Source organism: Uloborus diversus, chromosome 7 (genome assembly GCF_026930045.1).
Source record: "Uloborus diversus isolate 005 chromosome 7, Udiv.v.3.1, whole genome shotgun sequence".
Taxonomy (NCBI): domain Eukaryota; kingdom Metazoa; phylum Arthropoda; class Arachnida; order Araneae; family Uloboridae; genus Uloborus; species Uloborus diversus.
This window is the reverse complement of record NC_072737.1, coordinates 44,703,456-44,764,403: the sequence shown is the minus strand read 5'-3', so window position 1 is coordinate 44,764,403 and position 60,948 is coordinate 44,703,456. Positions and strand designations below refer to the sequence as shown.

Genomic DNA, 60,948 nt, shown 5'->3' with positions numbered 1-60,948 from the left:
AAACATTAAAAATAACTAAACGCGTTAGGTGGAAAAAATTCTTTTGGCTCTTCTGAAAAGCTCAAAATTTCACATTTGTTAGTTTTAGTATGGTGCCGACGATATTATCATTAATAATTTGATTAGTAGTATGAAAATTTTTTCTTTCTTCTTTCCATTCAACGTTTATGAGAGACTCATTACTTTATTCTTAAAATTTAAGTTGAAAATATTAGTTCACTTTAACAAAAATAATTTCTAATTTACTTATTTTGTAGGCACTTGAAATGCATTACAATAAATAAATAAGTTTCACATAATATATTTCTCTCAGTAAATTAATTTATGCATCATAAATTTTCTAAATCTATGTCACTACTTGAGCTAATAACTGGGCTTGATGCTTTTAATGAAGTGAAGTCTTTGCTTTGAATTTTTGAAGATCTTCTTCTCGAATGGGTCCCTCTTTTCTTTGGGGAAATTTTTTGGGGATGTCTAGACGAGTTGCTTTGATCTGCTTTAGTCTGTAATTTAAAAACAGATTAAAATACTTATAAACTCTCTCTGGTAATAAAATCATAAAAGGTTGTATGATTAACATTGGAAACAGATTACTAAACATACCACCAATCACAAAATCTGCAAACATGTATCACATTCAAAATTATCACTATCAAAATCAAAACTAATATTCAATGCTTAAACTTGCACACTGCATTTGATAAAACTAGTACAACGGGCCAAAACGTGTTGTGTAACATAACTGTACCACAACTTAACGTTTAGGGGAAAAAATCATCAAACAAAATTAAAAGTTCCATCGATGTAAAACCATCCTGCAATTCCATTGTTATTCGCCAAGTAACTGCGTTAGAGTAGTCCTGCCAGAAACTCACAAAGCTTCTGATGCTAAAATATATGTTTATTCTGTTATAAGATATTCTCTTTAAAAATTATGAAGAGAAGACACTAGAGAGCAGATGTTCTGCAAGGCTTTGCTACGTAATATAAAATTTTGCTGTAGTTAATTTACAAAAAAAAAAAAAAAACCTTGAATTTTGACATCTTAAATTCAAATTATCTTCTTTGCAATCACAAGCTGTGATATGACCCTACTTGTTGGGCTTATTGTTACTACAAATGACTACGCTCCCCCAGAATCGACATTTCTTATATCAGAACCTCTTGAATTTACATAATCCTCTTCAGACAAACACAGCATCCAGCACAGAACAAGCTTCCGTAAGCATGTCCCATGTCCCTCGTTCTGCATGGTGGTGTCAATATCCTCTGATCTAGGGGCCTCAAGCATGTCTCTCCTCTTGGTCCATGGCATGTGTGAGTGTAGGACATGGATGTCAGTGCCCAGGAAGAGCGGATTCCGCTGGTACAGGTCCAGGATCGGAGGAGCCGAACCTGCAGGGACCAGTGGATGGTGGTGCTTGCAGAGTGACCAGGTACAAAAATCATAGGAACATCAACTTTGGTCAGCAGCATAGCCATGAGCGCCCATATGCAAAATTTTAAGGAAGGGGGGGGGGGCTCAGATATTTTCTCTATGATTTAGCAAGATATTTTCTCTATGGAAACCAATTTCAGTACAGATTCGAGTTATCAAAATTTGACATTTTTAATAACTTATTCATTAATGGATGGAGAAGAAACATTTTTACATTTTTGCAAAGAAAATACTCAATGCAAGAGAGTTCTAATTTCTAGGGGCGCGGGGGGGGGCTTGAGTCCCTACTTGCCCCCTCATACGGGCACCCATGCGCGTAGCTAGGGTGGGGCAGAAAGGGCGGTCCGCCATGGGAAGCGCCCTTTTAGGGGCGGCAAATTGACCCTTTTTATATCAAAGATAGCTAAAATTGCACATTTCAGGTCCTCAAAATTTTCGATATAAGTGTACGAACATTCCTGATTTCCTTAACCTCTTATAAATAGTCGAAGCTTGCATTTTAAGATTTTAATTTCAGAAAACTTCCTTGCGGTGCCTCTGACCTTCTAAAGTCAACAAAAAATACTAAAAGAGACTTGAATTTTGAAAAAGAAACTAGGAGCAAATTCCAACCCGACCTTTCCCCAAACGTAACTAAAAATTGCTAAAAATTGTGGTTTTTGACCTAACTTTAGCAAATTTTTCCTAGTGTGACCTCTCCCCCTTTCCACCTTTATTTTTCTTTTGCAAGAATATGGAATTTAGTTACGTCTTTTTTTTTCTTATGTAAAGATTTTAGTTTTATTAGGAACAAACACCTTTGGCAGTTTCACGTATTAGCTACTTCACAACGAAAGGGAGGCAATTGAGGAACCTCTCTGCATGGCAAACACTGACTTTGGCGAATTTTGTACTCCACTGACTTTGGTTAGATGAGAGCAGTGAGCAACTTGTTGATTGCTTAAAAAACAAATGCATGAGTTTTCCAGGTGTCCCCTCTTTCAACGAAATATGTTGACAACGAGATGAAGAGCGGTTCATTTTTTTCCAAAGTGGGTAAGTGTCTATAAGCTTCACCTAGGCAAACTTGAAACCTTACAGCTTGTCAACTATTTTTGCCTCACATACTTCAGGTCCAGAAACTTTATCTGCAAATTTTGTTTACGCTTACCACAGTTTCAAAAGAAAATGGATCTAAAATTCAATCTAGAAGTTCTAATCAGATTTAAAGACTTGGACAAGTCTTTAAATCTTGATTTCATGTCTGTTTTTAGCTGGCCAAGGTTAATCAGTAAAAATTAGGATTTGTTCTTGGGAAGTTTTATACTCTCGTTAACTGCTTTTGAACACTTTTTAAAGGTCTGAGACTGAAAAGTTCTAAAGGTCTTTAGAACCAATAGGTTTTTAAAGCCTTGTAAATATCAAACATGGTATGGTGATCAATGATGAAATGAACAGCAATATGAAGAGTGGTAAAAGAGCTGAGCCATAAATTGTCGGGAGGCTTGAGGACAAACCAGCTTTTGGGAGGCCCTGCAGTTAAACCTTACAACTGTGATCAGTTGGAGCCCCCTAAAAGCAGGGGCCCTAGGTCACGGCATAATTGGCCGATTTAGTAATCTGACCCAGGCTGAGCAGGTCTTGACTTGTTTCGGCCTTTGGGACAAGCTGCAAGTGTAAATGCTAAGCTTTCCGGATGTATGAAGAGGACTCCCGTGAATTTAGTTTGTTTCCCTTTTATCTCGTGATTCTTAGTTTGAACTCTGAACGATAGGTTTCATTTACGCTTTCAATTTTGTTACTTGTTAGCTTTTTTAAATTATCTGATTTTTTTACTTTGAATACTCATTATCTCCTTAGTGTTTACCTCGAAATTATTGCCCTTCAGAGGAGCCAAATCGCCTTTTTAAGGGCGACCATCCCCAGGGTTGGGAACCACTGGAATAGGTAGACAAATCTGCAGAAATCATTGAGCTCTAACACTAAGAGGAGAGTAAACTTGTCAGTCCGTTTTTTCCCATCAGTATGGCAAAAGAAGCACTCTTTTCACATTTAAGCTCCAAGTTTTACTCTGTAAATTGATTGCCATGCATTTTTTCGAGTCTTCAATCTGCTCAATTCGGTGCGGAAAAAAACAATATGTTTACTGTGCAATTGATTTTGCCATACTCGCTCAAAATTCAGACCATGAGCCTCATTGCTGCAGAATAGAATGCTCTCTTTCTTCTTAGCCTTATAGCTCAATGATAAAAATAGAGGTATAAACCAAAATAATTTTCGTACCACAACCAAATACACTTTAACTCGAATGTAGTCGTGTCTCTTTATATTACGTTAGTGCTCACGTTTTGGACCATTTCCTGACCTAGTGATCTGTGAGACGAAAAAGAATTTTGAATAATTTTTTTAAAGTTTTGCTTCAGCTAATAGAACATATAAAATTTTCTATACAAAAGTGTGTAATGAAGAACAATATTTACAGCATACGCTGAAAGAAAGTTACAGTCGGGGATCTGACTAGGTTGCCGTGCTATTGGTCTAAATGACCGACATACAGTTCTGAAAACTATGTTACCTTGAAATACTGAAATTTTTTTTTAGAACATTGTGTGAGGGTCAGCTACACAGATGGGTCCCATTATCAATATAAGGAATGGAGGGATAGAGCAAGATATATAAAAATGGACAGGGAAAATACCAATATGCGACTACTTAGGGGTTAAGCAATCTCTGAAGTCTGGTCCTAGGCATAGAAAGGTAAGATATAAAAAAAGAAACTTGTGCAAAAAGGTCAACTGCTGAAGGTGGTTAGTTACTAATTTAAAAAAAAAACTTACCAGCTGTGTTGGAAATTGTAAATTTTTTATATCAGCCAACAGCTTCTCAACAGGCTGAGCTGAAGTGTAACTCGTTTGAAAACCTGGCACTGAGGAGACAACCCGGCGATATTCTTCAATTCGTTTCTTGAGAATTTCAAGTTCATTTTTTACTTCTAAATGAACCTCTATTGGAACATTTTTCCTGTACAACAAAAATGAAAAATATCATCCCTATGAAAGATATTGAAAGATTTACACTAAATAACAAATGCAATTAACATTAGCAATGTATGTTAATGATACAAAATAAAAAAGAAAGTAACAATATGCTTTGGGATAAGCAAATTTTGATATTTCAAAGATTGTATAGCTTGAAACCCTGGCAAGAAGCATTAAAAGTAATGGCATGAAATTTCCTGTGAGTGTGTATGAGTATGAGCAGGTCCGGATCTGCGTACCTGGACACCCCACAGTGTGTGTGTGGGGGGGGGCATAAGAAATTGAAAACAAATTAGCACTAAGACTTATAACGTTGCAAATATACTCTGCTGGCAGGTTTTGTAGCACGGGAGCCCAAAATTTGTAGATACGGGCCTGTGAATGAGCAAGCACATACATACATATAGAAGGGATGATAGTGCTATAAATTAAAATTCACCATTTAAGTTGAGAAGTTTACCAGTTTTGTAAAATGGACTGAAATCTACAGTCCAGTAAGAAAGCACAGACATTCCTACTAATTGAACTGTTTTTGTTGTGAGAATGATATTGGCGTAAGTGCGTTTCTCCGCGTTTCCATGCGGTAGGTTAGACCAGCAGTCAGTATTTTCTGCGCTTGGGGGAAGTTCTTTTAATTCATTAGTCCTTGCATAATTTGACCTACTTTGAGAGTGAAATTGATTCAAAATTAGACACAAAAAGAAAATCCTATAATAGAGAAAATTGCATAAAAATGAATAAAGAAAAGATACTACACAATGATAATTTAACAAAATTCATACATTTGGTCTGAAGGAAAGAAATCAATTCACAAGACCTCAAAAAGGGGGGGGGGAAAAGGAAGCAAATGAATTTTTAAAAAGTCTACACATATTGAACGATTTTCAGTAAAATGAACATTGATTTCTACTTGTCAATTATTAAAAAAAATAATTTGGCATGAATACAATAAATAGTCTGATAATAAATGCAAAAAATTGCATCATTCCATTTTTTTCCACTACACATATTTATCGCAAATTGCACATTTCTGAGAAATGCACTTACCTTAGGTCTGTCTTTTCAGCTTCTAAATCACCATTTTGTGCCTTCAAAATTTCATTCTTCTCCTTAAGTTTGTTAATATAGTGAGTGTATTTCTTTGTTTTCTGGAAGAATGTATGCTATTATAAACCAAAAATTGCATGCAAAATAAAATAATCAGAGCAAAATGCCAGTTAAAGAAAAATATTTTCACCAGAACCTTGTTTAACTGAGATTTTTTTTTTTGCATCTTTTACTATTGTTATTATTTTGGACATTAAACAATAGTCACTTCATACTTCATTTCAGTATAGACTGCCATTCCAACTGCAGGCATTGAATTATATCATAGAGGGATAACATTGAAAATATATTCAGTTTATTCATAACAATTTTGCTAGGATAAAACATGCCCCCCCCCAAAAAAAAAACTCAGTTAACAAACTCTTTAACTAAGATTTATAATATTTACCTGCTCAAGCTGTTGTTTCTCAGAAGCAGCAATGTGTCTTGTCTCTTTGAGCTGAGATTCTAGTTCTTCCAACTTTTGGTGAAATTGAAGCTTCTGTTGTTCCCAACTTAACTTTAGATGCAAAATCTCACGATCCTGATCTGACTGAGCCTATGGGGAAAAAATCTTTCCCATGCTTTATTTCTCAAGAAATATTTAAAATGAAATTAAATATAAGTATAAAAATGGCAGGCAGCAACAGGCTCTGGGCCTAGCTAGGCTGGTCCTAGTCAATTTATCATTTCCCAACAAAGATAAAGAGCCTTCTTAAAACTATCCACCCCATAGCAAGTAACAGCCGCTTTCGATAAACTGTTTAAAATGCCTATGACCCTGTTGAAGTAGTAATTTTTCCTAGTTTCAAGATTAGCTAGCAGTTTGATACATAGGGCTTTAGCTTGTGGTTTATATTTAGGATCAATTGGAGAAAAAGGAAACCTTAGGCAAATAGGGGGGGAGGGGGGAATATAACCACACTTGCAGTAATTTTTGAAACTAAACAGTTTGTGAGGAAACGCTTGCTTACATATATTCAAGATTGTGAGATTTGCGTGTTCATGAATAACTATAGGCGTCATCATTGTTTTAAAATGATACTGGGTAAAAAGTTTTTTTTTTTTAGTTGAGGGATCTTACATTATCCTTTCTATCAAGTCAACAAATGTGAAGTAACTGGCTTCAACGAGTTTTATTTGTCAACACGGAATGCTACTAAAAACATTTATGCATATTGAAATTCACCTTCGAGTTTCTCATTTTTTCTATTTTTTGAAAGGTTAAATTTTGATGTAGATCACACTTTTGCGAATATTTTACAGAATTTCAAAGGATAATTAACTTTTTGAAATGATGATTCTTTTTAAATCATTTGAGATTACTTTTGGAGGGTTTAGCAGGTGTACACGCAACCTACGGGCCACATATTGAGTATCGTTAGTATAGAACTTATGCTTCTAAACTGGTTGTGTGTAGTGCGATTATCTATCTACATCAACCTCTTGGGGAAATAAATGGGGTTGTTTTCATTTATCCCCTAGTTTCAGGGGTAAAAGGAAGCATGACTTCATTTGGTAACAGTTAAAAAGTCAAATTTTTCATTCCCAGCTGCTCTCACAGCGGACACCATGCACATAATTTTATGTCACAATATGTCTAAAAGAATGGAAAGGATCTAAGTTGAAACATTGAAATTCTGTTTCCTTCTACCCCAAGTAATTCTATTGAGAGTGTAGATACTTTGCGGCACCTCTTGCCTCTTTCTAGAACAAAATAGGGTGCAAGGACCCCACTTAGGGAACACCCGGTTTATATATTTGATAAGAAATAAAATTGAAGCATTTTTCAAGGAGTTTTGAAGACATTATTTTCAAGGATTGTAGAACAATTAAAATTACTTAAAGCACTTTATTTGCATTTTCCAGTTTGACATTTTCATATTTGATTGAGTTTAAAGTAATTGTTTTAACTTTGTAAACAACGCCTATTTTCGTTAAAAAAAGACCTTTAGAATTATCATAACATTTGTTTCTTTTTTTCAATTACAAGCAGTGTAGAAAATGAAAAAGAATAGAGGTACTGATACATTTGTTCTCCTGGTAAATAAACTGACAGTATGCGGTAGAAGTAAGGTAAGGAAAAAAAAAAAAACAAGCAAAAGCAAAACAACTTCCAAAATATTGAATTTGGGATCAAATAAATAGCAAAATAAAGAAACATGCAAGTCACAAAAATTTATCTCAAGCAATATGGTACAAAAACATGAGAACCATGATTTTTACATTTTTGCTGCAGAATGTAGCAAAGAGCTGAATTTGGAACATGCTGGTATCCCCCTTGAATTTGTTAGAAATTTTAAAATTCAAGGGTAATAACTACATATCCTCCAAATTCAATTTTTCAAACACTTGAAAATGATTTTTTGTTTTAAGTACATTTCACTTTTCCAAGAACAAATCATGCAATTTTTCAGGAGTTGGGAACCCTTAGCCATATTTTGTTTAGCTTACAGGTTAATCCAACACTGGTTCTGAAATTTGTGCAGAAGTTTAGCCTGTGCATATATTTTCCATTTCGCTAAACTTAATAGCTCAGTTGTATCCCCTCATACTCTCCTTTGCTCAAGACTATACATAATAAGCATTCTAAGCCTGGAATAATAATCTAAATTGCATTTTAGATTTATACATAACCAACTAGAAATATACTAAAAAACTTAAGCAAAGCAAAAAAAAAAGTTTTACCTCAATATTCTTTTTTGCAATAATTTCTCGTAAAAAATGTTCTTTTTCTTCCAATATTTCATTACGACTAGTGTTTAAACTTGATATTTTTTCTCTTAAATCTTGAATTTCCTTCTTGCAATAAGAATGTTCTTTGACTAGAGTTGTGTAGGCTTCGTTATCATTGCTTTTTGACATCTCATCAAGTTTATTCCTATGAAAGAGATTAAAAGTAAACATATAATTTTTTGAATAAATTTTAATTACACCATAAACAAAATGTTTTATTCCCCTATTATTTCAAAGAATTGGATGGGGGGAGGGGGGAGTGATCTAAAAAAATGACTTAGACACTGTGATTGAAAAAATTCTAGTTTTTGTTTCAAAGTTGCCACTCTATTTTGCAAAAAAAAATTCCCGTGTTTTTCCTGTATACAACTTTACAAAGAAGCATGCACTGATATTTAAAAATAACATTAATATCCCGATTGTTTCATCACAGCGGAAAACAATACCAAATCTTAATATATTTCTCCTGTGTGGACGTTTGTAACCATAAGGCTTTTAATCGGCTGGACCGATTTTGATCAACTTTTTGTGTGTAATTAGGTTGTGGCAAGCATGATTTCAAAGAGCGATGGATTGAATCGGAAACGTTTTTGTTAATTAATTAATAAATTTAAACCTTGGATGGTTATATCTCCCAAATGATTAATATTTATTTTAATCTATTGTTGAGCGAGAACTGAAATAAATATTTAACCCGTTGCCAAAGGACAATAAGAAAGCCAGCTCTGCTTTTTTTATGAAATTTCCTACTGTGATATGTCAATTGAGAATAGATAAAACATAGAGAGAGAGTGAAGCCTTTTTTTCATTTCTTGAAATCAACAATTTTAGGTCCCGTGATATATTTTAAAGTAAAGTACTGGAAGGTTCATGCAAAACGTGTGTTCTGTCGTCGTAGTTGAACCATGTGAACGGATTGGTGCTTTAGGTTTTTCTAGCTAAATGATCAGAAAGTACCGTATCTAGCAACATTTGTTTCCCGTCTCAAATCCATCTGAGTTTTCACCAATGCCAAGAATACTTCAAGGATTATCAAACTAATCAGTACATTATTAAAGGAAAAGATGATGGAATTTAAAGACAAAACAAATTTTATTTTCGTCCAGATAAATTACAGCAGGGTAGTTTTGTGCACAAAAGATCAGTGCAGTGGAAGATCTTGATCTTTGATGGAAAGAACAAATTAGGCAATATGTGAAGTTTTAAAAGTTTTCGTTCAAAAGATCGGACCGCAAATCGGTTGGAGTTGGTTTCGCTCACTGATCGGCCGGATTACAGTAACATGGTGGCTTGACGACTTTGGCTATGAACAATAGAGTTGCGTGATCATTTGTTTACATTTAAAGCTACTGTCAATGTAATTATTGTATTTTTTGTTTATTTGGCAAAATATTTCAAATTGCAAAGAATTGTTTTTAGTTTTTAAAGAGTTTTTAGTCATTTTAGTTGAAGAATGTGTTTATTTTACATCGGGAGGAGGGGGAACATGGTGACTGAACATATATTTAACTTTTCAAAGAAGAAAAACAAAGCTTTCTTCTAACCATTCATTACTTGGATCTAAAAAGATAAAAGTGCAAAAGTTAAGCAGAACAATTAATATTGATGGCTAATTTCATGCTCTCTACATTAAATTAGCAAAAAACTCAAGATGCATGTTAAATAAAACAATAAATAATTTTGTTTTGTGATAGACATTTTAATATTTACTAAAACTAAACAAGGAAAAATATTAAGTAAAACTACCATTTTATATTTTATTTTATTTATGAACTTTATTATTATTTATTTATTTATTTTGGTCCTTCATACATTTGGGCATTGATTTTGCAACTTCAATTTAAACATTCCCTGTTTTTTCAAGGTTTTTGGGGGAAATTTTCAAAACTCCTAGGATTTTCCATGTTTTTTTTTTAAATTAATTTTCAAATTTCCTGTACTTTTCTCATTTCACCCTGTTTCCCTGTGGCGTGGCAACCCTGTATTTTTATATGTTTGTTTCCCCCTTGGGAAAGATTGAAAACAACAGTAAAAACTGCTTCAGTAACCTTTTTGTCATTAAAACTTAACAATCTCAACAATTTTGCTCCAGTTAAGTCATATGAGTTTACATCTAACTTCAGAATTGCAATGCAACCATATATAGTGCATACAAAATTGTGTAAACTCTAAAATTTTCTAAGCAAAATGTGCTGCAATTAGTATAGTAAAAAATCAACATCAGAAATTAAGAGTATATCTTATTCTCTTATGTGTGTTTTTTTCGTGTTATGCAAAACTATTTGTTTCCATGGAGATTACTCAAGGGTTCCACAAAACTTACCTTTTATTTTGTTAATAAGTTTGAAGTTAATAAAAATTTGATTAAAAAAATCTTCAAAATTAAACAAAAAAAAAAAAAAAAAAAACACCTCATAAATAAATAATAGAATAACTATCAATCTTGACTTCCATTTATTAATCAAGATCTGGGTTTCCCTTCAGGTTTAGCCAATATATGAAGAATGAACTTAATCGTCTAAATTCATGCTAAGTTTCCTTTTTAATGGATGAATTTACTGGACTAGCAGTATTAATTGTCCCCGCTTGGTCATTGGAAAATCTGTACTGAAGTCAGTCAACATGTGCTACTGGACAGGAAAACAATATTTTCAATTTTTTTTCTGGAAGACAATAAAATTCCATGCGACCAACTGCATTGGTATTTTTACTGATACAGCAAAAGTCATTAGCAGCATGATAAACAGGATTTTAACAACTAATGAAAAATGTCACCATGAACTGATCTACTAGCCTTTTCCAGATTCAAAGGCAGGAACATGCCCCCTCCCCCCCCCCCCCCAAAAAAAAAAGTTATAAGATTTACTGTTTGACCGCGGATTGTACGTAATTTGGCAATCAGCCAAGTGAAGGCGATTCCATCAAAATGAATCCAGTAGGGGAGATGGAAAAATAGCGATGGGATTTTGATGCACGCGTTTCATAATTTCACCAGGGCCTTATTTATTCATTGTCTTTATTGAGGTGAAAATGAGTGGAAACACAATGAGTTTCTATGGAAGTAACAAAAAGGAAATAAAATGTTTTCATTTCGTTTGGAAATTTAAAAGCAAAATCGTAAGCTCCAAAATATGTTGTAAACAAAATAAATCTATTAATTTTTGAGTGGGAATATCGATCGAATATAGTTTTGATTTAAACATTATTGCAATGAATAAATTGCCATTTTTAAAAAACTGAGTAGAAATAATTAGGGGACAAACGTGCACATCTGTCAGAAAACCTACTATCCCTAAAAGGTAATAGACGTGTCTATTTCTGGCTGTAAACCGGATATTAGCCTTTCCATACAATCCCTGGTTAGACAGTAAAATTGCTCATGATAAGGTGTCAAAATCATTAACTTGATCAAACTTCAGTCAAAAAATAATTGATCAGAATGTTATGAGAGAACTTAGGAAGTGTACATACATTTTTTAAATACAGTATGATCCCGATTAACCACAAGTCATTTAACAATCAGGAACATGTATTTTCGTAGCAAAAAGGAAACAAGAATGGCTGCTTTTTTTTGTCGAAAAGTTTTAAATTTGAACTCGGTAGTTTTATTTATTTATCGTACTTTCTAAATTGTAAATACACTTGTTCTTTATTGATTTTAAGTTCTGTTGGGTAAAATTACGAAGCATTTTTACTGTACTGAATATATTTTCACTGTTTATAAAAAGTTTTTTGCATCAACATAGCCAAGTTTTTGAGGACCAACAATTTTTCCCTTATTAGTCTCGTCTATCTGCGCTTTTTATTATCCGTGGCATTTGTGCCACTCAATTCCGCAGATAATTGGCTGTTTACCTGTATACAGAAACACTAATTATCTCTGAAGATACCAACTTGAATTTGTGAGCTAAGGATCAAGGTGAAAGCCCTTTCTTTTTTCTTTAGAATACAATTTTGAATTTAAAAGTTGACTTCTTAGACATAAAGCCCACTAAATTATCATATTTAAGCAATATTTTTGCAAAAATTAGTAAACTCAACTTTTCACTTGGGGTAAACAAGTTAATGTATTTATCGCTATCAAAAAATTTACTACCAGAAAAAAAAAGGTATTTCATAGAACTTGCATGCATTCCCTATTGACTTTGATATTTTTCCAACAATGAAAAAATTTTTAGAAGAAAGGGTCAAAATAATAGAGAAAATATTTAACCCTTTAAAAATTAATATTAAATTTGCGAGAAGCCTTTTTTTGAGGGGGTGGGGGGAGGGTCTATTTAATTACTGAACAGCAGAGAAAATATCAGAATGAAATTTAGTTTAAACACGAATTCGTTGTCAGAGCTTAAGCATGTCCGTATAAGAATACACATTTTTCTTGATATGAAATCTAGTTCATCCTTAGAACAAAAATTTGAATTAATGAAGTGGCATTATGGTGCATTTGAAATGGTATATTATTGATTGCCACCAAAGGAGTTTGATCCATGTTGGAGTTCTTACCATTTTACTTTACACAAGTTTTCAACTGATGAATGCAAGTTCAGACGCATTTCAATCTAAATAAGTAAACATACAGTTCAACAAACACACACACATAAAGATAGCCTAACAGAATCACAGAAAATCCTTGTATAAAACAAACTTAATGTAAATTACTTCAAAGCAAAAATTTCCTTTTCTCTGTTCAGCTTGGCTTCATTGGATGTCTGCAGATTTTGCTTTAGTGTTTGCAATTCTTGACTCAGCATTGTAATATGCTCTGCTCTATCACTTTCAATTTCTAGCAGCTTTCTTTCTAATTTATCTCTATAAAAATAGAAACATATAACTAATTTCAAAACATGCAATATAAACAACACTTAAAAAAAAAAAAAAAAACAGAGCCAGCTTAATTTCTAAATATTTCAAAGGATGACAGAACCAGACACAAAATTGGTATAAGTTGGTATAAAATTAGATGGATTAACCTAACCCTCTGACTAACTACACAGAATTTGGGGTTATATAAGAGGAAGACTTTCAGCTCGATTCTGCTAAAGTAGGTCAATATAATGTCTTGAATTTTTATCAACATTTCAAACCGCATTTCATTTGCCCACAAATCCAAATTTGCTACAAACTTTTTAATTCATCAGTGTGCACAATATTTAGGGTACAAATTCTATTTTGGAAAAACTTATTTGTTTAGTGATACAATATTGTACAACTTAAACTCATGTAGTAGCCTACAGTTCCTGTACCCATAATAGTAATATTCAGGTCTTTTCTTTTAACTATACTTTTTTTTTAAATCTTGTTTACATGAGCCCTCACACAGAAAAACATATGAATGATTGAAGACTTTCAAAAAAATAAAATAAAATAAATACTTTATTTAGGAAAATCTTAAAAATAAAATTTGTAGCATTAAACTTATAGAACTATTGCTGTGAGTGATTGATGGTGTTTCTTGAAAATTAACACCATCAATGATAAAAAAAATGTGCCCTTCTCTCTTTCATATGTTTATTTCAAATAAGTACTGAGTTTTCAAAAGAACATGAAAATAAAACTATTCTATCTCACTAAAAAAACCACAAGTACTATTTCCTTTCAATATGATTTTTCTGAAGTTTAGTATGAATTCTATTATTACAAAATGAAAAAAGCAAGAGAAATTCTAAGTTATATTATATATTAGGAGTGTTTTCAGTTATTCTCCAGAACATCTCAAACTTTTTTTAAACTGTTCTTTTTAAAAAAGTGACTTTAAAGGTTAGTAAAAAAAAAAAAAAATAGTAGGTCTTGAAATTTACATCAGACAATAATGTGATTAATAATTGCAACAAAACATTTTGTAACTAACAATCATTAATCAAAAAATTGTAAAGACAATTTCTTCCAAATTTTTACAAAATCTATAAATTAAAAATTAGGTTACAAATCCAAAAAAGCATACTATTTAACAAGATAGTGTGAGGCAAAAGAACCCCTAATACTTACTTTGCTTTGCTTAATTCACTCGTTTGTTTCCATAGTTGCTGTTTTGCAACCATCAAATTTTGTTGATATTCTTGTTCTTTGAGCAATAAAACTTGTTGAGCCTGATTCAATTCATCAACTGTAGCATTTAATTCCATCTTGATTTCTAAAACACATCAATATATTTGTATGCTTAAAAAACTATACAACTCTTCTTCTTTTTTTTTTTTTTTTTTTTTTTTGTTCAAAAGCGCTTTTAAATTTGAGCATACAAATTAGCAGAAGTGAAAAAAGATTAATAGTAAATACAGTAAAACCCCTCCTGACGGACACCCCTCTTATGCGGACAAATTTTAATTACCCAATTCCATGGCAAATAATTACTATTAAACCCCTGTCTTGCGGACACCCTTCTATTAAAACAATTTGCCCTGTTAGTGTTTGTATTAGAGGGTTTTTACTGTATAAGCTATTTTCTCTTTATGTGAAATACAGAACAAAAGTTAATACCATTTTTTTCCATCAAAGAAGGATATGTAACAAGTAAGCATGTTTTAAATTTCAAAGAGTCACACCTCAAATACATTTCAAAACATAAAAACTTTAAAATAAAATATAAAACATGCTTTTTAATTCTGAAGACTATTTCTATAAGCTTAGTTAGCACTAAAAAGTATGAAATAAAATATGTATATGATTTCTTGACAGCAAGACTCATAAATTGAAGTTCATCTTAATATCTTTATGCTTATGTTAATTCCAAAGCAGCCAATAAACTAAAAGTTTGAGAGAAGAAATAGGCGGCACACAGCTCTGCATGAATAGCTTTTACTACACCGCCTAAATTTCTTCTTCTCTCAATTTTTGATTTTAATTTTATTGTCTGCTTTAGAATTTCTATAAACATGAAGATATTAAGATCAACTTCAATTTATGAGTGTTGCAATTGAGAAATCATATATTTATTTTATTTCATACTTTTTAGTGCAAACCAAAAGCTTACAGAAATAGTCTTCAAAATTAAAAAAAATATATTTTTTATACTTTATTGTCTTATTCTTGAAAAAACGTTAAATGTCACAAACTTGCAATACTTATGGAAGAAAATACTTTCACCCCATTAATAAAGTTAACTATTTCGGAAACATGGGAGAAAGGAAAAAAGAAAAAGTTTTTATTAAAAGTTTGGTTCTTACTAGACATTTCTTCTGCCATATGTTCCTTTTCAGACTCCTGCTCAGCTTTCCATCGTTCCATTTCAACATGAAGATTAGTGATAGTAAGTTGACATTTGTGTTCAGCTTCGGCAAGTTTTCCTTGCAGAAGGTAGGCTTCCCTTTTACCTTCCTGCAATTCCTTATTCACAAGTTTACGATGTTCTTGGCAGTTAGTAAACTCTCTCTGTAACACATCTTTCTGCATGATCAGCTTCAATCTCTCAGACTGAAAGAAAACAAAAACCAAGAATAACAATGCTATTACAAAGACATATTCAGTAGCAATTATAAAAATTTTGTGTAGAAAAATATTAATTTTTATGTTCGTTAAAATTGTTACTTCATTAATGATAACAAAAATCTAGAGCACAGTGCAGTGAAAACTTTATTAATTGAACACAATAGGCAAGAGATAAAAAGCCTTTTGTTATTTGAGTTGTAATAAAAATTAACATATAGCCCTGCTAGTGAAATATTATGATGTTATAACAGAGTTGTCACTATTACTAAGTTTAACTGCGTTTAAGAACAAGGAAAAAAAAGTTTTTTTTAAAAAATGATGTATTGACATAAGAGGCAGTGAGAAGCAAAGGGGTGTAAGTGGCAAAATTAAAATTTTGGAGATAACCAGTAAAATGGTAGGTGAAACTCTCCTCTGTCTTGGGGGAAGAGATAGTACTAGTAGACCTGGTAGGTTCTGTTATACAGCATGATTTATAAAAACTTTTCATTGAAAGTTACCGAGGACCTTATCTTTAAACGTGTTTTAATCAAAATTTGAAAATATCCACTTCCATCCCTTTGCTTCTCACAGCCTCATATGTCAAAAAACTTAATAATATTAGTAAAATTCATTGCTGAATGGAATAGCGTCCTATTCTTTCCTCAATGGTATTATTTTACCAGTTCAAAAGATAAAACCATGTAATTCAGCATATAAATGAAAAATCAAAACCCAATTATTAAGCAAGTGTTACAATTACATAAATAACTAAACCCATAGAACAATATCAACTTATATTTAACAAAAGTACTAAATACATCAATTACCTCTAAAGACCTAATAGTTGTCATATTATCAGCTAGCTGTTTCGCATGAGTCCTATTAATACTGTTGATTTCAAGTGAGAGGTTTTCATTTTGTGCTCTCAGTTCTTCACACTCGGCTGTGATAACTTTTAATTTTGCTTCAAGCTGTAAGATTTCTCTTTTTGCAGATTTCAACTCCACTGCAAAATTGTTATCTGGCAGAGACTTCTCACTTTCCAATTTTTCAATTTTAGTTTTCAATCGTTCTACCTGTAATAAATAATCCCCAAAAGTCATTAAGAAATTTAATCACGAAAAAAATATAATAATGGTTCTAAATTGTTAGATCGAAAAAGGCTAATTTAGATTACTTATCCAGCATTAATTTATAAAGCAGCCATTTATTTATTCATGTTTTTAAAAAGTGGTTTGAAATCGATTTGTAATATTTTTGCAATATTAAACCAAACATTTTCCGGGAACATCGTTCCTTCCCAACTACATCACTGGTCTAATGCTCTGGAGAAATATTACCTAAGAGAATTAAGTAAAGAAACTAGTATTCACACTTTTTTTATAACACTAACAACTTGTACAGAGAAAATTGAATAAAATAAGAGTTTAAAAAACTAAAAAAACATGCTTTTGTAGCAAAATGAACTAAAAAGTAAAAAATAAATCTTTGGATTATAAGTATATAAAGTAATTAACTAAACACTTAATTTTAACGTAATACAAAAATCATGGGGTGCTGTCAATTTACATTTTTGCATGGACAACAAATGGAAGAAATTCAAAACAACTGAGAAGCCCCCACGCTTTTTTGTATTACATTAAAATTAAGTGTTTGGTCAATTATATTATATACTTATTATCCAAAGATTATTTTTAACTTTTTAGTTCATTTTGCTACAAAAGCATGTTTTTTTTTAGTTTTTTAAACTATTATTTTATTTAATTTTTCTTCTTTTTTTTCTGTTTAGTTTAATTTGTTTTACGAAAAAATGTTCATTTCAACATAATCCAAAATCTTTTATATTCATGATATCTCCCCCACCCATCCAAAAAAAAAAAAAAAAAACAATTAGAGGTCTTGGGTCTCAGACAGCATTTGAAACGCAGTCTCTTGAACTCCAAAAAGAATAATTATACTCCTTAAAGTGTAATAGCCGAACTCTAAAAACGTTCAACTGCACCGATGAATTGCCTGTCGAGTAATTGTCTAATCCAGCTAATCCATCTCAATCATCAATGTATGTGTGTGGAAATCATATTTATACTACTTTGAAAATTTGAGATACTTTATTGTTGAACAATGGCCTGATCAACAAAGAATTATCAACTGAAGGCTCATTTAAATTTTGGCATGAAATTAGTTAAAAACAATTATAGCTCATGTTCTAATTACCTTGGAACAAATTTATCTAATGCAGAAAAATCAAAGGTTTTTATAAATACTTTAAAATAATTTTTGTCAGCATTTTTTAATATATATATGTATTTTTTCATTTTTTTTTCTTCACACTGTTGTATTTATGCCAAAATATTGATTCAGAGTGGAATAAACTAACAATTAATAGTAAATTAATTTGAATATAGAATATTGCATTGTCAGTGGGTCTGAGGTCGCATGCCGAATTTCAAAAGAATCCGACCGCAAGAAGTGGGCAAAATTTGAGTTGCAAGATTCCGTTACAAGATACATACATACAGATGTAGCTAATAAAAGCTTGTTAAAAAAAAGAAAGTTAAGTTGGGGTAATCTTGCATTTCATTACATGATTCATACACAAAGTTGGAATTTTTTTTTCAAGGAGTAATTAAGGACTTTTCAAGGATTAAATGAGCTTTTTTAAGTACTAATGAGTAATATTTGGAACCTGAACTTTTTTAACAATATTAAAAACAGAAATGTTGATTTGGTTTCAGTTCAAATAAAAGTTTCAGTATTAGACAAAACCTTTTGCAACACACTTTTAAAGCTTCAAAATCAATCTTTAATAGTGTGAGCAGCAAGAATCAGACTGACTACCACCAAACTAAAATAACAATAAAAACGTAATATTTTAAAAAGAAAGACTAAAATGTATAACTATCAGTAATTTAAAAAAATTCAAATTTTTTAAAAAATTTTGCTGCAAGGGCACAGGAAGTACATGATGAAGTATTTTCCCAATGCTTATTTGCTTAACACACACCATGATTTTTGAGCCTTAAACATTCACAAAAGTTTGCCGTCTGAAGCATTGTTTCTAGTCACATGCAATTCAAAAGCGGCACTATTTGAAGCTGCAGATTCAGCAGTGGCTCTGAATGCTGTCGTCAATAATTTAATAACTTCATATTTGAAATAAATAAATAAAGAAATAAATAAAAATAAATAAATGAATAAAGTTTTAATAAAAAATAAAATACGCAGACTTAAGGTAGCATACTGAAATAGCTTCTAACTTATAAAAGAATTCAAAAATTTACAACATGCAAAAAGATTGAAATCTCAAACACTGCATGAAATTTTCCGTAAAACACAATTTCATTGTTTGCAAGTTTCTAAAAATCTGATTTTTACTAAACAAGTAATCAATTGTAAAAATTCAGTGAAGTGGAAGTCTTAAATAAGTCAATTATTTCAATGCACTGATTTTAATGCCGGTTTTTCAAAAAAAGAAAAGTTTCCAAAATAATCAGACTTTTCTGGTGAAAAAAAATTAGAGGTGTTAAATACAAACAAAATCAGAGAAACCTACAAAAAGAGCAGGAAAAAATTTTAATGAGTTTTTTCAATGTATCCCTTTTATAATAAAAAAAATTCAAGGACAAAAGATACATTTCAAAGTTTTTCAAGATTTTCCCATTTACTTAAAAATGAAATTTTTATTTCAAGCAGTTTTCAAGGTTTTCACACAAACCATGTATTATCATTTTGAAGCAGTGCAGGTACTTTTGTATAGTTACTTATATTAAAAATCTTAGCGGCAGGTTTAAGTTCACTAAACATTAAACTGATGCCAGCAGGAGAGTAAAAAACTAATTTGTACATGCGCACAGGTTCTTGGAAAAAAATGATCACAGTATCATACATTGTAACACATTCAAAAGTAGGGAAGCATATACATTTCAGTTATCACAGGAAGGAGATTAGTTCAAAACTGTGAGGGAAATTTAATTGTATTATTTAGTTGTCGAACAAAAAAATACAGGAGGAGTTGTTTGATCAGACCATCCCGGCAATAACATGTTGGGGCGGGGGGGGGGGGGGGGGGAAGCAGAGGGGGAGGTGAAAGTGACTACTTGTACCAGATTAGCAAATACTAATAGCTTTATCCTAAGGAAACACTAAAACAATACAATGATATTTGAATTAACTTGTATTAAACTGTTAGAAAACTACAGAACATAAAATAGCTCTAATGAAACATGTTCTTTCCTAAAAAAAAAAAAAGAAATATATAAAGAATCATTTCCTCAATCAAGGTAGTCTATTTACAGGTGTTTATTGTCAAAAGGTTATTTTTCTTTCTTCTAACATGCCTACAGCACACCATAAAACACATCAAAACCCTCTAAAATTACCTCTTGGTGATGCACTCTGTATCTCTCTCATGATCCTCCCTCTTCACGAATATTACACTCCTGGTTTATCACTCATATTTCATTTTACTAATGCTCTCAATGCCAGATTTAATGCATTGCAAATGTCAAAATTGCAGTGTTTCTTTCAGGCATCTCTCTGGGGGGCAGAGCCCCCCCCCCCCCAAAGAGGCCAACAGCCTCCCTCCCCAAAGAAAAATTTGGATTGCAATTGCTTTACCATGTAACTTTATCATACGAGGGGGGAGGGAGAATATCAGCATCTGTGGCTTCCATTTTGTACTGTTCATGGAAAGTCCCTCGATGCCAACAAACTGCTAAAAGCACATTTTTTCCCTGGAAAAATATGTGCAATTAATTAACGAAAAAGATTTCAAACTGCAAACTTTACAAATTGATGTCATAAAATGATTCGAAGTTGGTAATTTTGAATTAATTTCTTGGGGGGGGGGGGGAGCGCTGTTGACCCCCTCTGAATTCTTAAAGTGTGCCCCGCCCCCATAAATACGCTCTTGACCCCCCCCCCCCCGGAGAAAAAGGTCTGAAAGAAACACTGAAATTGGAAGACACCAAAGGGGATTACAAAATGTTACTTATGCCACTTGGGAACCCGAGTCCGAGTAGCAATGCTACTCGATTTTAAGGCAGAAAGGTACGGCTTCCGGTTTAATTGAGCGCCTATTTCTAGGTAGAAGTCCAATTTGGCTCAGACAACAGGGTAGATGGCAGCACCATCTATGGACAGTTCGATAATTTAGAACCAGACCAGAAGTCGAATAACTTCTGGTCTAGCACCCCTAGAGGTATCATTTCACTTGCAGGACTTTATGACCACAAGCATATTTCACGTCCCCCAGTCACCCTCAATGAAGACGGTGGATCTTCCACAGGCTAGAATTGAACCAGAGATTCTCCGGTCACAAGTTTGGGTACAGATGTGATATACCCCCCCCATTTGGCGACATCCGATTTTTTGCACAAAATTGAAATATTTTTCTCGCCAATGAGGCGATAACTATTTAAGCATGGCATCCCTGGCGAAATTAACCCGTGTTTCGCAACCCGAAGGCAATCTTGTTCAAACTAGTTCACTTGGGTTGTTTACTCGGTTTCACGCAGGAGAGATAGGTGTTGTTTCGTGCAATATACTTTACAGGAAAGCTTATTTTGTGTTAGTTTCAATTCAGTAGTTGTGTTTTGAAGTAAAAACATTATAAAATGTCAGTTTCTTCAAACCTGAACGTTAATTAAAAGTTAACTCCAACGTGGTGTGTATCTGTAACGTGCCATTGTCATATAATGTATTGTTTTAGACTGAGTGTGAGGATGTATACAATAAAAAGGTAAGTTCTGTATTTTAGAATTCAAAAAAAACTCTCACTTTCAAAATTCTTTGTTTTTACAAATCCTTGAGGAGTTCTTTTAGTTTTTAACTTTATTTTTACTGTATGTAAATTAATTTTACAAAAATAGAACGAATTATTTAGACATTCTATGAATGTGCCTCCTTTAGGTACTGAATTTCTGAAAATAAGTTGACAGCATTTTATAAAAATATAAAGGTGTTATATTATGTAAAATATAATAGGTATTTTGAAAGCATGTCTGGATAGCAAATAAATGTATGGTATTTTTGTATTGTTTATGTTTAGGATGGTTCTGTTGAGACATTTTTACTTTTCATGCATCATACATTTGAGTAACTAAGCGCTTTTTTGGCTGAAATAGTTATTGATTTTGGGGATGTTTTCCGCTTTAAACATTGCAATTTGAATCGCTTTGCTCTTTTTTAGCAGAGTATGAGAAAAGTTTTTGTTCGATGAAATGCATGTTGGAAAATAGCTTTTATTTCTATTGGTACATATTTCATTGGTGAGCTGTTATTGTGATTTGTCAATTTAAGCATTTTAAATACTTTCTAGAAATTGTTCTTTGTGTACAAAAACTTTCTAGTTTCTGGTATTTTGAAGCGTATATTCTTGACGTTTTTTTTTTTTGTTTTATGTTGTTTTTATATATATTGTGTTCTGAAGTTCTTTGATCATGTTTTTTTTTGTCTGATTTTTTCCTGTTGGCGCTAAAAAAGCATCGCTAAGAACGATGTATGACATATGTCGTCATACATCGTTTTCTTGGCGACGCTTTCTTGGCGCCAACAGGAAAAAGTCACCAAGGGTGGGGTATATCACATCAGTTCCCAAGTTTGATGCCCTACCGATCAGGCCACCACAGCCTACGGGATTTCAAAATGCGTAGGACAAATGTTTTGCATGGTTCTGTGATAAACAATTGCCTCATAATGTGCATTTGCAAATTTAAATGGCACCCAAACCTGTAATTCTATTCTAGCACAAATTAGATTAAAAATACATATAAAAGATCAAAACTTACATTTCTGGTACATTTTAGTATGTATACATAAAAAAAAAGTATACCTCATTCAGATGTTGCAACTTGATTCTCTCTGTGCTACGGGAAAACTCAGATTCTCGGCTTTCCAACTGATATTTCATGATCGCATGCTCATAATGAAGAGTATTGTATTGCTCACGAAAATCGTCAATTTCGGAATTGAGTTCTTTTATTTTTACTTCATAATGATTACTAGCTTCTTCTTGGATTGATTCTTGCAGCTTTTTAAGGTCAAAAGTGTTAATCTAAAACAATGATGTTTATCTTAGGCATGTAAATTTCAAACTACATAATTCAAAGATAATCTTTGAATTGTATAATTTGATAGCTAACAAATATAGTAACAAATTCAGCACAAAAATATGAAATTACATATGTACAAAAACCATACAGTAAAAAAAAAAGAAAAAAAAAACAGAATTAAACTATTTTTTCAAAAGCAATACAATTTATAAGGGAACAAAAAAGCAAATACAACTTTGTTTCTAAAACCGAAATCACTGACATAAAACACTCAGTGCAAAGGCTGGCGAGCAATTCCATGTCAGATAAATCACCTTCTTTCACTAATCATTTCAGATTTCATAAAATTTGGAAGGACACATATCACAAGATAAGTAATCCTGACCATTTTTAGATATCTATTTTGAAAATTGTTCAAAATATAGACTTGTAAAAAAGCTCAAAAAGAGCGAAAAAAATGAAAAGTGCGTCTTTCAAATGATAGTAACTTTTCTCCTAATTATAGTAAAATGAAAATTTAAAAACCATTGTAAAGCTAAGGAATAGAGCTTTTAATTGATCAGGGGTGCCCACCTAATGGGGAGGGGTGATGACGCAGACTGTCATTAAAATTTTTAGAGGGGGTTGTTTTCAAGGGTATTTTTTCCTTTTTTAAGGGTGCTCTTGCTCTTAGGAGGGGTAGGCACCCCTGGATTGATATATTACATGACTTTATTACATCAGATTTAGGTAAGGTCGTTCAGTGTAACTTTTAACCTTGATTATCTCAAAATATCCTCCCCTTGTATATGGGTGCCTAGATTTGTAGTCGGTGGGGTATCTTTGATTGGTTTAGAGAAAAATTCAAAGAATGTGGAAGAGAGAGAGATCCTCAAGCCTTTCCCATCATTTTACACCTCCAAGGTAGATTAAAAACGCATTTTAAAACTTCTATTTTGAAAGAGTGCAGAGGAAGTTTTTAAATCGGAATCCAGTCCCATCTCCTATCATTATCAAAGACGGCTTACAATTCGTATTTAGGACTTCAATTTCAAAAAGCTTCCAGGAAAGTAATCATCTAAATCCTGAATCCTGCAGAAGTGCCTCCACCCCATCTTTAAGGATAATTTAAAATTTCGTTTTTAGGACTACAATTTAGAAAATTTTCAGAAGTCATCGAATCTCGCCTCCCCCTCCCCCTTGTATCACCAAAGATGGTCTGAAATATCTTTTTTTGAGCTTCAATCCTGAAAAGAATTCTAAGAGCCAGTGGCGGATCATGGGATTGTGAGGCCCCAGGCGCAGCCTGATCCCGAGGCCCTCACAACAAAAACAATTGAGTCTTACTAATATTAACAATGCAGGAAATCACAACTTTTTTTTATTTTTTGGATAAACAAACAAGCTTGGGGGGGGGGACAGTTACATTCTTATTTAAAAGGGGGGAAAACCATTTCTGACAAAAAAAAAACATCACAGTGAAAAATTTCCTATATTTGTTCGTAATTTAGTCAGTACAGGGGGAGAGATTCTCCGAGCACCGCTTTCTGTCATTTACAGGGGTCGGAGTGGTGATTTCAAAAATTTTAGGACACAATTTTGATAAAAGCTTAGTAATTTTTAGGACAACAAATATCAAGTTTTTTTTAAACTTAAACGTAATTTATAAGCTTGATTTTCGCATTGGGTGATAAAACGTTTCAAACTCAATCTTGAAAATTACAATACAATGCATTCAATCTTTTATTCTTTAACACAGTGACCAGTATGAAGTGAAAATAAATGCACATATGTCCAATTGCTTCTTTACTTGCTTTGTTGTTGTTGAAAAAATGTTCTTAATAAGGAAGGATAAAAAGTAGAGTGCAAAGTCCAAAATTTATTGCATACTTTTCTTTTTATCAGATAATCTGATACTTTTTTGTATTTCAGAATCATCAAAAATATCCCTGTAAATTCCAGATAAACCATTTAAAGATGCCAATAAATAATTGTTTTTTATGACAACTAAAACTATAAGAAAACCTCCGCTTACGAAATTTTATCTTGAAGTGAATTCGAAATAAAAACTTTGGGTTGCTTCATCATAACCAATTTGTTTTCAGTAGAAGACAAAGAACATGGAATTTTAAAATACAGCTTGATTTTTCAAGTTACTTGTCAACTCTTATGTCTCGCCGCATCAGCATGAGACAATACCTGTGAAAATAAAATGCTTTAAATTCATTCCTTTATGCATGGCACCATGTGCTAATTTTGCATCTATTTCTACCTGCTTTTTCAACCACAAGGAAGAGAATTTCGTTTCCCATGGCATTTTAATAAAACAAATTACTATTCACATTTTTTAAAAAAAAGTTAGTGACTAAATTTAAAAATTATATGTGCAAGGAATTATCCAATTTCACTGAACAGAAACACAAAGCAGACCAACTCTTTGTATTGGAAGAACAAGCTAATGCTCAGACTACAACGCAAGGTAAGCACTATAAAAATAAATATTACTTCCCAGTACACCTGGGGACAAACCATTTAACTTTTGTTTTAAATATACTTTTTGAACCAAGTGCTTACATTTGAGTTCTTATTTTATTTTATAGCTTTTTTGTAGAAGAGGAATGACCGCAAGATTTAGAAAGTATAGATAAAACAGTTTTATATTGAGCATTTGTTTTCGTTAACTGCATCCCCCCCCCCCCCCCGCCTTTCTCTAGAAAAAAAGTAGCAGCAACAAAGGTTTTTCGCTCTTTCTTTAAAAAAAATTTCTTAAGGTCTACGAAGTTTATTTTTTTCCTAAAATACAGGCATATCATCATGAAAAGTTTCCTTTTTCTGCACAAGATGGGAATATAGAGTGAACATTAGACATTTTAGGACGAAACTCGAAATTTTAGGACAATTCCTACCCGTGGGCATTCAGCAAAATCGAAGCTTTCTCCAGTTTTCCAATGCAAGTATAATTTAGTGGTGCCATCAGAAAAAAAGTCTCCCCCTTAAAAATTTTTAAACTTGAAGGTTTAAAAAGACCATTTTAAACTTTTGGGGACAAAAAGATGCAGTTGTCTCAGCGGAAAGTAGTAGAAATTGAAGCCTGAAAACGCGATCATAGGCCATTTAACGTTGGGGGTAAGGGATGGAGCCCAGGGAGTGCCCTCAATCATTTTTTTAAATGGATCGGAATCAATTCTCTGCTCCTCCCCCCTTCCCAATTCCGAAATTGAAGTTTCAAAAACGCAATTGCAGACAAAATTTACATGATAAAAATTTTTACGGGAAAGAGGTGCTGGGCTCTTCCGTGAATTTTTTTCTTTCAAACCTATGGTCCTACAAACTTCAATAATATTTTATATTCAGGGGCTATACCATTTAAATATTTTCTGTAACTGTAGTTTAAAAAACTTAATTTTTTTATGATATTAAAGAAAAAGTCTGTTTGGGGGTTGTCCTTGCTCGAGTATTTTCTGAAATTCAAAGAGTTCATTGGCCTTTGGAGCCCCCCGGATGCTAATCCTAAGGCGTACGCTAAGAAATGGGGTGATGAGGAAAAAAGTATAGTGAGTTCGCGCCCTGCGCGCAACTATGATGAATCCAAGTGAAATTCTTACTCTCATATTTTTACTTTTCCTGAAATATTTATATACTTCTGAAATTCAAAATTCATAATTTAATTTCCTTTAATGTTTGAAAATCCTGATTCTTCAGAAGTTTTTTAGCAAATCTTAAAGCCTGTGTTTTTTTTTTGTTCTATAATCATTACCGTCATTTTTTTTCCTTTTTTGAAGCAGTGTAAGTACATGGCAGATGTTAATGTACACTCCTGAAAATAAAACTGAAACACTTCAATAGTTGGGGAGAACCTAACCTAGCAGCATTAAGAAAGCTACGCAGATCTTAATTATTATTGCATTACGACGCTATCAGGTTAGGTTTGCCCCAACTACAGTTTTTATATGAAACGCTTGTCTTTAATAAGTAAATCAATCTTAATGAAGTTGAAATTGTAAAATATATTACAAACAAATGGCCTCAGTGAAAGAAGGAGAACACTCAAAATCAACTACTTTAGCTGCAGAGGCATTTAAAATTTTTATAGTAATTTTATGAAGCGTATTTGTAATGAATTAACAAATGGTCCTTTTGTCTGCGATGGAAATATAATTTAAAGAATTAACAGTATATTCTTTTTTTCAAAAGCAATACCTTTGTACCACTTTAATTGTAGCCTATTATATTTCAAAATTAATCATTTAACACCAAGATTGCAGCATAATTCAAAAAATTAAATAGTTATTAAAACATATTAAACTTATCTCAAAAGGAATGGTCATGTCGTTGATTGAAGACACAGAGCAAAAGCACGTTCACGAGCGAATCAAAACAGCGAATAACATAGGTTCTTCGTTCTTCGTTCAAAAAAAAAAAAAAAGAAAGAAAGGAAAAAAAAGTTCCCGCCTTTTTCAAATTACTTATTTAGTTAAATACGTCATAAAACTATCTTGTTACGGGTTGGTCACTGGTGGGAAAGTGGGAAACTTAGCAAAAAGTAAAGAAAGAAAAAACAGCTGTGTCCGAATTGTGAAAACGACTTCCATCTGGACCCCCCACAGATCTGTCTCTTCTCCCTTCAGCATTCTAGATAAGGAAAATTCTAGATAAAAGGATGTTCGTCAAGAAAAGTGACCATTCCAAGGTCGAGTTTTACACCCCATGTTGTAAATCCTGCTGTCTGCTCCCCTTATTTAGATACTCGGGCATAAAATCGCACAAAGGACGACTGGTACATTTTGAGGGACTGATATAATACTAACACAAATATGACGACTGGTTATCATTTGTTTGGGAAGGGGGAGGGGGTGCCTCACCCCTCTCTCGGCACTTCCTAACTATATGACTTTTCCAATTAAAGCAAATATCATCATGTGTACATCAATAGTGCTTTTTTAAAACAAGATGCATACTCCTTACTCAGACGAAGCGAGGCCAGCAGTGCACATTCGTACCGTTAAATAAGAACTTAGTGCTAGTTTTTTTATTTTTTTTCAATTTCTTAGGACGTTGGGTCCAAAAAAGGTCGTGTCCCGCCCCCTGCACTGCGTGGTTTGCGGGTATGCAGATCCGGGCCTGCTAGCAAGACTAACTGTGCATTTATATAAGAAACAGAATAATTTTGTCGAGCATTTACAAACACAATTTTATGCTGAAATTGTGGGAGGAAAGAGGAAAATCCAAACTCTTGGGAAAATCCAAACAAAGGCACCTGAAGCCAGGGGCCCCCTAAGCCTCAGGGGGCCCTATTGGAAGCAATCAGCCCGCACCTAAAATTCATGATTAAATATCAATTTTCATGAGTTTTGAGCATTTTCCACTCAAAATTATGGCTGTCAGCGGCAAATCCTCAAAACAAAACATTTTGCTTTTGAGGATAGGTCACTTCGCGGTTCCGAGGCCCCCTGCTTTTCTGGAGGCCCCAGCTATCGCCTCGTGCGCCTATGCGGTGATCCGCCACTGCTAAGAGCCCTTAAACTCTTGATAACATCAGCAAATATCATCTACAACTGCGTTCTAGAATTCAAATTTCGAAAAATTACTGAAGGAAGATTACTGAACAGCTTCACCTACTAACACATTACCAAAGATTGTCAAAAAATGCGTTTTAAAAACTAACTTCCAAAATTTTCATGCCCAACACGCTCATCAACATCACTAAAGGTCGTCTTAAATTTCGTTTTATGGGCTTCAATTCCAAATTACCTCTTAAAAACTCCTCCTCCTCACGTCATTGAAAGTCGACGAAAGTAACGTTTTTTAATCTTCAATTTCGAAGAATTGTTGGTCCCCATTTACATTATCAAAGAAGATCTACAATCCCTTTCTTGTGATTTCAATTACAAAGAAATTCCTGAAGAGTATGCGTGAAAAGTTCCTCATCAATTGTTAGTGCCACAAAGACCTTCAGATACTGACTTAGGGAGGGTGGGGGCAATTTATCGGTAACAAACTTGTTGAAGAACTTCAATTTCAAAAAACATCGCCCTATCCCCAAAGAGCGTTAATTGTCACTTAAATTGGCTCTTTGGGAATTTCAATTGAGAAAATTTGTTTTGAAAATTTTCTGGAGGAGTGCCCTCGTCCCCCCCATCATCAGCCCTGATACTTTTTACTATGCAGATGTTCACATTATTAATTTTTTTTCCCTACATTCGTAAATGCAATTCTCCTAATTTGAGTCCTCAAATACCGATGGTGACTGCCTTCTAAAACTAGAAGATGTATCTGCTCTCATCTTTTACATCTGAAAAAAAAAGAAAAACCTAAAGGGCGGGGAGAGCGTCCTCTTCAAGGAGCAAGTCTTAAGGGGCCGGCTGGCCTGTAAATGCCAGGGCCGGTTCATGCTGTCCCATCTGCCACTGGTGAACTGTGACCAATTCATGTTTGAGGAAAGTTGTGAAGACTGCTTCAACCAAAGTTATGTTCACTGTGGGAACTTTAAAAATCTGAACAGTATTACTCAAGATTTAGTTGAAAAAGAACTAGAAGAGGAGATCAAATACTCCCAGTGGATAACAGATGAGACAAAAAGACTCAAGGCAAATCATTTCTTCAACATTGAAAGAAGCTATTGAAAAGTGGGGGGGGGGGGAGGGAGGGGGGATGCCACTGTTCCTGCAACATGTTTACATTATAAGCCAACAAGAAGCCTTCTCTTGCAAGCAAAAGGTAGACATGCCCCCCAAACACTTTATTATTATATTTCGATTTTAGTGAAAATTATAACTTTTGTTTTCAAAATGAAACTCAGTCAGCCCGTTAGGTTCCAAAATCCTGCACTATTTACAGTGCAATGGCTTACTTTCTGGTGGCAGAAAAATGCAAATCTGTACCATAAGTCCTATTTGCGGGAAAAAGGATTGTTAAGCATTTCACTGCACAAATTGTTAGGAAAGAAAATGTCATCAATGGAAATTTTTTTTTCTTCATTTGGCCTGAGAAAGAAGAAAGACAATTCAGATATTGATTTGACTAAAGACTATAATAAAATTACTTAAAACCCGACTTTGATCGTCGATTTCAATTCTTTTCCTAATTTTGATTTTTTAAAATATGTGATGGGTTAGTTTCATTTTGTTGCACATTTTAACTGTACCTTTTATTTTAATGTAGTGTACCTAAGTCAAATTACAGCGGTAGTGTAAGTCACGCAGAATAATATTCATTAAAAAAATTGGCTCTCCTCTGATATGCCCCCCTCTTGGCGAGATTTTAATTTTTAGCTCGATACAAAAATCGCCAATAAGGCGATAACTTGGCAACCCTGGTTTTGCAACTTGAACGCTGGAAAGTAGTTTCTCGAAGTCTGTCTTTTGCACGTGTGTGTGTGGTAGGAGGTAGGTGCTCATATGTTCCGCTCTTAGGGAGATTTTAAGTTGAATACTCTAAAATAAAGTTTCAATTCAAACTTTATTTTAGAGTATTCTTTTTCTTGTTGTTTTTTAATGTTAATTTAGTTGAATTTTCTATTTTAATTATGAGTTCGGTTTGTGATGTTGTCCAAATGTATCAATTGAAATTTTTGAATGAATCTTCTTTTTCTTTTTCGTCAGGTCGTCCAACGTTTGGATGTACCGGAGTCTTAAATAGATTTTTTATATATATATTTTATATTTAAATATTTTTGTAAAGTAATGATAATAAAAAATGGGATAATTTCCCTAAGAGCGGAACATATGTGCACTGCCTCACGTGAGGAAGTAAAAGAAAAGTAAAAAAGGTAAGTGAACATATTTTGAATTATTGTGTTTTTAGTGTGTTTCTGGTAGTTTGTATTTTGGTCTGGTTGGCATTTTTGTGGCACAAAAATGGTGTTAATTTCACATAAAATCTGTGACTTTATTGTATACTGAACGGAGGAGATCTGTGACTTATATCCGACTGTGATGTATATTAAAAGTCGGAGGGATAACGGACCGAGGTCCTGGCGAGCCCGAGGTCTCATAGTACTTTCGTAATGAGACCGAGGCAGGGGTCTCATTACGAAAGTACTATGAGACCGAGGGCTCGTATCCCGGAGAAACAACGGAAAAAAATTAATGCATTAATTTCATTAAATAATTAATGACATAATTTGAATTTTTCCTGTTGGCGCTAAAAAAGCATCGCTAAGAACGATGTATGACATATGACGTCATACATAGTTTTCTTGGCGACGCTTTTTTGGCGCCAACAGGAAAAAGTCGCCAAGAGGGGGGTATATCAGATTTGTTCCAAAAAATTTATACAATCTAGAATCTTTTTGTTTTCACCTGTTGATTCTCAAAACCTTAGTTATAAAGCTACATTAATAGAATTTTTTTAGATAACGTATGAGGAATAAAACATAAGTTGAAATGATAGCCAAAAAACGACTTCTTTTACGGCAGTGTAAGTCACATCATGACAATTTCATTTTTAAATATTAAAGTAATAGGTATGAACAAATTTTATCCAGTGCTAAAAATAGTACATTGTGTCTAGTATACCAAAAACCTAGATAACATTTTAAAAATCGTAAAAAATTTTAAAAAATCAACCATACAGTGTTTGAAAGTTTTTCAAATGTAGGGTAAGTCACGCATGGAAATAGCCTCTAATATAAAATAGAATATCTCTTTTGCTATAATTGTTGTGCAAATAGAGTATTTCTTGTTCATGCTGAAACTCTGAACATCTTTCTCACCTTTTCTGTAAGAGTAATAATTTCATTCTCCTTTTCTTTGATTCGATTTTCCAGCTCACTAATATACGATCGATCAGATGCTCTGTCTTTCTCATGTTGAGCAGTTACTTCTCTTAATTGATTATTTATTGATTCTAATTCAGCTTCTAATCTGTTGTGAAAGCAATAAAAATAGTTTGAATTGCATTTAAATTCTAAGATTGAGAAGAAAAAAACAAAAACTAAAGTTTTAACCTTGTCATTCCTTACTTTCCGTGATCAACTTTCAGATCTTGGTAAATTTCTTTGTATTGCGTGCATCTGTCTCGTTCCTCCTTCAACAAAGTTTGAAGTTCAGCTTCGCGATAAGAGTCCCCTTGATTCATATTAAGCTAAAAATGGTCGAGAATAGAAATTTTCGACTCAAAACAAAAAATAAAGGCGACACTTAAGATTCTGACATTTTAAATAAACAAATTGAAAATATTTTGACATTCAGCAGTCAACTCAATCGCTAAACGCGATCCGTAACCATGCAACAAGCAACATTCAAATAGTAATGCCAAATTAAATGATTATTTTTATTATTTTTTTCATAAAATTTTGATAATAAGCAATTTTTCGTTGAAGAATAAACCATTAGTTAAACAAAAAATCAATGTAATATTTTAACCTTTTACGGTATACTTATTTAACTATCTAAAAAATATTTTAATATATGCCTGCTAAACTGACTGAACCGCGAAAATTTAAAAGGCGTTTATGATTTCGATACGACGTTCAATACGTGCTGCAGTTGAAATGAAAATACTCTTCAGAAAAATAAAAAGTTATTTAAATGTGAAACTTTTCATATAAATGACCTAATTCATTAACTTTGTACCATTTTGTTTTAAATTACATTACACTGCTTTCATGTACAAGATTGAAAGTTAATAATAGAGGCGAATGGATTGGGTGGGAAAAAGAAAGACAAAGTAGGAGCACACTACTTCTTTGCATTCATTTTATTTATTTTGTGTAAAAGCTTTATCTCGTAAAGTGTCATAAATTGATGCCCATACTGTTTTCACTGTCTTACACAAAACATAACGCGTCTCAAAATTGTCATGCATCAAATTTCATCCAAAAGGAGCAACATATATTTTTTTTTTTCCATCACTCAATAAAGTTTTTGTTCTTTTTTTTATCCATGTCAAATTAAAAGTTTTAAAGAAAAATGATGGGTCAAGAATGTAAAATTTATCATATTCCTAACCAGAAAATCCTTTTGAGCCCTGAAGCATAAATTTCAGACTCATTTAAAAATTGTCATAAAATTCCTTTTTGCTTTGCACTGAAATGAAGCAAAAGAGAAAATAAAATGAGATTTTAGTTTAAACATCACTAGTCGATGCAAATTGTGTTGATGTTATTGCTTGGATTAAGCTATTATATTATGAATTACAGTTTGGAATAATAGTATCGTTTAATGTTTAGGAAATCAATGGAATGTAAAATGTGGTATCAATGTAAGAAATCAAGTTTCAGAGACAATGGTTAATATAATGTGAAGATTTAAAAAGAAAATTCAATTTTTTGAAGAACTGGTAAGTATGTTGTATGCTTGTTTCTACAAATTTTAGTAGTCTCTTACATTTTCATTAATATATTGCATTTATCTATTTATTTATTTTTTCATTTATGTATACTCATGAATATAAACATAAAGAAATACATTGGGTGTTCATAAAGTCTGCACTAGTTAAGAAAATTCATTCAAAGAAAAGACGCAATTAAAACATTCATTTTTTTGAGCAATCACATTGCTTATGGTTTTTATTTGACTGCTTTGGCGTCCTTTGATTTTATTTTCCCCCGGCCTCCTTCTGCAGCACTACCGTTGGCCGGCCGCCTCACGATGCTGCTCCTCTAGCGAAAACCGTTTCCAGGGTGCATCCATATTCTACACGCAGACATACACACACCTGCACACACACACACTCATACCTGCAGACTGGCACAAACACCCACGCATACATACACACATATATACAGCTACATACACACACATACATACAGCTACATACACACACATACACACACACACATATACACACACATACTCATGCCTGCACACAGACACAAACACCCACGCCTACATACACACACATGTGATTGCGAAAAACATAACTTGAATTCAAAATGTCAAAATTCAAATTAATTTTTTTTTCTTTTTATCCTTATCTCAAAACATTTTTCTCACAATGTTAACACACTTCAATATGTACACTTTTCTGAGTTTTGCAAATGTTTAAACAATTTTCAACTTTGCACCAGGTACTATTGAGCAGCCAGTATTTACCTTCTAAAGGGTGAGTGTTTGATAATAACCAGCCTATATATGAATGCAAACTGCCATATTGTGATTGAGAATCAGTGGCGGCTCGTGCCTTAATTTAGCGGGTGGGCTCGCTGTATAAAGTTTTCTCAATAATATTTATACAGATACAATGGAAAGGGCTGCAGTTAGTAATGCTGAACAATATAAGACAGTCTTTATTGCAGTTGCTTCATTTATAACTTCTCTTCTACTTCAAAGTTGAAATTGTTTTAGAAAAATATCCACTAGAGCATTTTTTGAAAATTCAAGGTAAACAACCTAAATTTAAAGACAAGACACCCACCCCATGCCAACTAGTAATAAACAACACACAGCATTAATTAAACTACTACATTACACTCTTGATGCCAACACGAGCACATGATCACGCAGAAGCATTAACTTTCGTTTTAGCATGCTTCCTTATCTCAAATTACAAAATTGGTAACTATTTTTTTCCAGAAGCAGTTTCCTCAATCGCTAGTGCATTCATCATACATCAAAATTAGAATTAATTATTTAATTTAATTAATTATTTTTATTGTGTGAAACTACATCACAATATCTAGGGGTCACATCACATTCATAGCATTTTTTAAAACATTTCAATAAAATATGTAATTCTTTGGAATCTTTGTATGCGCTTACTTATTAATCAATAATTATTTTTCATGCCCTTTCATAAAATCAAAACACTGAAGAATATTTCAGTTTTTTAAAAGTTTAAATTTTGAGATCTTGAATTCAAATTATGGTTTTCACTATCGCGAATTGCGATAGGAAGAATTTCTTTTTTCTACTAATGGCTTTTATCGCAACTATAGTTTGAATTCCTGACGTCAAAATTCAAATGAATGCCTGGGGCTGGATGCTGGATATTATGTGCTGGATACTTTTTCCGCGTAAAAAGGATTGTGTAAAGTCCAGAAGGTCGTTAATAAATAATTCGATTCCGAGGCACATGGATGCCTGCATTACTGTCAGCCCCGCTTAATCGGGTAAAATCTCTAGGAACCAAATTTATAGATGTAATGTTAGAGATCCCCCTCTATAGATGTAATGTTAGAGATCCCCGCTTAATCGAATAATTTCTTCGGAAAATCGAATAATAGTAATCAGCTTTCACATATATTTTTGCTAAAAAAAATTTTGAATACGTTAAAAATAAATTAAATAAGAGCAATTATTGACGTAAAAACTTAAAATAGCATTTTTCGGCAAACGACGGGCGGGAAAAACAACATTAATTTTCCATCAAAACATTTCCATTATTCTATCTAGTTTCTTTTATAGTTACCAATGCCATTACCAACAGACAGTCGATAAATAAATTTAAAAAACACAACAAAATATTAACATTGCAGAAAATAAGAAATTGATAATTATTGATTACGTAAAACGCGGTAATTGAATTTAGAAAAGTGTTCACAAAATACCCTGAGCAAGGAATCCACTATTATGGACTTTCTCCAAAAAATATGAACTGAAAAAAGGTGTCGAAACAAAGATTTAATACCTCAAGTTGTAAGTTGCATATTTATAATTTTCATATGTACTTGTATTATATATACTTAGTTATTATACTATTTTGTTGATTACTTAGCTTATTTAAAACGCTTTTTAATCAAAAACATTTTTTTTTTTTCCTATTACTTAGATATTGATTTATTATTACGTTTTAAGCAAAAGTTGTCAACCAGGAAAGATAAATAAAATTTCCCAGCTTAATCGAATATTTCTTGGAACCGACGGTATTCGTTTAAGTGGGGCCAACAGTATAAGAATAGAAAAATAAAATCAAAGGCATACATCATTCAACGGTCAAGTGAACACAATAAATAATTCATGATTGCTCAAAAACAGTTCGAAATCAAGAAAAAGCGCACCTAGTGTGAGTGACCTAAAGCCAATAACTTTTTAAATAATTAATAAACTAAGCGTCGAAACTCTCTTCTTCATAAAGTTTGAAACAATCTGAAGTTTTAAAACAAACAATAAAAAAATCGAATAGTTTGGTCATTTTTGAGGTTATGTGATGGCCCTACGCATTTAAGGATTTAAAGCGATGTACCGGATCAAATTGAAATAATTTAGGTTTGTTCCGCCTTAGAGTACTACAGAATAGAAAACACATATCGATAAGACCTATTATACGATTAATACTTATTACTTTCGCCAAATATCAGAACAAAAAAGAAAATTGAATAGATCTCGCCCAATTGAAGTTTTTTTTGTAAAAGTTCCGGACCAATTCAGAATTTTTCACACTCAAAACCAACTAGTATATTCGAAAACAAACTCTTCATTCAGAAATTCCGATCATATTAGTTCCAAACAGAAAAATAAATAAATAAAAATACGCACGCGATGCGATGTGGTAGAATTGGAGGGAACCCGAAATTTACGATTAAAGACTAATACAAAAGAAGGACGGTGGAAAACGAGAAGAGCACTTTCTTTCATTCAGTGGGCTAGTCATTTTTTGCCCATTTTCGAACTATTGTTTCGTACAAGTGACGTGTGTCAAATCCTTCCCCACCTGCTATTGCCCTTCTACTGCTGTTGGGGGTAAAGCTATTTTTTCGAGGGCTAGGGAACTGGAGCCCAGTGGCGGCGCTAGGCGTCGGCGACTGCCGACGGCCTCGCGTAGATAGGGCCTCACAAAACTCTCAGAAGTTTTAAGAAATTTCCATGTTTTCAATTGAAACTCTTATTAAATACAACAGACACAAAAGTAATCAAAATAGTGCGTGCAGGGGAGACTGCACAGAGCCAGCCTTAGCAAATGCGGGGACCAATTCTGTCGGGGCCTGAATTTAAAATATTCAATAGCTACAACTTATTAATCAGCCAACTCTATTCCCCCCACCCCCATTCTATTTCTTTTCTTTTTTCTATTGTTTTCTACGTTCGTCTAAAAATAAGAAAATATTCAAAATGCTGCTCTTCCAAACCCCCTCCCTCCTCCATACACACACACACACAAACCGAAAGCATTATGGGGCATCTGAAATTTCGTTTCCAGGTCTTTAATTTCGCTATATTTCCAGCTTAAAGCCCCCATATATTCAACAACATCGAAAATCGCTTAAAATTGCGTTTTGTGGCTTGAATTTCAAAAATTACCGAGTCTAATATTACAAAATATGGCCTTACAATCGCATTTTGAAGACTTGAATTTCAGAAAATATTCGGGCAAGGGTCCCCATACTGCCTTTCTTTTATATCATAAGCAATTGGGTTTTTCAACTACATTAACAAAAAGTTTAAGTGGAATGGCTCCTAAATATAAAATATTGCTAAAGTTTTTAAGACCGTAATTTTCAAAATTTTTCGAGGGAAGAGCTCCCTTCCTTGTCTAAAACTCTGTTTTTGAAACTTCAATTTCGAGAATTTGCAGGGGATTGATTTTGACCCTTTTTTTTTTTTTTTTTTTTTTTTTAAGAATTGATCTGGGACAGTCTCTGACCCTAAAGTCAATAAATATGACCTATAATTGCGTTTTTAAGGCTTCAATTTTTAGAAATTTCCACCGAGACCTCTGTACCTCTTTTCCCCTAACATCAGCAAACAAAGCTTAAAACGGCATTTTTAAACTACAAATTTCAAAATTTTTCCGGAGGAGAACCCCCAGACCTCCCTTTCTATCAGGTCATTTTTTTCCCTTCAATGTGTCGCCCCCCCCCCCCCCCCCCCCCACCACCAAAAAAAACTTCTTTTTGATTGCGCTAGTGGTCAAAAAATGTTTTTGTCCTAGCAATTAAGTGGATTAGGTACTCAAGTGCCAATCATTAGTACAAAAATTAATTCCATGAATTCAATTATTTGTCTGAGAATATTTTATGATTAAAAAGGCCTCGCAAAACTGCATCGCCGACGTCTTTTTTTGCTCTCGCGCCGCCACTGCTGGAGCCCACACAGCAGAAATCGGAGTGACACGGACTTCCCGTTTTGGTGTCTAATTGGATCGCCGTGATTGGTTAGGAGTGGAGGTGTGGCAAGTCAATCGAGGGGCAAACCAGTCGCAGCCCCAAGAATCATTCTCAGAGCTTGCAAGCGCAAACGGTAACATTTTAGAAGCGATATGCAGAGTGTTAGAGATTTAAAATGTGTTTCATGTCCCCAATTCGTTGTTTTCTTTCTTTTTTTTTTTTGTTTTTGTTTTTTAAATTTTTTTAACGAAATACTAAACGTTATTTTGACATGATCTATTTAATAGTGTACAATTTTTCTGGGTGGGCCTGGCCCACCCGGCCCATAGTGACGAGCCGCCACTGTTGAGAATATACGTTAAATCTAGGGTTGGCACCTTTTTTTTTTTACAAAGGTAGAAAAAAATGACAAAACTGGCTTGGAAAAGTCGAAGCACATCTATTTTTGTCAAAGTAGCAAAAAAGATGTACTTTATGTGTAAAGGGATGGTATGCAGCTAGCTTTAATTTTTAATAATTTTATCATGAGATTTGAATATCTTAAAAAATGATCCCTTGTCCTGTTTTCTGTGAAAAAATTCAACCATTTACATCTTTCATAGGCAACTTAGGGGTCTTTATACAACAGTCATAACTGTTAAATAGCAAATTTTTATCCTTTAGTTAATATTTGATGCAAAAGTAATATCCATTGGGCTAGTAATTTGAAAAGAAAAACTATGAATAATATGGGGGTGGGAGGGATAGAAGTATGAAAAAATAAACAAACAAATAAAGCTCTTATTAAATTATAAATTTGTTTATAAGAATTATGCATAAAATGGTTGAAGCTGATTCATGTTCTAAGATCTCAACCTCGAACACATTCTATATTTTTTGATGTCATCTATTTCATTTTTGAATTTGTTCGAGCAATACCTTACACTGTTTTAATTTTCAAATAAATTTTCATAAAGACTTAATTAAGTTTTAGTTGTCTGTTTTGATTTAAGTCTCAATTTGACTACTTGCAGACATTTATTGTTCTTTTGTACATTTTTAAAATCACACAATTTCTCAGTTTTTGGCGCTGCCCTGGCATAAATACAATTTTACTGGTAAAAAGGACAGCCCTAGTTAAAACCAATGGTTGGGGAGCCGTAAACTCTGATCCCCCCTTTTTTGACTATTTTTTTCTTTCATAGACATCTTTTTCAGTTTTTGATGGGAGCGCCACCTATATGCCTTTAGTTAATATTGTACCAATGAGGAAAAAACTTGATATAAGGATCAAAATATTAAAAAAAATTATTTATAAATCTTAAATAGTTTTTTAAAACAATTTTCTTTATCAGTGCAAGACTGTATAAATAACCTGTATACCTAGATGTAGAAGTTAATAAAAAATTAATGGTTGGTATTTTCTCCCTCTCTTACCAGTGGAATTGACTATCTTCCTCTCTTCGTGTTTATCATTTCTTACAACTTCCTGTTGGTCAACAGGAACTGGAAGCACTCTGAAAGTAATTGCAGCAGAAGAATGGTTTTTATTACTTAACACGTATTTATGTGGGAAGCGATACAAAAGAAAATATATTTAAGAAATTCTAAAAGTAAGTAAAAAGTGAACTTTTCTGTATGCTAAATTATCAGCAATAGTTTTATTAAATAAAGTAAGATATTTAATGTGAAATTAAAAAAAAAAAGGAACTTTCAATGACAGCACAATGTAAAAGATATTCGTTTCTAATACCATTAAATAATTTGTATTACTATAACAGGTATAGCACTAATTATTTTATTGTGTTCTTTTTACTTCATTTCAATGTATTACAAAAGGGATTATGATCAGATCTTATTGTGCATGTGAGTTCCCAGCTCTTACACTTATTTTCAGGTTTATGTAATTTTTTTTTTTTTTTTTTTTTTTTTTTGAGGAAATTTAGGCTATATATGCAAGAAAATAAATTCTGATGACCATAAGGCTCCTGCAGTTCTTCTGTTAGAAATTAAGTCCTGATTATAATAATTCCTAATAGAGTCTGAAATTTAACATTTGAAAATTTTCCTTCATAACTCAAAATATTTAGGAATGCTAGAAGTTTTGAAATTGTAATCAGTGGGATAAGAAAGGGGATGGTCCCCAGGTCTGTACCTCTCCCTTGAAACTCAAAACTAGTTAACATATGTTTTATCATTTAATTAGTTTTATGCATGTATTACTGTCTATGTAAAATTAAAATTAAAATATCACTGCTTCCATACATTTCCAAGTATCAGACTTGGCTATTTTTAGGCAGGCCACCCCGCTTGAGGAATTTGTTGCTGTGCCACAGATTGTAATAAATATTAACATCATTTGAATGTTTTTCTTTCCAAGTAGCTTTTAGGAGAATTACATTCTTTCTTGTGACACATTAATTTTCATTTGGTACTTTTTGAATGTGCAAAATGTAATCAATATTTGCATCTAGTCTCATCAGAGAAAAAAAGACGTAGAAATGAAAGAGTGTTTTTCTCTTAGTTATATGATACTACTTCAAAGGGAGTTAAATTGAAACATGTCATAACTATAACTAATTGTTTCTTTCTTTTCAATGTATGGTGTGTTCTTAACAATTAACCATTCTTCAGAAATAATTCTTTGATTACTTCTTAAAGTGCTTGCCATATATTCAAAATGTTTTGACAAAACAAATCAAATCATTGTAAATTATGAAATGGTTGCTTTGAAACATGTAATGTAGTATATTTCTGTATTTTGTATTTTTAACACATATATTAAATACAAATCCTTTCTTCTCCACTGGAAAATTTTAAAGTATCAAACTTAGGAGATTATTATTTCAAGTAATTGGAAATATACTATTTTTACCAAGCTATTTTTACCCGGAGCCAAGTATTGGAAATTTTTAATTTCGAAGATTATTCAGAAAATATTTGGTGGATGTCAGTAGATTGTACAACTGATTTAATTTCATTTTCTTTTTTAATTCGCTTTGCAGCATTATATTTGCTTCAGACTCCATCACTACAGAACTTCATTTTTTCCTACTGAAAAACTAGCCTTTTCCAATTACTGATCTTCATATGTTTGAGATCCTTTTGTGACACTATCTTTCCCTGGGCTGACCAGGGTTGTTTGGTTTAAACCACGTTGTTTTAAATCATGGTTTAAACCAATTGGTTTTTTTTAAAAAACCATGCGTTTTTTTTATATGTTTTTTTTTTAAAGCCAAAAAAAAAAAAAAAACATTTTACAGGTTTACATTGAACCTGTTACACACCCCACACATATTTAAAAATGTAAAATTCCATTTATACTAAGTTCCTTGCTAAGTTGCAGAGATAAATACTAAAATTGTGAAGTTGCTTCTTCAAAATGTATTACAAGCTTTAATCGAAAAAAAAAAATTAATATATTTTTTATTTCATATGTGTGCCATAAAGCAGATTTCAGTCAACTTCCATCATTATGCTTAATTTGCATGATTAGTTAAGATTTACTAAGGATTGAATCTTTTATTGTAGATGCAATCCATTATATTGCTCACTCCTGTTGCAGGGGTGTGACATTTTTGCCCATTTATTTGCACTTTCCTGGAATTTTAACTTTGACTTGTAAGGTAATCAACAGTCTAACTTACCTAATTGTTTGCACCTAAAAATTAAGATTTGTTCTGCAGGTGAACACAAATAATATTTTTTGAATCAAATTTTAAAAAAAAGTTTATACTTTACGTATATAAAGTTTTTGGCAAAATTTTTTTCTTGAAATAGAATTTGCTACACATTTATTTGTTCTAAAGAGTTTGCATTTAATATTTTTTAAACTTCAATGCTGGATGCAACATGTATGCCAGTAAATAAGCTGTAATTTAAGCCATGTTACAGCAATTTTTGTATTTTTGATTTGGTTCTTTGTTTTAGCGATAGTCGATATCTTTTCCAAGTCTTTCCAAAATAAGAACGGAGTCGAATATAGAGCAGCACTTTTTTTTAAAACTTTGTCAGTACAACAGCAATCGATTTTTTTTGACTGTTCAATCATGTACTGCTGTACATTTTGCTTTACTTCAATATTTGCGACATTGTGTATATAAAAATCAGCATTATGTAAGATCAGAAAGAAAAAATATGAAAATTGTTCTCTTGAAAAGATTATGCTTAAAAGTATAACTTTTACCTTTATTCGATAATTATTCATATTATGTTGGTTTTATAAAGTTTATTTCTTGGATCTTCATTATATTTTATCTTAACCCGCATCACAACCACTTCTTGAAGTATTTCGTATCATAAAGGGTCTATATATACATGCATACTAATATGTTAATCAAGTCAAACATTTCAATCAATATTTCCCCGCAGAAAGCTATTTTAATTATTTAATTTCGTTACAAGATTTTGTTCTTATCTCTTTAATTAATCAAGAAATTAGGCATAATGTGACTATTGAATAACTGTTAATTACATGGAACCTTAATTACCTTCCGAAAATTAAATGTTTTTCTCGCAAATAGTATTTAAACCAAAAAGCCCGGTTTAAACCAAAAAAACCTGGTTTAAACCAAAAAAAAAAAAAACCGTTTTTTTTTTCCAACCCTGGGGCTGACACCATCTTTCTTCAGCTATCTCCTGCATCTAACCAAGTTCAAGCATCTTTCTGATACTTTCTGTGTCATATTCATGTTCAGTTTCCTTTTCCAGTCTCATTTACTTTTGAAGCAGTCCATAATTTTTTTGTGTTGTACTTCGTTCGTAATTTTTAATTTTTTGTTTTACAAGATTGGGTTGTTACGCCCTTTGAAGAGGGGTCCAGTTATAATTCTGGGCTCTGGAGTTTTTTCAAGCAAGTTTCAATAGTTCATTTTCTATTGTCATTAGCTGCTTTTCCTTATTATTGAATCTTGTAATGTGCTTAACCTTATCAATAAAAGGCCAACAGCCCTGGAATCATTTAAAAGAGAAGTGCTTCTGATGCAGACCAGAAAGAACCTCGTGCATTTATTTAGAACGGCAGCAATAATCTCATAAGGTGTTATTGACGTGCCAAAAATAGGAACAACCTCTTCATTTTTCATTCTAGTAAAACAGATAAAACTTGACTATGGAGAGATAGTGAGTAAACTATAAGAGAAAACGTACCACTTCGTTTTGTGATAGGTTGAATCAGCAAGAATTCTCAAGCAGTAAAGTCATGCATTCTCGTTGATCCTACCTACTACAAAATGAGGTGCTCCGTTTCCACTTCGAGTTCACCCACCATCTCTCCACGGTCAAGCTATACCAGTATTGATGCTTGTTGGTTCAAACCTCATAGCAGACACTTAGTCAGGTTCTAAGAACCCAGACCTGAAAAGCTACATAAAGTGCAACAGCTTAAAAAATAGTAGTTTTATATTTATACTATAATATATTTCATGGGCAATGTTAAAATTACACACAATGTAGAAATTTTTTTAATGGAACTGTTGTCTGTTAATAGAAATAGCAATTGAATTGATTATTTCAAAAAGGGCTTAAGTTCTACGGGAATCCATTGGACTTATACCCTTTCTGAAATAATCGATTCAATTATATTTATGCCTAGTTTGGTCCTTTGTTGAATCACTCTGCTCTCTAGAAGAAGGAAACTTTATCGCCTTCTTGTTAAACTTTTTTTGAGCTACCTCTAAGTGTTATTAAAACGTTATAGGCTTTTGTCCCATTTATTTTATAATGCATTGGAACCAAATGGGATGGGTATGACTCCAAAAAATTTTAGTTTCAAAATTTCAGACTACCCTAATGTGCAATTTATTTTGTGAGTTTTCACAGCAATGTTTTCTCTTTGTAAATTCAATTGTCATTCAATGTAAGTATTTATTTCATGAGCATGATGTTTCAACTGTTGAATACTTTTTGAAACTCTCTGCATATTTATATTAATATTATTCTCTTATTAAGGACGTACATAAATTGTAAACATATACAGTGGAATCCACTTAATAGGACTACCGGTAAATCGAACCAGCCGCTTATTCAGACTAAATCTTAAACCAAAATGGGAACCAAAACAAATCCCATTACACAAGCCTAATATTATTCACTTATTGGGACCAAAAATCCATTTGATCAGACCAAGGAACATGAGAACAAATTGGGAAAACAAAATTTAATCGCCCTCTTGAAGCGAATTTAAAGCGGGTAAACAAACTTAATAGTTAGTGCAGTACAAATTAATAATGTTTCTTTCAATAAAACCCATCAGTATTTACAGGAAAAAAAAATAGTTAACAGAACTTCCATTTCATGGCGGCACTGTTTCAGCAGATAGCAAAATTTCAGTGAAATTTCAAATTTCTACAATTTAATTGTAAAGTACGCAATTTACATTTCATTTGAAATTTTTAATGACTGGTTAGTACTTTTTCTCCCTTTTTTTCTCTCTCACATTTTTAGTTACTTCTGGTTGATGAATTAAATCAATACTGACTGAAAGGAAGACCTAAAATCATATCAGTCTGGGACAAATGTAAAAAGATTATTTGCTTTATTTTAATTTATTTTTTAATGGAAAAATTTCATAAATAGCAATTTTTCTTCCTTGTATGCTTACCATACAAATGAAGCTTACAATAATCATAAGGACATCTATATGTTTTGTGTATAGCATGTTCGGTCAAGGTTCGCTTAATTGGACCAGCCGGTTATTAGGACCAAAAAGATTTTGTTCCTATGTGGTCCTATTAACCGGAATCGACTGTATTTATTTTTATCTTGATATAATAATGTCATCATTATGAACAATTTTAAATTCACTCTTCAATTTTGAAATAGAAATTCATTGTATAGAAATGTGAATGCATAAAATCAATTTCATTATTACTAATAATGTATTTAATGTACTGGAGTCTTGACATAGACCCTTTGCATCTGTCAACCTTTCATGATGTGAAAAAGGGTTACATATTACAATTTATTGATAAAAACGCTGTTTTATTTTGCATGCTAGTAAACATTCCTCAAACTGTCTTAAACCAATCCTGAACTATGTAGCATTGTTTCCTTCGCAAATAACTAAATTTATGCCTTTTTCTTTAAAAGCTGTGTTATCAGATACAAAATACCTATTTTATTCATGAGATTTTAAATGTAACACTATTTCAATTTTTCAAATTATTCTCATCATAATGTTTCAGTTTTCAGTCCATATGAAAGATGAATATTATACAGGCAGCTATGTATCATCTTCCACTGAAAAGAACTTTCTTAGTGTTGGCTGTTTTTTCTTTTTTGAACTTCATAAGCAGTCAGAATTTAGGGCCAGTTGCATCTCCCTTCTTCTTCTTGTGCCAGTATCATCGTGATCTTGACCAGCCTGGGGGAATCCAAGGAGAAATAGCTTTATCTGTTAATATTAAAGGATCACCTGAATATTATGAACCTGGAAAAGTTTATGAAGGTAAGTGAATTTTATCCCTAATATAATAACTTTCATTAATTTCAACCTCTGCTTCCCAGGCTAATCCAATTCTTAAGCTAATTTTCCCAAAAAATTTTAATTAAATATCAAAAGAACATTTTAAGTAGGTGATTGAGGCATTGAAAAATGTAAATACGTACTTAAAAATAAAAGAAATATAATATGTCAAAACACACACAGCTTTAAAAAACTGCAGATAGGGGAAAGAGGACACATGTGAGTATTTTTTTTTTTTTTCACTTTTTTATTTTTCAAAAAATATTATTATTTTCTCAGAACAAAAGTGTCCCCATGATTGAATAGTCTTCTTTGTGTTATGGATTTTTTTGAGATTAAAAAAATATATATATATTTCTTTACTTTATGGCATTATTTAAAAAGGACTTTAATTGTTCACGTGTGCCCCCTATAGGTGGCTCCTATAGGGGGCACATATATGCATATGGGAAATATTTTATATTCATTTCAAATATTATTAATCTTTTATATATTGTCTAATTTTAATTACATTGTGTTTAAGCATGGAACAACTTGCACTTCAATAGGTATAACATGTGTTTTGTTTGATAATGTGGTATACTTTACTCCATTTTTTTTAGGAATAAGGAAGTTTCTGAAAATATGACTAATTTGATATCTTATTTGTTTGATATATTAAAATATGCACATGCAGTTTTAAATATTGCTTTTGAGGGGTCTGGCCAGAGGAAATTTGGGTCCGGTAATGGACCCTTCACAAAAATCTGATCAACCAAAATGGACCCTTCACAAAATCCCAGTCAACCAAAACGGAACCTTCACAAAATTCTGATAAACAAAAACGGATCTTTCACAAATTGTTTATTGAAAGAGCAAATCTCAAATCAAAATAGCGCAGCATATTTCTGCCTGTAAAAAACAATAATGTTTGGAGCCTTTTTTAAAGTTAAATTAGAGGGATCAACTTATACAAAGTCTGCTAATTTTGCAAAAAAAAAAAAAAAAAAAATCGGCACTCTTGTGATGCTCCTGCAAGAGATAAATAACAACTACGACCAAATAAATATAATACTCCAAATAAATAAATGCGTTAAATTAGAGAGATCAACTTATACAAAATCTGCTAATTTTGCAAAAAACAAAAAAAGAAAAAAAATCGGCACTCTTGTGATGCTCCTGTAAGAGATAAATAACAACTAGGACCAAATAAATATATTGCTTGTTCTTGGTTTCTCTGAAAGAAATTAACAGCTGAAAGTCAGTTTGGTTAAAATTTTGCATGTTTGTTTTATGCAGCGATGTTGTAAACTTCTCTGAAACAGCATCAACCTTCTCTGAATAGGCCACCTTACGCGCCATAAGCACTTTTCTCCCCGCTCATGATTTAATAAACAGTAATACACAGGGAAATGAACTTAGAACTGCAGCAGATAGTAGAGGTGGGGACAAAATGTGATCTCTTCAGGTAGGGTTACCAACTTCAAACTTATTGTCACTTAACGTCTGGCGGTGCAATGTTTAACTGTTGTTTTGCGAGAAAGTTATATGGGTTTGATTTTTCAATGCGAAAAAAAAAAAGGATAATTAACTTTAAATAAATTATTTTATTTACCATTTTTTTTTCTTTAAATGCCTACATTTTGAAAACGCAATCTTTTTACATTCGATATGAGAATCATATTTTATTCTTTTTTCAAGCTAACTTTGCTTTATTAGGATGCAAATAAATGAAAAGTCTCTTTATTTTTGTAACAACGCTTATTTCAAGTTTTTAAAGCGGAATTCCATTTTCTTTTATGAGTCAAAAATTAAAATGCTGAATTAATGGTTTATTTTTTTTTTAAATTTATTTATTTATTTTTTTGCTTCAACTGTGACCAGATATTAATGATTTGTTTATTTCTAAAATGCAATTCTAAAATAATTTTATCAAAAATATTTATTTTACAAGCTGTTCTTATATTTTTAATGCCTTCACTTTGAGGATTGCGACCTCTTTGCATCCGCTATGGGAATCTGATTTCTCAAATCTTCGATGTTTAGTACGTTTTTTTAAGAGGTAAACAAATAAAATGTATTTTTATTTTTGTAAAAATCACGGAGTTTATAAGTTTCTAACGAAATTCTGTGCTATTTAACAGTGTGTTGGTTCAAAAAGTTAAATGCTGAACCCCTGCCTGAATTTCTTTGTTACAATTATTTTAAGTACTATATATGTAACATTTCTAGTATAATTTAACATAATGTAGAATGGTAAATAAATATTGATACTTGAGGGGTGCCCATCTCCCTGAGAGCGATGCTGCCCCCCCCCCCAAATACTCGAAAAACACTCAAGAATGATATTCTCAACAGAAAAGAGGGAAAACACTCAACTTTAAGTGTCAATAATGCAGTTTATGCTGTCTCCAAATTCTGAACTTATGTTTTTACAAAAAATAAAAAAATAAAAAAAAATTTTACAAAATTATTTGATTTTTCACAAAAAAAGGACTTTGTGAAAAATCCTGGACAGACTTCTGTTTTGACAGTATACTTTTTCATAGTTTGAAAGCTTATGCTTAAGGACTGTACTTTAATGTTTGATTACTCCCTGAAATATTTTTTAAATCAATTTTGTATGCATATTTAAATAACTTTTGAAGGTTGATATGAAGCAAATTATGATATCAAAAAGATTTTCTTCTGGAAGTAAAAGAAATTGTCTTGCACTCAGGAAGTAGAAAGTAGCCTTCAAAGAACAATGTCGTAATTTCCTGTCAAGATAAAATGTCATTCAGGAAAGTAGCTTTTTTTTTTGACGCCAGTGTTTTGACCTCTCAGCATGTTGGCACCAATTGCTTCCGTTAAAATGAATTGTAGATAGTTTTGTGCTTCATCAGTGTCTAGTTTATTTAAAGCACTTCGATAATGTTTTGTTGAAGTTGTATGCTATTAATAAAATTCTTTACTTTATTACTACAACCGTATTTCATTAGTGAATGTTTTTTTCATTCATTTTTTTAAACTATTAAATTGTTCCAGAAGGTCAGCTTTTTGTTGTTTGAATCTAGGTTTTTCTTTGTCAGGGTTCCAAAACTAATTATAACTGGTTTTATCTAGCAGCAAGTGACATAAATTGTAAAAAATTACTCAATTACTCATTATTAATAAGTACTAGTCATTCAAAGTAAGTTAATTTATCTAATTTGGTCAATTTAATATTGTCCTTAATTAATGTTTATTATAATCTGCAATACGGATTATAAGAGTAGTAGTGAAGGATTTAGTCAAAGATGAAGGGTTTAGTCAATTGTGCCTACCCCCAGTCTTGCATAATATAGACGAACGCGCGAACGGCGTTCGCAGAAAATTTTTGGCTCTGCAGAAATTTATTTTTCACTACTAACGTTAATTTTTAAAAAAATGAATTTTTTTTAAAAAAAACCCCACATTTTATTTCTGTTTCTTCTAAATCTTATGCAAAATTAATCTAAAAACTAATTATTTCTTCTTGAAATCGCGATTATAGTACGCTAATTACTTAAAGGCAAAGGAGTCAACAGTTGCAAATCAAGTTGAGATCGCTCCTACTATGACTGTATAGTTTTTTATTTTACACAGCCTGGATCGCGTAAGGGGAAAATTCAAGTACATAAAATAAACAACTTTACAGACTACGGAACGATCACTCCCGCTGTAAATTGAGTTCAAATGCGTTGGCGTAGAAAGGGGGGGGGGGGAGGGGAGCACTAATTTAAAACTTTTTTAACAGATAACATGCAGAAAATACAGTATTTATTTTTGCAGAAATACTTTATTTCAAACAAATAAGTAGTTTTGTTGATTTGTGTACAAAATCAAATATCTTCATAAAATTTTCAAGTAAAAAGCAGGTAGCTCATGTTTTATCAGATCTACATGAACTTTTTCACTGTAAAATGAAAGTAATAATAATGATCATGTGATTGATATTGAGCAAAAAATAATAGTTTAAGCAGTTTTCTTCAGTTAGTGAAAAGTAAGCATAAACTATATGCTGTTTTAAAATAAATAAATAAATAAATAAAAATAAAGTTCCCTCCCCCCCCCCCTTTTTATATTTTTGTATAAAAGCGTGAATAAGGCAAAATAGTTATTTGCAGAAAATTTTTCAGTTAGGATTTGTGTTCGCAGAAAGCTTTTCATTTTATCTAAGTCTGCCTACCCCCCTAAGAACAAGGTTGCACCACCCTAAATATCGCTAAGACTCCTCCCAAAAGCAAGAGCCCCCCCTCCCCAAATGAGAAAAATACCTCTCAAAACACCCCCTCTAAAGATTTAAATGACGCAGTTTTCACCATGACCCCTCCTAGGTGGGCACCCCTGGTTTAGTCTAGGAAGGGCATCATGGCACATACAATGCCATTGAAATTTTTAGGGTGTGTGTGTGTTTAGAGGGGTATTTTCCTCTTTTTTTAGAAGGGAACCAGGCTTTCACATTTGAGGGGATCTTTGTGGTATTTAGGGGAGGGGAGCCCTAGGGGGGTAGCACCTTTACTCTTAAAGGAGATGGCATCCCTGTATTTAGTAAACAAAAAGTTACTAAGGTAATCTTTTCTCCAACATTTTCACTTATTACTCCCTGGGAATGTTCTTATTATTACTTCAGTTTTACAATTATGCAATCGCATTCGAGTTTAAGAACAAAAAGGAAACTTGTGAGTTAGACAAATGAGTTGATATTAGGAAATATCCAATGTTGTTTAGCACAAATAAATTCTAAATGAATCTGTTCTGGAACATCAACTGATTTGAACAAAAAGTGATAATGACATTATTCCCAATAGCGAGTGCTGTAATTTGGGAGAATGCTGCACCCTGATTTTTTTTTTTGAAAAAATAATGAAAATTGTTTTCAAACCACATTTTTTTTGTGAGCGCCCCAAACCCCAAGGGGAGTTCACCGAAACTTTTTTTCCAACTACAGCACTGCTGATAGCTGTACTGGAAAATGCTAAGTGACTTGATTTCTCCTAATGATGCTTAGTGAAGAGAGATGCCTAGTGAAGAGAGAGAGAAAAAAGTGGACCATTATTATTTGAAAAACAAAACCAGTATATTGTCAAAAGAAAAAAAAAACTTTATGCTTTTGTACAATAGTACTTGTCCTACGACCAACAATTTTCAGTGCAAATAAAATAGCATATCTAACATTTAAGTAAGAAAAATGGCACATTAGCATGTCTTTTTCTAGTTATCATTTTTTTTTTTTTTGTAACTTAGTTTTATTTTTAAACTAAAAATAACTGTTGCAATATGTTTTCTTGTAGGATTTTCTAGTTGTGGTGTTGCTCATAATTGTCCTTACAGGTATTAACATACTATGATTGGCAATGTTGCTTAAAAGCATGGGATCTGGAGAGTTTAATTCCCAAATCCTCCCTTAACTATTCTGCTCATGTTAGTAAATCCTAATCTTCCATGCAAACAATAACTCAAAAATAACGTTCAAACACTAACATGTGAGAGAGAAATAAATTTTTATGAAAAAGAAGCAGCTGTCTCATGTATTTAAGGAGTCATTTCCTTAATATCTTTCAGAAGCTCATGAGGATTACTAAGCAGGTGAGGGGGGAGGGGGAATGTTTCAATTTTTAAATATGCACAAAAAGCAGATTTGAGAAAAGATGATTTTCTGTAAATTAAAAATAATTCAATGCAGTAGACTCTCAAAAATCCAAACTAATGGGGTGGTAGGCTTATCCGTTTTCCAAAAAATCCAGATTTCTCACAGTCGGGCAAAAGTTGGATAAGGTCGAAGATCTTTTTGCAGTCAGACCATAAATAAATGGGCACCATCAACTATGGGCATAAAATCAGGCTGTTGTGAAAGACTGTATCAATGCTCTATTGTTCCTTATGCACATAGAAACTTACACTGCTTCAGACGATCTAAAGGAAATGTCAATTCCTTGAGACATAGAGTGCTGGAACGAACAAAATACAGATCATTTATGCTATCCATAGTAATTGCTTGAACTTTACTGACTTTTTATTGAAAAATAATATAGATTCTTGATTATCGGCCCGGAATTATAAAAGTCTAGCGTAATATTCACAAAACCTAACAAAAAAAAAAGTGATTACAATTGGCCAATACCTGTTTCAAAGCTCTTTGGAAAATTACACAACTATTATTCTTAAGATGTCATCAATGTCGGCTCATGCATGTTAAAACTATTTATTTTATAAAGTTTATTAAGTCACATATCTATATATATATATAAATGAATGTTTGTCTGTATGTCATCCATGAACTCAAAAACTACCTGGCAGATTTGGCTGAAACTTTCACCGTTTGTTATTTTTGGTACTGGGAATGTTTATAGACCAGTTCGAAAAAAACCGATCGATAGTTCCTTTTTTATTCCAATTTAAGTCACAATCCATTGGATAAATACGAATAAAATTATCGGCTGCAGAAATTAATTCGCGTGAAAGATCACATTGATAAGAAGTTAGCTGTTGCCATTTTTCTTGAGTTTGAACAAATAAATTCTTTCTTTATTGTTCTATGGCTTTTCATGCAACGGGGGGATTTAAAACTTTTTCTATTTGATATTTTTAGCGATTGATTGATCTTGCAAACTGCGTGAGTACAAAATTTGAGTATAGTCACGGCTTCACTTGATACCTGGACCGATTATTATGAAAATTTCTATATATATGTGTATTTTTCCACGGAGAAGGTGCATAATATGCTCATTAAAGCCACTCGCCACCAGGTGGCACTGCAGAGTAGCAACTTCTGCCCCGTTCAACCGATTGTCATGAAAATCAGTATAATGATGTATTTTTTTGTTGGCGTAGCAACGCGCGTCGGGTACAGCTAGTCATTTATATTTTTATCTTTTCTATTAAGTACCTTGTGTTTTTAATGTTTACAAAGTGATGGCTTCAGAGAGGGTTGAAAAGCATTCTGTTATGTCTACTCTCCCCCACATTTGCAATTTTAGTCTGAAATAAATGGAATGTCATCTATTGCTACATTTAATCTGACATGCTTTTTTTTTGTGAAGCAAGAACTGTTTTAAGTAATTATTTTATTTTGAAACGAATACATTTTTATGGCTTTCTGCATAACATCTCATTTACTTTATTATGAACTGTTATACTTTAATTTGGAAACATCGTATGCTTAAATATTTTAGTCACTGTTTCCTCAAGCTTGGACTTTGATGGATTCCTAATGACTGGACTCTACACTACTCCATCAGGATTAATAGGCAAGAGCATGAATCTTTTTCAGAACAGTTTACCGTCACAAGGAGGTGGTAAAGGCCTGGTATGCACCATTGTCCATTCTCATTTATCTCACAGGCCTGCAAAGTCCTTAGTGTTTCTATGGATGGCTCCTCCTGTTGGTACTGGTTGTGTTAATTTTTTGTAAGTAAACTATGTTTTTAGTAAATGACTTTTGCTATAAGTTCTGAAATATTATGGTAGTAAAAATTTTACTATTTAGTTGCCAAGAGTGGGTTTTCAACCTAACTATGTTTGAGAATACAGTGGAGTCCACTTAATTGAACCACCGATTAATCAGACCAGCCGCTTATTCAGACATAAGTCTTAAAGAACCAAAACAAATCTTATTACACAAACCTAGTATTATTCGCTTATTGGGACCAAAAATCTGTTTAATCGGACCAAGGATCATGAAAACAAATTGGGGAAAAAAATATATAAATTGCCCGTTTCAAGTGGGTCTACAAACCTAATAGTTAGTGCAATAAAATTTAATAATGGTTCCTTGTAACTTTCAAATAAACCCAGTAATATTTACAGGAAAAAAATGGTTGACGAAACTGCCATTGCATGACGATACTCTTCCTGCAGCAATCAAAATTTCAGTGAAATATCAAATTTCTTCAGTTCAGTTAGCACATTCAATAATATGAAATTTGTTCAAAAAAAAAAAAAAAAAAAAACTTTAAGTTGTAAAATACATAACTTAAGTTTCATTGGAATTTTTAATGACAGATTAATACTTTTTAGCATTTATTTTTTCAATCTGAAATTTTTAGTTGCTTCTGGTTATTGAACTGAATCGATACTGACTGAAATAATTGCTAAAACCATATTGGTCTTAGCATGTTGATGGACGGTTTTCAACCTAAACGTCTGCATTTGCAACTAAATGTGTTGAAGTAGTCTAAAATGATATGTATAATAATGTTTTTTTTTTTTATATACATATTTTATACCTTTTGAAAGAGTTATCTTTACTACCTTTATGTTTCGATTTAATTTTTGATTTCTGTGTATTTCTTGTATTTCATATTTTTCCGCATGTTACGTTTTTTTTACCCTACCCAGGTTCTGGGTTTTTTTACTGTAATTATGTTGCTAATCAAATAATGTTGCCAACATTTTTTTAAAATTTCATCTGATTTTGCACTAGAATTGTTTTTTATTTATTTAGTTCAAAATGAATCACTACCATGTTAATTGATATCAATTTTTCTGTTTTAAGTGCACAATTTTATTTGTATTTATTTAATCTAGAGCTACTGCTACTCTAGGGCATGAAGTACTTTTCAAAGATACTCTCGCTTTACAACTATGCGAAGCTGGAGGTGAGTTGATGTTTGTTTCTAGTTTTTTTTTGTTTTGGTGATTTTGATGTGGGATATAGAAACTCATAAAAAAGCTTTTCAAGACTGGTGACTGCAATACAAATTTATTCGAAAAATCGTCTAATAGAAAACAACTCATAATTGTTGATAACATTTCATATGCTAGTTACTTTGATTTTCCTGGCTAATGCATTAAAAAGTTATCTGAAAGATAATAATGTGTGCTAAAGTGATATGTTTGTTCATATATAACAAATAATTCACGCAATTAAATCAATATTTTATACATTATAAATTAAGAATGAGTGATCATATTTGATTTACAGGAATCGTTACTTGAAAAATTCTATCCTGCATCATTTTAATAATATTGAACTGATACATATTGTGCATCCAGAGTAATGTTTTATTATCATTAAAAATATATTTTGTTTTCATTTTCCTTGTTGATATCTTTTTCCTAAAAAAAATTGTTAAAAACTGAAGTCCTGGTCAAAGTATTTTAAATAAATCTTTATTAGGCTGAAAACAAAATTATAACTTTCTTTCAGAGCATTTACTACAAACATGTATTCATCTAAATAGTAATAACTTTATTTTTTTTTGGCAGGTCATTAAGCTCATATTTGATCGGTAGTTGTCATTGATTGCAAAATTCCATTCTTGTGTAAATTATACTATCACTTTTGTCATACTTGTTTGTCAACATACTCTTGTATTAAAAATTCATTATACTTTAAAATGAAAATTTTCAGATGCACCTAAGTCAACAGATATTCCTACAATGAGTGGAATTCACGATCCTGGGTTAGTACTGAGAGAAGATTTCGAAAATGGTGATACTGCAGATCCCAACATTTGGTCAGAAGTTATTAATGGTGTTGTAGATGATCAATGTGGATCTGTTTTGCATGGAAAAGCAGCAACATTTTGTGGAGGGACTGGACCAAGGTCTCTGGTAAGAACATGCTTTGTTACTGTTTCATTTTGCTCTTAGAAATCATTTTGTTTGATGCATCCAGAGTGTTGTGACAGCAAAAAGAAAAATGTGAAAAGAAAATGTGTTTTGTAATATCCAATCTTATTTCTAAAAGAATTTAGCAAAATTGAAGTCCTGGTCAAGGTTAAGTAGATCTAAAAAATGAAAAACATAGTAGGTTGAAAATGAAATTGTAATTTCCTTTAAGAGCACTTCCTACAGACATATGTACCTAAATAAAAATGACTCGAGCAAATTTTTGGTAGGAAACAGCCCTTGTTACTTATTTTGGTTGCCCTGTTACAATTTTTTGTATCTTTTTTTTTTCCGGTGCACCATGTTACCTTTTTGAAGTGCCCTGCATGATTTTTTGAACTGTTATCTAATCAAAAAAAAAAAAAAAAAATCTAAATATCATACAATTGTGTTTTTAAGTACTATTTTCATCTTGTTTGTCATTGGTCCATTGATCTGTGAGTTTGCAAGCATATTTTCCAACACTTTTTGCTTCAGCTTGAAATTGTTTTTTTTTTTTTTAACTTTAATTACCTCTGAATTTAAAATTAATTAATGATATGCTGAATCCCGCCAAGAAAAATCACAAAGCGCAGCATTTGTTAAATTTTTTTCTCACCAATTTTATTAACACCTCTCCAGTCAGTCGTTATCCTTTTCAAATGATGAGCATCGCCATAACTGTCATCACAAGGCAGGCATCAAATTTCTGAATGCTAAAAATTGAGTATGTACATATCTTCCTGTGGTAAGCATTACAGAGTACCCAAGTAAGCCAAGTAGGCTAGATACTAGATTTTGTGATTAGCACCAAAATAACGAGCCTAACTAGAAAAAAATGAAGAAAGTTTGCCCTTTTAAGTTGACCACTAATTCCTTCTTAGAAATCTGTGCCCTTTTGAAAATATCTCCCATTGAGGACCCCTTTCATTCTAGGGTCAGCACTGTATCTAGACTGATTAGGATTTTTGTAAATGTTTTAGAACCCAAATGACTTTTAAAAATAAATAATTTTCGTGATTTTTTTTTCCAGACTACAGTGAGACTAAATACAACAACAGCTTCTACTTTGCAGTTTGCTTTAGGTAAAGCATTTTATTACAGTATTCTAGTTTTAAGAAACTAATGTACTACAGAGCAAACTGTTTCAGTAAATTTTATTTTTCATTAGTTCAAAGTTTTTTTTTTGTCAGTGATAAAACATTTTTTTCAGGATCTGGAAACTGTAGTACATCTATTGATGAACCTCCTATTTTGGTTTATTATGGTACTGATAAATGTACACAGTGGCAAGAATTGGAACAAATAAGGTAATGGTGTAATTGATCAATAGCAAACTGTTTTGAAATGTCATTGCCATTTGCTTGTATAAGATACTGTAATGAAATCAAAATGTTGTGCACTGTTTGCTTCTCATAGCTTAGAATCGCATGATTAAGTTCTGTAATAAATGTCAGAACCACTTTAATTTTTTAATTTGTTGTAGACGATTTTTCAACCTTTTTTCATTTTCCTTATTACTAACTACCAAACGGCACGACCAACAGAATGACCAAAGCCAACAGAATACTTGGATTTATTAACAGACCAACAGAATCTATTTCAAACAAATCTAAGAAGGTTCTTCTCCCTTTATATGGGAGTTTAGTTAAGACCTCATTTGGAGTATGCTGTTCAGTTTTGGAAAAGGTTCAAAGAAGGGTAACTAGACTAGTAAGGGGACTTTCAGCAGGCTTTTTTCCTATCTCCGGAAAAGCGAACAGGCTTCTGTAATAAGCTCTTACTGTGTATGAGTTTTAAAAATAACTTAGGTAAAGTTAATTATTTGCATTTTTATTCATTCAGATTGCAACCAGCAGTGGAAACTACTGTCCACATCTTATGCTTGCCTCCTTCTGCCAAAACAACTGAGGTCTGCATTCAGTGGTATCAAGAATCTCCCCCAAAAGGATCCAAATATAAAGGCTGCTGGGCGATTGACAATATAGTTATTAGTAGCATTGCAGATCGTCCTAAAATTGTTGAAGATAATTTTGATCCCATTGACCCTGGAAATTTTTTGTTTTTCCCAGGAGGAACTGTTACGGTATGTCTCTGTCAATTTATGTTTTGTGAAACTGAATTAAATTTCTGAAGTGAAATGTGGTATATTTATGTTTTTTCTTACAAAAAATATAAAAATATATATATATTTATAATTGATAATAATAAGAATATTATTTAAAAAAATAAAAATATGTGTAAAATGTTTTTTCAATAAAGTTTCTTATTTGTTTGTTGCACTTGTTTTATAGGGTTCTTTACTGACAGCCAACAATCAAATATGTATAGCTAAAATTTGTTTCTAATATTTCAGAGAAAGTGCCATTCTGATGGTAATGCTTTAGCATTTTCTGGGCATAATCACCATAAAAGATTCGTTGTAACCAGAGATCTTGACATGTCTACTGTTATTGCAAATGAAGACATTATTTTTAATGAGATGTTTGACAAATCTGTTACTTCGTAAGTGTTGCTGCTTTTGTAAAGAATTTGTTTACTGCTACATTTTTGTTACATTATACAGTGAAACTCGCTTATAAGGAGCCCTGATTTAACGAGAACCTGGATTTAGCGAGGAAATTAAAAATACTTGGTTGTCACAATGTTAAGTCTATCTGAGCATAACTCGCTTTTATCGAGCAAACCTCGCTTAAAGCGAACAATATTTTTGTGATTTGTAGAATTTCTATTTACTTAAAAGCTCAACTTATTCTTTTTTTGGTATATTTTCTTTAACATTCCAAAGTCAACCAAAGTTAGTGATAAATCATAAATCCTGAGAACAAATGATGACAGCACTTTTTTTTTAATTTGTGGAGTAATGAACCATTTAAAATTTATCTATATAACATAAGAGACATTCAAACAGCTCAAAGCACAGTAACCAACTTACTTGATACTGTACAGTGATTAAAAAGAAGAAAAAAAAAGAGCAACTTTGGTGAATTTTCATAATTTTTTTCATGAACTCGCTTTTTATGAGCACTCAGGCATGAAGAGCAAATATTATGGTCCCTTTGCGCTCATTATATGGAGTTTGGCTGTATCATGCCAGTTACAATATTTTGTCTTTTGGTGTATGGTATTTTTAGGTCATTTTTAAGTACAAAGTACCTTTTGAATCTCTAATGTGTGCTATACTCTGAAGAAAAGACATACTTTGTAAATCAGACATTTATAATGAAGGTTTAAAAAAAATGAATAAATTATTTATTAATCTAGCTTTTATGTTTTGGTTAACTTTGAACCAACTAACTACTAATGGGCTTCTCAAGAGTAGACACAAGACAGATAGAGAAATACTTTCTGTATTGTGTTGCACTTGACAGTTATTTAGATCAAATAATAATAATAATAAAAAAAATGATAATTTAAAAAAGTGGGTGATAATGATAGTATGGAAGGGGGGGCAACATAAACAGGTTTGAACTTGAGAGTTGTTTAAATTAAAAATATTAAGAAGGGGACACCTTCCTCCTACGACCCCCCCCCCCCCCCCCCCCCGGCTATGACACTGAGAAATTGAACAAACCTCTAGAGTGGTTAACTTTTCGAGTGATTCATTCGCAGAAGTACTCGTGAGATGTGAGACGTTGTGGCCCAAAACGGGCGATTGAAATTTTCGAGGGGTCTTTGCTTTTTTTGGGACTATTGTGCTTGAAGGAGGAAGGTGATTGTCACAAGAGTGGCCCCATTGCTCACAAGAACAAACAGACATCCCTGTCATCCTATATGAATTTAGAATCGAATAAATGCTTTTCGGGTGCTTTTTTCGAATGAGGTTAACCAGGTAGCACACTTCGTTCACATTTTAAAATGGTTGTTACACTGTGACAACCATGTTAAAACGTGTATGAAACGTGTAAACGATGCATGTTAATAATACGAGGTTCCCATCCTCTGAAGGGCAAGGAAACCCACTCCTCAAATGCGACGGAGAACTCCCAGAACAAGAGCCTCCAAAAGTAAGACCAAAAGCCTTCTCAAGTTACCCCCTCCCCATTAAAACTTCATTTTGGTATGGTCTGCTCCGCGGAGCATAATAATGTACTACTAATCAACATTTATGAAAGTATAAAGAATATAACATTATTAGAATATGCACACGCGAAAATAAATGATACGCAAACAAGCATAGTTACAAATATCATATGTATGGAATGAAAAAAAAACAATAATAATCTGCTTATAATGTAAATGGCCAAAATGTGTATCCAGTGGCACCCACAAAAAATTTTCAAATCCAATTTGCACGTGGGAAATTGGCTTTACAATATCCTCATTTAAATACATTTTTGGGGTTTGCTGCGGACGCATGCGTTGTCTAAATGTGCTTAAAAGCTAGTCATTTGCATATCACATCATCTTCTTCCTGTCATTTAAATTTCATGTCTGTTCCACATGGCCTTAATGGTGTATCAATTTTAATGGCCAGCAGTGTATATCCCCTGAAGGCCGCCGAAATCAAGCTCTCGTTGAATCTGCATCCCCCAGAAATTGAGACCCCCATTGAAGACTAAAATCTATTCAATTTACCCCGTAAAAGGGGCTCAATTAATTACTATGCCAATTTTATCGGAAAACAAGAAAAACTTGTTCCACTTGAATGTAAAAAATAGAATTTTTCAAGGAGGGGGGGCGGGGGCAATTGAGCCTTGCAAATTGAAGTTTCAGTGGATACGTATACATCATGACTCTCAGGTCTATATTTCAAATTTTATACTTGGGGGTGGAGGAGGGGGTAAAAGGGTATGTAATCAATGCATAGTATTCCTACTAACAGCAAAAACTTCATTTAATGTAAACAATAATTTCTAAAAGCCAGGATGGGTCACCCCTTCTAGATGGTACCCCCCATAAAAACAACTCCATGTTATAAAAGTCGAGAGCGTCCCCCCTCCCCCGCCCCACAGGTTTTTGCACCCTCTTAAATGTTACAGAGCATCGGTCTAGGAAAAGAGCCCGCAAACTCCCCCTCTCCCCACCCTCTGAAAAATGAGATAAAAAAGTCCCAAAGACCACTCTTAAAAATGTCAATGGCGCAGGCTGCGCCATGGACCCCCTCCCCCCCCTCCTTTCTTCAGTAGACACTCTTATCAAAGTCAACTTCAGTCTGAAAAAGTTCAGCCCTACAGCCCTCTAAGGATTGAAACCCATGCCCTTAAAATGAGACTAAAACTTACCAAATTGACCCCATAAACAAGTCCATCCAGGGTGAGGCTTGGGGGAGGGGGCAAAGGGTATGTACCCAGTGCAAAATTTAATGAAAAACTGCAAAAAGCACATTCTTTTACATTAAAAAACATTCATTTTCAAAGTCAGGGAGGCGATAGACCACTCTGGTTGCCTTAAATGACTGGCTTGTCCTCAGAGTTGCAGTGACAGAAGTATGCATCATGACACTGAGCCCCGTTCTTTCAAATTTTCCAGGAGAGGGGGTGGGGGATGGATAAAAGAGTATATGTCCTCAGTGCATATTATACAAATTAATAATAAAACCTACGCTCACATATGTGCCAGTACAATTATTTCAAAAATCCGGGGGGAGAGGGGTTGCCCCTTCCTGATCTTCTAAATTACAAGTAATGGTACCCCTTCCCCTTGTGCACAACCCTACAGAAACAATTCAGGAAGTCAGAGTTGCCACTCCCCCAACCTCTCAAGAACGATGGCGCACCCTCTCAAATATTACGGAGCAACTTCTAGAAAAAGAGCTTCCCCCCCCCCCCCCCAATGAGATTTAAAAGGTGTTCTCACTCCCATCCCCAATTAAAATTTTATTGCCGTAGTCTGTGCCATGGACAACCTTAGCGGTCATTTCTGTAAAAATAACTTGATACCGGAAAACTCGGGAAATCTAGCTACTGATCAAGAACTGGATTCAAACGTCTCGAGATCTCAATTTAAAACATCTCGACATCTTGATTCCAAAGATCTCGAGAAGTCAATCGCTCGAGTACTTGATTCGGAAGATCTCGAAAAGTCAATTGCTCGAGTTCTCGCTTTCAAAAGTCTCCATTATCAATCGCTCGATTATCAGAAGTACTCGATTCCCAAGATTTCGATCGTCAAAAGATCTCGATTACTCTCATCACTACTAGGAAGCACATGTATGCAGTACTGCAATTTTGTGCGATTAAATGTCGTTATTTTTTATTTTACTTTTCGAGCGTAACTATATTTATTCAACT

At 32.7% G+C, this 60,948-nt stretch overlaps 2 protein-coding genes across 2 annotated transcripts in view; one reads left to right on the top strand and one right to left on the bottom strand.

Moving 5' to 3' along the window:
- Positions 1-329: 329 nt before the first annotated feature.
- On the bottom strand, positions 330-31,790 carry LOC129226679 (centrosomal protein of 83 kDa-like). Its single transcript, XM_054861309.1, has 10 exons — positions 31,675-31,790; positions 31,426-31,576; positions 15,438-15,684; positions 14,263-14,407; positions 12,937-13,086; positions 8,368-8,422; positions 5,951-6,100; positions 5,503-5,603; positions 4,255-4,438; positions 330-503 (listed from the first exon to the last, which is right to left on the bottom strand). Exons 1-10 carry the CDS (start codon positions 31,788-31,790, stop codon positions 330-332), a joined length of 1,473 nt encoding a protein of 490 aa, XP_054717284.1.
- Positions 31,791-44,880: 13,090 nt separating this feature from the next.
- LOC129226678 (reelin-like) overlaps positions 44,881-60,948 on the top strand; it is a 182,227-nt gene continuing 166,159 nt past the window's right edge. Inside the window, exons 1-8 of the mRNA XM_054861308.1 lie at positions 44,881-45,124; positions 52,297-52,531; positions 53,651-53,721; positions 54,477-54,679; positions 55,749-55,800; positions 55,929-56,025; positions 56,561-56,801; positions 57,072-57,220. Coding sequence (XP_054717283.1) covers positions 44,881-45,124; positions 52,297-52,531; positions 53,651-53,721; positions 54,477-54,679; positions 55,749-55,800; positions 55,929-56,025; positions 56,561-56,801; positions 57,072-57,220 — 1,292 coding nt within the window. The remainder of the gene's footprint in view (positions 45,125-52,296; positions 52,532-53,650; positions 53,722-54,476; positions 54,680-55,748; positions 55,801-55,928; positions 56,026-56,560; positions 56,802-57,071; positions 57,221-60,948) is intronic.

Excerpts from the sequence above, each read along its gene's own strand:
- LOC129226679 (XM_054861309.1), bottom strand. The coding sequence starts at position 31,790 with ATGAATCAAGGGGACTCTTATCGCGAAGCTGAACTTCAAACTTTGTTG. Across the intron at positions 31,577-31,674 it reads CTGAAAGTTGATCACGGAAA|ATTAGAAGCTGAATTAGAAT; the intron begins GTAAGGAATGAC and ends CTTTCACAACAG. Across the intron at positions 15,685-31,425 it reads TTATTACTCTTACAGAAAAG|TCTGAGAGATTGAAGCTGAT; the intron begins GTGAGAAAGATG and ends GTTTTCTTTCAG.